Source organism: Phaeoacremonium minimum (assembly GCF_000392275.1).
Source record: "Phaeoacremonium minimum UCRPA7 unplaced genomic scaffold PA7_03_scaffold_597, whole genome shotgun sequence".
Taxonomy (NCBI): domain Eukaryota; kingdom Fungi; phylum Ascomycota; class Sordariomycetes; order Togniniales; family Togniniaceae; genus Phaeoacremonium; species Phaeoacremonium minimum.
The window spans coordinates 281,207-342,154 of record NW_006921499.1 but is presented as its reverse complement, the minus strand read 5'-3'; the positions used below and the strand labels follow the sequence as shown (position 1 = coordinate 342,154).

The following is a 60,948-nucleotide window of genomic DNA, read 5'->3' as shown; positions in this document are numbered from 1 at the left end:
CTTGTTCAAGCGCATTCCCCGCTTTAACAACCAAGTTACTTGGTCCATAATCCACTGATAATCCCGATGCGAACATATTACCCTTGAGAAAAGCGTTCTTAAACTCTTCCATGCTGACGCCTTCGGCATCCATCACATCCTTAGCCGGACGTCCAGAAAAAAGCCTACTGAACCGGTGGTCAAATTCAATAAGGTCTTGCGCCACTCTTCTTCGTTCACTCTGATATGTGTCTAGGATGGACTCTTTCGCAATTCCTTTGGCTACAAGTCCTACCTTCCAACCAAGATTATAGCAGTCCTGCATTGAAACATTCATGCCTTGGCCGGCTTTAGGCGAATGGGTATGGACAGCATCTCCAGCAAGGAATACTCGTTTCTGAGCGTCAAAATTCGTTCCTACGCGTTGGCCAATCTTGTAAGGCGTGAGAACCCATTCGTAAGCGGATGCTCTTGCTTCGTACATACCTGATACGCAGTCCACCAGTCACAATACTCATAGTCGATCTTGTAAGGATTCAGGATTTTTTGAGCGGCGCTGAAAATCAAATCCGGAGTAATTTTTGATCTGTCTGCGCGTCCAGACGCGTCTGGTGTCACTTCTGTCAATTGGATGTAGAGGCGAACAAGCTTGTTCTCGCGAGGGATGACCATAAGGCTTCCGTTCTCAGCCGAATGGATGGCGCACCGCATTCGAATGTCCGCTAAAGAGGATTAGACCACACAGCTCTAAGGCTTTAAGGGAGAGCCTACGGAAATCTGTAATGGGAATGATATCCATTACTCCCCATATGAAGTCCGTGGCTTCACCATCCAATTCGAATCCAAGAGCTCGTCGAGTCCAACTGCGCGCACCATCACATCCGATCACATACTTAGCATGAACAATTTCGCTTGTCCCAGGTCTTTGTTTGCTGCTCTCAATCAACTCATCTTCGTCATCTTCATTTGATAGGTTACTTCTAAAAAGACCATCGGAAGTCTTGCTCGCATTTAACTGTTGCTTTGGAGTGGCCTCGTCGTCAGTGAGATGTCGCAGCTTGACTGTGACGGCATAGGTAGAATGGTCGTCAGTCTTTGTGTCATCGATCTCCAGAGACTCCGGGATAACACCGCGCTCAACCTTGATCCTATCCTTCGAGTGTTTCTTGATGTTGTCCAGGAAAAAACGTTCAATACGTCCCTGATGCAAAACTATTTGCTGGAATCTTGAAAGGCCGACTATCGTATCAGGTATACGATCCGAGCGTCGAATAATCCCATCAGTACCCGGATTCTGGCATTCATCTTGAGCCCTGTGGGAAAGGAGAAATCTGGCCACGGATCGCTAACGTACCCACATGCATATCTGCCAGACTTGTGAATGATTGGGCATACAGTCATGGAGTCGTCGCATACCTCAATCATATGGTTTGCTTCCTTCCACGCTCGATCGGCGAAGCCAAGACTATCAAAAATCTCAAGGCTTCGGCATTGCAAGCCATCGGCCTGCCCGCAGAATATCTTCGCATTTCGCTTATCTATGATTCGCGTCTTGACGTTTAAGTGCGACATCCATGCAGCTGCCATCAACCTGAACTCTGATTAGCAGCATCTAACTCAAGAGAGGTAGAACTACCCAGCAGGGCCGGCGCCGATGATGAGCCTGGCCTAATCGTGAGTAGAATAATCAAGACAGCAGCGGCCATGCTTACACATCAACATCTGACTCTGGTGACTGACCACTATCCATCTTGCTCAATGATCGATGGAAAGTTTTCTCTCGAAGTCTTCCTGGAATAATGACAACACTTGAGAGAGCGCCTTCCGTGAAAGGCTTGGGCAGTAATTCAATCGGGTATGAGTGTCAAAACTCCGTACCCCGCGTAGAAAAAGTGACACAACCAACCCCCACTCTGGCGAATGAGGTGCGAGTTGTCAAGCCGCTGGATTTGATCTTCGATCTAGATCTGGGGTCCGGCTGATAGGATCGGCTTCGGCCGCAGGAGATCCTGATAGGTTCAGGAATCTACCCATTGCGCTACCCATCAGAATGAACCTGTCTGGATTTGCACTTTGCACATCAGTTGCCCAAGGTAAGACGGTAATGTAAGGAGACACAGATCTACTTGCGAATATGCACCCTTTCGAGCCTGTTTCGACGACCCGTGGGCCGGCCTCGTCGGCGCCTTGCTCGAGAAGTGGGTGTTCGTCACTTGTAATGTTGTTTGCCGCCTGCCAAGTGCAACAAATTGTCTTGGTCCCCGAAAACCCTCCCAAAGTGGATCAGGAGCAACTTTCATAGATATTTGCGATGTGAGTAGCTAGAACTAATAAATTCCTAATCGATCTACTCTCTTTGCGATTACAAGTCAAGTCTAACATTCACTTACCTAGGGTAATCTATCGTGTATGTATGGTACGACATTAGAATAACCTTCTGTATAGAAGACGGAGGAGCTTACTCAGACACATCAAACATTTCAGTTTTTGGAATACGTCTGTCCGCTTCTGATCTTTTTGGGGCCAAAATGCTACTCTGCGCTGATTCAAAGCCCCTGTACTTCCCACTAGAGGCTCGTATTATCCCCTGCAACATCGTGTAGGCTTAACACCTGCCACTTCCGTTCCCTTGGTCGTAATCATCGAATCAGAAATCACCAGGCAAGCGGACAGCTGATCAACACCAATTTTGAATTCTCGCCTGATTATGATTCTTCGACGTACTGGAAGAAGATGCTACTATGGTGATGGCGTGCTGTGATATAAAAGGCATAACCTCCCCCAATCATTATGACATTGCCCTACTATTATTCTCATGATCAAGATGAAGCTCTGGACTGTAGTATTGCTCGGCTATGCGTTTAGGGCTTACTGTCTAGAATCTGCACTTCAGCAAGAGCTATCCCAGAGTAACATCACATATATCCCTAATACATTCATCGTTCAGCTCGAGCCCCAAAGTAACGGCCTCATCAGCCCCTCAGCGCATTTCAAAAGAAACACCGAATTGCTGAACTATCGAGTTCGTAGAGAATTCGACAATGTCAAGTATTTTTATGGCCTTTCGCTCACGGTCTCGGATGGCACCAATCAGACAACCTTGCAGCAGATGAAAGGTGTCAAGAATGTATGGAAGGTTGCAATAGTTCCTAGGCCAGAGCCACTCCAGGCGGCACCTATGGGACCTATTGGCTCTAACACGTCTATTCCACATGTGACCGGAACTTCAGATGTGAATTCAGCATTGAAAATGGGAGGTGTAGATAAGCTTCACAAGATAGGCGTGAAGGGAAAGGGGGTCAAAATAGCAATCATCGATAGTGGTGTTGACTATACGCATCCATCACTCGGTGGTGGCTTTGGTCCTGGGCACAAGATTGCTTTCGGGTACGATTTTGTTGGTGATGATTTCCTTGGCTACAATACACCCATACCGGATGATGATCCAGTTGTTTCTTGTGCGAGTGGTGGACATGGCACTCACGTTTCTGGTAAGATTCTTCACCCAAATGGCATCACATTGCATTGGTAATAAAAACTGACTATCTGAAAAGGTATTATTGGGATGAACGATGCACCTGGACAAGGCTTTGGCCTTGTGGGTGTGGCACCCGAAGCGACGCTCGGCATGTACAGAATCTTTGGTTGTTCTGGAGGAGCCCCTGATGACATTATTGTTTCTGCAATGCTACAAGCAGTCAATGATGGAGCTGATATTATATCCATGTCGCTTGGGGAATTGGTGTATTGGGAACAAGCCACCTTCTACCCAGATCTTGTTCAAAGCATCATCGACAGCGGCGTTGCCGTTATTGCTGCCGCTGGAAACGATGGCTCCGCCGGTCCGTTTGCGCTATCTGCACCAGCTCTATCTCCCAGTGCTATAGCAGTAGGATCCGTCGAAAACAGACTATATACAACTGTTTATACAGCGATCAGCTCCACGAATCGACCTCTTGACTATATATCCGTGTTGCCTCTTATCGAAGATGAGCCCATCAGTGTGTTTCTGCTCGGTACGGGTGTCGGAGGTCCGATCAATAGTTCAGTCTCTGATGGTTGTTATTTCCCATCCTGGACAGCCGCGCAAACTTTAATCATAAACCCACAGCATACCGCTATCCTTATCGCTCTTGATGGCACCTGCTCAATCAATGCATATGCATCTCTACTCGACACGATAGGGGTCACGCGTATCATCTATTACTCAGTCGATACCTCAACTCCCATAATCATGCCTGAGCCAGGGTTGACTGATGTTTATACTATAATTTCATTGGACTATTACTCATCTCAGCAAATGCTCAACGATATTTCGAACTCTCCTGGGCAGAATTTAACTCTGACCTTTCAGAATACTCGCGTTCATGACAAGACTAATCCTGCTGGCGGGGCAATGGATTATTTCTCGTCGATTGGCCCTACAATTGAGCTGACCCAAAAGCCTCAGCTATCTGCTCCTGGTGGCAATATTCTGGCCACTTGGCCAATAAGTGCTGGTGGCTATGCAGTTCTTTCTGGTACATCAATGGCTACACCATTTGCCGCAGGTTGCTACGCTCTGCTCAAGTCCCAGCACCCCAATCTCAAAGTACTCGAGTTGGCATCGTTGCTTCAGTCAACATCAACTCCCATCAACGGACTCAATTCCAAAATCCTGTCCTCTACAGCGCATCAAGGCAGTGGTCTTATAAATGCCTATGCCGCTGTCGTTGCTGACTCTCTAATCTCTCCCCCGGATTTGAGTTTTCGGGACTCAAGCACCCCGGCTCCCCGGTCCATTACTATAAAGAACACATCTAAGTTCCCAAAGTCGTACCAGATATCTCACGAGGGAGCTTCTTACATGCGGCTATTCAGTGACTTCACCAGTGGCACAGTTGGAGGATATCTTCGGTTTCGTCTTCTTCCTGAAGCCAAGTATGCGACAGCCGCCACAGATTCGACACGATTTACCCTGAGGCCAAACCAGTCAAGGACAATCACTGTTTCGGTATCGCCCCCCGCAGAAGCCCGCCCGGAGTCACTACCTACTTATTCTGGGTATTTCAAAATCTCGAGTGACACGAACAGCTATGTAGTTCCTTACGTCGGCGTACCTTACAGCCGATATGATGCAAACTATATTGCGCGTAACACATCAGTTCTCGTTGGAGTTGATCTCCCGTCAGTGACCGACGACACTTCCCACCCAGGCGAGGTCAACATCGGAGAGTATAACTTCGCTTATCTCAATGGATCTTTCCCCGATCCATGGGTATTCCCTTTGATTGAATGGTACATCGCTCAGCCAAGTAACTTCATGCGCCTAGAAGCTGTACCCGTCAATACATCCTTTGTACCAACCTACTACGGATTCGACACGGGTGTAGCCATCGAGACGCATGATCCTGATTTATCACTTCTTCCGGGTTTTTTGGATGTGCCGACCTATGGGATTTTAGTCCAGTTTGGTATTGGCACGGTGCCTGTTGATGCCATTAACGTCGGTGCATGGATCTACCCCTACACGTTTGACACGTTCGGTTGGGCCTATCCTTGGCTGTCAGATGAGGAAGGAAACAATATTCTCATGACCTCCGGCGACTATCGTCCATTGCTGCGAGTATTGCGGTACGGAGGTAACGGTACAAATCCAAACGACTATCAGTCCTGGCTTGGGCCCATTGTCAGGGCAGACGTTGAATAAGGCAGGACCATCGGGGCATTTCAAGGCCGAAGCCTGTCCTCTTGAGAAGCTGTGACAACTGAATCGTTCATTCTTACTGTCTGGATGATCCAACAATACTGTATCAAATCTAGTACTGTAAAACTTACAAGAAATTCCAAGCTTGGGCTCGAAGAATGTATATTTGATTATGTGTATCAATGTGAATGCCCTCCGATAATAACTCTCAATCAAGGGACTATCGCCAACCACGTGCTCCCGATGTCGTGCGATTATATGTCTGTTATGGGCCGTCGTCAATAGTATATGTTCATTACAGCAGACCCTATAATCTTTCTACTAGCTGTGAGGGGACAGACTGACCAGTTTATCTATCATCAATGCTGTAAATTCGATAGTAATAGTTCCACCAGGTCCTCACTTTATTGATTGCAAAGACCTAGAGATAAACTGCTCTCTATCTCACCATCCTCCAATGCGATTTGCGTACATAGTAACGCCACCCCCAGCAGGTCCGGCGACCACGGTGCGACTAATCCTCATGGGTTTATCTCCATTCCTGCCTATCCCCTTGAATTTCCATTCGAATCTTCCAACAAGTTGTGCAACAAGGGACATCATCTCGCCCCTGGCGAATCTCTCTCCAATACACATCCTGGGCCCATAAGTAAAGGGCATGACAGCCCATGTGTCGCTGGTTCCGCCTAGCGGATCATACTTGATTTCCCCATCTTTTTTGACTAACCATCTCTCCGGATCAAATTCAGAAGCTTGAGATCCCCAGACCTTGCGGGATTCATGGATCAGTCCCGGTGCCACAACAACGATAGTGTCCCGCGGAATGGTGAGCCTACCGATTGTTGCTTTAGAGTTTATTGTTTGTCGATGGCAATACGGAACTGGTGAGTACAGGCGGAGGACCTCACTGCAGACGGCTGTAAGATACGGAAGCGACTCAAGGAGCTCAGCATCAACTTGTGCGCCTGTGGACGGTGAAGGAAGCTTTTCTCGGATTTCCACTCGAAGGCGGCTCTGGGCCTCGGAGTTCTCGGACAGTGAGTATAGAGCAAACGCAACAGCAGTAGCAGTGGTCTCTTGGCCTGCTACCAGGAAGTCCATTCCTTGGTCAATCAGATAATCGTCTGAGAAAGATTGCCCAGATCGCAATAGTGTTGCGATGATGTCTCCCTGCCCATATTGCTCAGAACTCTTTTCTTCAGCATGAAGTCGCCGCTGCCTAATCAATGGGCGGAGAAAATCTGTAATTACTTCCTGTGCCTTGACAATTTCGTGCCTGGCTTTCATCGGCAGCCGACGATAGATTATAGCCGGGAGTAGAAATGCAAGTGAGCGATAAATCAAATGACTCTTCTTTGTTGTGAACAGGTCTCTGAAGTGCTTGACAGTAGCCGAATGCGGATGCTCCACGGCATGAATCGAAGCACCAAATGCTGTCAGAGTAATTATATCCAGGGTAACGTGATGAAGTCTTTCGCCAATGTCTATCACTCCGTTTCCAGCGTCGCGAAGCTGTTTTTCTATGATGTTGAGAAATTTGGCCCCCTCGGTCCAAAATGTCGGGGATAAACTTTTTATGTATTTGAACTTGAAAGCTGGTTGGAGTATTTTACGATCAACCTGTGATGCAGCGTGAGCCAACTCGTTGTTAGCAGGGTGATGGAGTGCCTACGTGATGCTTCTTTGGTGGTGCAACAAGAATGCCCTGTGGGCCCCATTGGCCCATGACTTCTAGAGCCCATGGAAGCTTGATATAGTTGTAAGCTTGGGTCTGTAGGACCTCCTTGCAGCCTTGTGGCGTTGTCACAAGCACTTGCTCTGCGTTGAGGCGGCCGTAGAAGCGGATTAAGCCATCATTCGGGACCTCATTTACCCATCGGACAAGCGTTTTGTAACTTGGATCTGACAGCAACCGGCGATGAAAGGGGGGCTGTTTAGGACTAGGGAGGTGCCGAAGTGGACTCAAATAGAAAGGGTAGAGAACAATGTGATAAATGAGTAGCCATGCAAAACAAGCGATCGCAATCGCAAGGCCGCGCGAGAGATAGCACGTTGGTCCCAGACACTCTCTACTGCCCTGAGCCCAAATCAAGGCTCCGAACACAAAAGTTCCAAGAGACGCCGGGAACATCGCAAACGATTTATGCCTAAAACTTTATTGTAGATACCAGTGTCTGGATAACTAGAATAAAACTATCTAGGCGATGCTAGCAGATACCTCCCTTTGTGTCGGAGCGAGATGGCATTTTGTCAAAATGCGCGTGTGGGCATCCTGGCTGCTTTTCTTTTTCTTCATTTCCCCAACAACTTTATTCCTTTCGCTAACTGACGCTCGGCGTAAGCCGTTCTGTAGATTCGACCAGTCCCAGCCAATGACCAAAGCTGGAAAAAGTTAGGTGCTGACCATTGCACCTCTGGACCCTAGCTTGTTGAGAGTGCCCCAAAGACTGAATGCATGTCTCGAGTTGTCAAGTGCTGGCTACGGCAGGAGATAAGTGTGACTCTACCAAAATTGTTTTTGATGGACATAAATGTATGCATCCATCAAGCTAGCGATATATACAACGACTACCATGTGTAATATACGTCATACGCGAATCGCGGCGGCTTTCATAGAATCGGGGGCCGGTGTGGGATAGTCGGCGATCGACCTGCGAGTTAATCCGTCCGCGGGACCAAACCGGTTTTACAGCGCGGGTGTTTCTCCAAAGCCGATCGGTCGGCCATTAGGAGCAGGTCACCACTACATAATTCCTAGACAGCCTGTCCGGCCGAACAGCGAAGAGTATCCGAAGGATCTATCGGCGGTGCGCCGAGTCCACTCTTAGGCCATTCTCATCCGCTCGTTAACCATTTCTAGATACAGGCGCCTTTCAGCCCTACGCCATCGAAGAACTCGATACCAAGCTTGAACATCGATGCTTCATTTCGGAAGTAGGTGCCGTTCAAGCTCTGTTACAAACGGTGGCTGAATCGCTGAGTAATCCCGGCATCCGGTTGCGTCCGCCGTCTTGCAGGAGAGAAGGCGTTGTCAGCTTTTTGTGTGCCTTCGTCCGTGTTATGGCCTGCATGAGTTCATGATGGACTTCAGGAGAGTCGGGCATTGCATGTCCGGCTGCATCTCTAATTCCATCCCGCCTTATACGCTATGTATAAAAGTGCCACCCATCTCCCTTGCGTGCCTCGATGTATCTCGCTGCCTATTGCACAGCATACTCCATTCACTGGACGTTTCAGATTCCTAGATACTATCCTTTTCGCGAGCAATCCCAAGCCTTAGCCTCACTCTCCAGAGAAAACCAATCAGCCACATTTCACCCATATCAAGAACTCTCAGCCGTCATTATGTCTCTCGCTGGCAAAGTCGTTCTTGTCACTGGTGCCTCCAAGGGCATTGGCAAGGCAGTTGTCGAGCGCCTGGGCAAGGATGGCGCATCGGTTGTGGTGAATTACGCCTCTGACACTGCTGGCGCTGAAGCTGTGGTGGCTTCAATTGGCGCTGAGCACGCCCTGGCCGTGCAGGCGGACGTCTCAACCATAGCGGGCATCGAGAGCCTGGTATCTCAAGCCGTGAAGCGGTTCGGTCGCCTAGACGTGGTCATGGCGAACGCGGGCGTGATGACAATGAGGTCAGTCATGAACACAACTGAGGCCGACTTTGACAAGACCTTCGCTATCAACGTCAAAGGCCCGTATTTTCTAGTGCAGGTTCGTAGTTTTGTTCATCAGCCTGGGTGTTGTCATGCATCTTTGGTCTAACAAAATGTCCAGAAAGCTGTGCCGCACATGCCACCCGGCGGTCGTGTGATCCTGGTATCAACAGGAATAGCACATTCGTCCACTGTGCAGCCGGGATATACGCTGTATGGCGCGACAAAGGGCGCCATCGAGCAGATGACGCGCATCATGTCCAAGGATCTCGCAACCAAGGGCATCACGGTGAACGCCATCGGCCCCGGCCCAACTGCCACGGATTTATTCTTCGAGGGCAAGAGCGAGCAGCTCATCAACATGATCAAGTCCCAAAGCCCGTTCAATGAATTAGGCAAGCCCGAGGACATCGCTGCTGCGGTGAAATTCCTTGCAAGTGATGATAGCCGCTGGATATCTGGGCAGACAATCCTGGTAAACGGGGCGGCATTTGTGTAACGGAGTAGAGTAAGGGCATCACGGGGATGGTCAGTTCGAGTAAGATCTAGCGATGTTTTCAAGCAGCTTCTAGCGATCTATAATCGCAGTCTGTCTAAATGTAATTCGTATCTCTATCAAGTACAATCAACGCGTCTGATGCATTCAATGACAATGCCTCCCATGTAACCATCATTCGTCTCCATCAAAGGCCTACACTTTCCAAAAGGAAGCCGTATGTAACCTCTTCACACTTGACTAACTGATCCTCCCTGACTCCCGGACCACAAGCGGCCGTGCCGACACCAGCAACAGCAGTATCGAGCCGTAGAAGAGTGACATCTTCTTCTACAAGGTCAGGTGGGTGTCGCGCTGCCTGGATCGTCTCGGCACTGTGCCTGCTGGCTAGCCAACTGAAGCCATGGTCTGCTTTTCCAACTGCCCGAGCGCGCACACCCGCCCCATGTGCATCGGTGAGCGTAACCCATCGCGTATCCATGCGATTGCCATTTTCTTGTGGCACCTCGTAGGGCGTCTGCAAGTCGGCCACCGAGCCCACTGTCCATATGCCGAGGCGCTGAGAGGACTTCTTGTCTGGGTAGCTTTCGCCAGGGCCCAAACCAAACCAACGCACGTTGTCAAGGATCTTATTCAATCTGAGATTCAGACCAATGCGAGGAACGTGCTTAGGGTATGCCCCCGTAGGAGTCAATTTCTTGACATCGATCTGTAGCGTGCCAGTGTTGGCGATGGTGTATTCGATTTCACAGTCCCAGCCCCACGCTAATACCGGAGGGCTGATGAAGGTGTGGGCTTTCAAAATCGCTTTCTCAGGGTTCTTAGTGTCAATCTCTACGGACCGTGTCTGAGAGGTTAATGAATCGACCCCGAAACGGTGCCAATAAGGTAGAGATGCAGGGACATCGTTGTCTGTAGCTGGTCGCCAGAAGGATGGGGCAATGGCAGGTGCCCCGTCAAGGATGGTTTGCCCGTTGACAGTCCACTTCGTCAGTGACCCGCGGGCCCGATCAAAAGTGAAACTGTAGCTTGGTCCGGAAATAACAACAGTAGAGGCCGTCGGAGAGGAAACCGATACTTGAGACGATAGTGCATTAAGGTTCGATGCTGTGAGATGTCCATCACGGGTCGGCTCAGCGAGCCGATGCTGGAACCAAGCGATTTCGTGACCGGAGTTGGCCCACGAAGTAGTATCACGCAAAAGAAGTGATATGGTCAAGAAGACCTCTTTTTGGCTCTTGAAGCTGGTCAAAGACGCTGGCAGAGGGAGCTCACCAGCTTCGCCTGCAGCCACGTCGGGCAGTTCTAATTCGCCAGATGCTAGCAGATAAGTTCTAGGGGCAGCTATTAGTAAAAGAGCCAGTTGAAAGCATTAGAAGTGAACTCACTCGTTGCCGAACTCCTCTACTTTGTAAGTCGCGACCAGATGTTTCAAATCGGCGAAATCGTAGCGATTTTGGAGGATAATCTTTTCGCCTTCGACAGAGAATCCGACGGGTTGAATGACTTTCTTGTACTCCGTCAAACCCGGCGTTGGCTCGTGAGTGCTGAAGCACAAGCCATCCATGACAAAAGTACTGTCGTTGGGCTCGTCCCCGAAGTCCCCTCCGTAGGCATAGTAGCCTTTGCCATCTTCATCCTCCTTCCACAAGCCATGGTTGGCCCATTCCCAGATGAAGCCACCTTGGAGACGTGGATAGGTCCTGAAAGCATCCTCGTAGTCTTCGAATAGACCTGGTCCATTGCCCATTGCATGGCCATACTCACAGAGAACAATTGGCTTCTCGAATTTGCCATCCGCGCCGACGCCTTCTTCCTTCGCCAGTTTGATCAACCTCTCAAGCGATGGATACATATAGCTATACATGTCCGCGGTCTCTGCGTGTGCATCACCTTCGTAATGCACCAGGCGGCTAGGATCAAAGTCTTTGGCATAGTCATGCATGGCTTTGTGGTTTGCACCGTAGAATGCCTCATTTCCAAGACTCCATACAATGACACTGGTATGGTTCTTGTCACGCTGGACTAGAGCTCGCATCCTGTCGATGTAAGCCTCTTTCCATGTTGGATTGTCGGAGGTGTACTTGGCAGCCTGTGGGAAAGCCAGCTTCTTGCGCTCCTCGTAGTCCATCGCCTCGGGAATGTCGAGTGGACGGGCGACGGCGTCGTAGAAGCCGTGGCATTCGAGATCGGCCTCGTCCATGACCCACAAGCCTAGCTCGTCGCACATGTCAAGGATGCGCGGATGAGAAGGATAATGGCTACAGCGTAGAGCATTGATATTGTGCAATTTCATTAGAAGCAGGTCTGCGCGGATGAAATCGAGGGGCACTGCCCGTCCGAATAGCGGGTGATGCTCATGTCTATTCACGCCGCGCAACCGGATTGGCTTGCCGTTCACGGTCATTAAACCCTTGATGAGTTCGACCTTACGGAAGCCAATGTGCTGCGTGATGATGTTGGGGTGAGAAGAGGAATTATTTAATGTAAGTGTCACGAGGTAGAGATTTGGGGTCTCGGCCGTCCATTTGAGAGGGTTGGTGACCGCGAGTTCCAAATCTAATTTCGATGACCCAGATGTGACGGAGACCTCTTTTTCAGCAATGATGCCAGCACCATTCTTATCAAGCTCAGACAGTGTCAATTTCAAAGTTCCCTTTCCCTTGCTTAAAGTGTCAATCGTCGCGTGCAAAGTTGCGTTCTCGTATTTAGAGTCAAGATCGGTCCGAATGAACCAATCTTCGATACGTGTTTCGGGTAGCGCCAGTAGGTATACATCGCGGAAAATTCCTAGACTTTCAGTCAGCACATGCGCAGTAGCAGAGGATTGCGCGATAGAATACCTGAGAGCCACCATTGATCCTGATCCTCGATGTAGGTGGCATCCGACCACTGATACACTCTTACGAAGAGCTCATTCTCTACACCGTCCCGATTGACATATTCTGTCACGTCGAACTCAGACGGGTTTCTGGCACCTTGCGCGTATCCCACAAGGACGCCATTTACCCAGAGGTGGTATGCGCTGTCAACGCCATCAAACCGCAATCTTAGCTGGGAGCTCGCATCCCAATTAGTTGGGACATAAAACGATCTCTTGTAGGTGCCCGTGGGATTTTCAGTTGGGACGTATGGAGGGCAGACGGGAATTGGAAATTGCACGTTAGTGTAGTGTGGTTTGCCATGGCCCTGGAGCTGCCACTGGCCAGGGACAGTGATCTTTCCCCAGGACTCGTTTTTGGGGGCATCCGGTTCCGGCGCTTCTAGAGGCGTCGAGGCATAATGGAAGTCCCACGAGCCATTGAGTAGCAAAGACGTCTCTGGGATGAAGTAAGAGCGGGTGGGTAGACAATTTCTGCGGAACACAGCTTCATTGCAGTAGTCTGGCTTGTCTGGATGCTCCTGAGCTGATATGCCGCGTGGAGCCATTCTGAAGTGACGTAAGTTGTGTTTGGAGCTTCACGACAGAGCATAGAACCTTAGAATCTCTTGCAAGCACAGGATGAAAGGTCAATTGGTTTATCAACACAGTTCATGCGCTGATCAAGCTATAAGAACGTCGTGAGACGGAGAAACGGTCACATTGCCAATGCGACCTCGAGCGAGAGTCCCGTCGGATCAGGTAGGCAGACACGACGTGGGGCTCTGGAGCTTCATTTGGAGCTCTCCAAGTCCTGAAGAGTTCATGGTGGGGTTTGTTAACGCTGTAAGGCCCCGCATGGCAATGCCTGGGGGCCAGGTGAGCTCCGACTTTTGCATGGATCGTCCGTTACATGCCACAAGGGCTGGAGAGTCGTCGGCTTGAGCGGACCGACTAGACGACGAATCCAGAAGTCTGGAAGCACGAGTCTGTGGTCGTGACCGGTCATGTTGTCTATAACGTCGACAGTATCGGTCTGGAACCGAAGCATCTCATGACCAATCGATAGAAAGTGCCTGACAGAGATGGGGAAACCAAGTTGCTAAAGCAAGAAATTCGGGGCTAAAAGTGAACCCCAAGATTCGTGCGGCTAGCACGGGGAACCCGGAGCCGAACTGGGTCCTGATGTAACCATTCCCGGCTTCTCTGTTGTCACTTGATTGATGGATCTGTGCTCCGGCACTCAAAGCGCTTGCCAAGACAGGATCGTAAAGGCGTTGTACCCGGAGAAAGATGGACCAGACACGAGGACATTTACAAGGGTCAATTGGGTAGTTCAAGGCGCCACATTCTTGAGATTCTAGGCGTATTCCTCGCGGCTCTCTTGTGAGATACCAAGAAATCGTCACTTCAGAGTATTATCGTACTCAGGGTCAATTGCAGCACCCCCAACTTGATAACGCAGGGCAGATTGCATTTGAAGCGTCACTCTTCTCATGAGATGTTGCTTTTTGTTTTTCAATCGGAGCTTTGAACACTTTCATCCTCGTCAGAAGATGTTTCTTGGACAATATTGATATTTTGATGCTGATGTGTGACCCTACAAAGGGAGACTAATTTAGCGTTGGTAGTGAGCCAATGAAGACCCAAGCCCACTCTGTGAACCTAAATGATCTCCTGCCAGGAGCATGGCCCGCTTCCACCCTCAATACCGCTGATACATGGTGGTATACCTCGCAAGACCACATGTCGCCCCGGGACATCTCCGCAATGCGGGGAAGAAATTGAAGTAGAAAGAGACATCCCAGGGGTTGTGGCCGGTCGTACGACCGCTGCCCGAACTGTGGTAGCCCTCCAACACCCTCCAGCAGACCTGAGCATTTAAAGAGTCGCCTTCGCCTCATCAACGAGAATATCTCTTCTCACCCGAGCTTCCAATTTCTGGCTCTACGAGCACATCCTCACGACTACTGTTGAGTTCATAATTTTAGACAATGGCTACTGCCGAGGAGAAGGGCGCCGCTGTCGATCATCGCGACGAGCTTCGCGATGCTGACGCCGCCGTCCAGCTTGCCCATGAGGCGGATACCAACAAACTCTCGCCCTGGACGCCACGCATGTTTAAACTCTATCTTGTTCTATGTAAGCATGAGTCCCTACGGTAGAAGCTTGTCAATTTGAATACTCATGTTTTACAGTGTGCGCATATCTGTGTGGTGCGCTCAATGGTTATGATGGCAGGTACAGTACCCCTGCCAACCTGCAATTTCGGAAGCCTCAATTCTAACGGCTTCGCAGTTTGATGGGAGGACTGAACGGTATGGAGTCATATCAGAATTACTTCGGAATGTGGGTATTCTCAAAATTGCTCTATGCGCTATCTGCTTACAATTCAACCAGGGTTGTTGCCGATTCCAGCACCGGTCTTGTCTTCGCAATGTACAACATTGGCTCCGTAGCCGCCGTTTTCTGTACCGGACCCGTAAATGACTACTTCGGTAGAAGAGTGGGAATGTTCACCGGGGCTTTGATCATCATTATCGGCACCTGCGTTCAAGCTACCAGCTCTGGACGTGGACAATTCCTCGGCGGTCGTTTCGTTCTTGGTTTTGGAGTCAGTTTCTGCTGCGTGTCTGCTCCATGCTACGTCAGCGAAATGGCGCACCCCAGCTGGCGCGGCACCATTACTGGACTGTACAACTGTACATGGTACATCGGATCGATCATTGCCAGCTGGGTGGTATATGGCTGCAGTTATATCGACTCGAACACCGCATGGCGCATTCCCATCTGGTGCCAAATGATCACTTCAGGCATTGTTGTTCTTGGCGTCTGGTTCTTGCCTGAATCTCCAAGATGGCTCATGGCACAAGACAAGGTTGATCAAGCGGCCAAGGTGCTGGCGACGTATCACGGCGAGGGTGATGAGAACCACCCAATGGTGCAGTTGCAACTCAAGGAGATGATGACTCAAATTCACACCGAGGCCAGCGACAAGAAGTGGTGGGACTACCACGAGCTCTGGAACACTCACAGCGCTCGACGCCGACTCATCTGTGTTCTTGGTATGGCTTGCTTTGGCCAGATCAGCGGTAATTCCTTGTCATCCTACTACCTGCCTGCTATGCTTAAGAATGCGGGCATCACCGACGAGCACAAGGTATTGGCACTCAACGGCATCAACCCAGTCCTGTGCTTCTTCGGTGCCATTCTCGGTGCCCGCATGACTGATGTCATTGGCCGTCGTCCCCTACTGATCTACTCGATCATCTTCTGCTCTTGCTGCTTTGCCATCATCACCGGAACTAGCAAGCTCTCACTCGATGATCCAAGCAACAAATCGGCCGCCAACACGACTGTCGCCTTCATCTTCATCTTTGGCATAGTCTTTTCGTTTGGCTGGACTCCATTGCAGTCGATGTACATTGCCGAGACACTGCCAACTACTACACGAGCCAAGGGCACTGCCATCGGCAACTTCGCTAGCAGTGCTGCCAGCACTGTCATCCAGTACAGCTCAGGGCCGGCGTTCAAGAACATCTCTTACTACTTCTACCTGGTCTTCCTATTCTGGGACTTGTTTGAGGCTGTCTTCATCTATTTCTTCTTCCCTGAGACGAAGGATCGTACTCTCGAGGAGTTAGCTGAGGTGTTTGAAGCCCCGAACCCGGTGAAGAAGAGCTTAGAAAAGAGGACCGCCCAAACTGTCATGAATACTCTCAATGTAACTCATGATGCGAAGGAGGTCCTTGCTTAATTTCGTCGACACTAGCGCACGGCATAATGCAAAGTTATAGGCTATGATCAGGGGAAAAGGGGTATGGACGACTGGGCTGTGTTGGAGGAGTCATAACGGGGTAGGGGCAGTCTCAATTAATAATGGCGATTTCGCAAAGCGTAAGATTTTATGGCGACTCAAGTGATTAAATTAAATTACTATGGCATTAAAATCCTCAAATCTCCATATATATCACCTTACATAAACATGCTCAAGATTAGCGTTACCGACTCCCTGGTAGAGGTATTCCATGATCTTGGTACCCGGGTTCTCTTATCCAAGGATCTGGTGATTTTAGTCGCTCTGATGACGTAGTCTTTTAAACACACAATCGCCTCGGCTGCCCCACCAAGCAATGTCTGCACTCTCAGGCCACCTAAACAGCTCCTTTCTGCACCGGGTGTTGATGCCGTGTCAAAGTGTCAAAGGAACAGGCAATGCTACGGCGCTGCATCCTAAGCAAATTACGGGTGAGCCAATGAGGCGTTGTAGCCACAGGCTATTCTTGGGGATCCAATGCCGATGATCTATGGCTCTCGAATCGCGGGCTAAGCCGTCTGTGGATGCCGCAAAAGTGGCAAGAAGGCGGGGCAGTGAAGATGAGTGCGGGGCCCGACCGGCCGGTGGACAGAAGAATTCTTCACGACGTCAAGAAGCGCTGTCTTTGTCGTTGTCTCGTGAGATCTCCGGTAACAGAGCTGTCGTCGGGTCTGTAGAAACACTCCTCTAAGATAGAACACCATCACCGTACTACGCTCTTTGTGGCACTGACGAAATGGCGCCCCCTTTCAAAGCCGAACATTTGGGCTCGCTTCTGAGACCGCAGAAGCTGCTCGACGTCCGCGAAGCCATCCGAGAGAAGGGTGTCGCCCCCGAAGATGCCGGTCTTGATGCCGCGGAAAAAGAAGCTGTCAGCGCTGTAATTCAGATGCAACGTGATCTTGGCTTGAAGGCTGTCACCGATGGCGAATACACACGAACTCGTTTCTGGGGATGTGAGTATAACCCTAGAAATCTTTATGTGCTCAGAGCATGTGGTCCACGAATGCTACATTATATAGAACCATGCATGCACGGTGAACCAATTAACATACTGACTTGAACAGTGTTCTGGGATGAAATTGAGGGTACGACTGCTCTTCAGGAGGCATCTGCAGACATGTTCCGTTTGTATCACCCTGATGTGTATGTTCCCTCTTGAAATAGGGTTTGATGGCGGTGGGTTTAACAATGGATATCTTAGTGTATCGCTCATCGAGAAAGATCGCCATGTCATGCCTGGCGACAGTGTTATTGCCGGTGGAAAGCTGAGCCATAACCCTGAAAAGAGTAAGAGTAACTTGCATGAGTTGCAGCTCGCCCAGCAGTTTGTTCCCAAGGAGGAATGGGGAAACATCAAGATGACCATGATTACCCCGGCTTGGTTCCACATGCGTTACAAGCAAGGCAAGGCTTACACACCAGAGGCCTACGCCAACGATGCCGAATATTTCAAGGATGTCGCCAAGGTGTATCAAGCAGAGCTTGATTTGCTATACAAGAATGGCCTTCGTAACGTCCAGTTTGACGACCCGGGCCTTGCTTGTGAGCCTTCCATCTTCTACTTGTTACACCTCCTTTTACTAACTATGATGACCTCGATTAGACTTCTGCTCGCAGAAGTTTCGCCAAGGCTGGGCTGATGATAAGGATAACATCGGAACTGTCGACGAACTGCTAGATGCATACATCGCCCTATACAATGACAGCATCTCCAAACTCCCGGCCGACTTCCACACAGGCGTTCATTTATGCCGAGGAAACTTCATCGGGGGCAGGTTCTTTGCCGAGGGGGCTTACGACATCATCGCGCAAAAGTTATTCCAGAATCTTGACGTCAACACGTTTTATCTCGAGTATGACACAGAGCGTGCGGGTGGTTTTGAGCCTCTAAAGTATCTCCCCAAGAACAAGAACGTCGTTGTTGGCGTTATCAGCACCAAGCTCCGTCAACTCGAGGACAAGGAGGAAATGAAAGCCCGCATATACAAGGCTGCTGAGTTCGTTGCTGAGGGCAGCGGCCAGACCAAGGAGGAGGCGCTGAAGCGCATCAGTGTTAGCCCGCAGTGTGGTTTCAGCACCCACGAGAGCGGTTACCCTTTGAGTGAGGATGACGAGAAGAAGAAGCTGTCGCTCGTGAGGCAGATTGCCGACGAGATCTGGGGTGAGCCTTAAATATCATGAAGAATCTAGAGGGAATCATGGCGTCCAAAAGAGGGTGTCTTCAACACATATCCAGGAAGCGGCGGTTGGGAGCATTATCAAGGCATCAGGGCTTGGCGGATTTTCCTGCATAGCATGGAATCAACTTCCAAATGCGAGGGATTTCGGTGGATGTAGTGGTTGCGAAGTATGGCTCAATTGCTGACAACTTGCGGCAAAATATGCCCCGTGAAGAGAAAGTACGTCGAAAATCTGAAAATATTAACGGTCCCGGTTCAATCGTCCACTGCCAATGATTCGCTTTTCCGAAATCTGCAGCCGCCACTGGCAATACAGTCTTGGTATAATCATTTAGTGAAGCGTAGATTTCGCTTGCCATCCATAGTGAAGGTCAAGTGTCAAGAGTAAGGACATCGAAACTTGTCATGTCAAGAACACGAGTCAAGAACCCGCCCCAACCATACAACAAAGGATGTATTGTTTAGAGACTAGTGACACTGTAGGAGATAAATGAGCTGACTATGACATGTAAGAGGGCCGCTATACCTCGCTAAACAAAATGCCTGATCCCCTACTACGCCAGGATCAATACCCTACTGTTCGCTCGGTATGTCCCGCAAAACGACTCCTATTTGCGCCCCAGTTACCCACATTCTCTGCGTCTAAGGCACCAATTTAATTCAATCACGAGCCGCAGTCAGATCAATCAGAGATGGGAGGGAGGCGTTTTGAAGGCGCAAACTCAAGTGGGATGACCCCGAGACACGGACCGAACATGACCGAGCGGGCGTCACTTCCGCCGTCTAGCGTTCCATCCTCGTGTTCCCTCCCCTCGGTCTCCTCTGTAACGCCAGTGCGGGGAAGACGGCGGGGGCCCAGGGCAGCCCAGGCCTAAGAGGAAGGTTTATTAAGCGTCGTGCCCTGCTGTTCCCACTCGCTTCTCCAACATCGTCTTACCACTCTCGGTCCGCCTCGGATGCGGCGTCCCTCGCCCACGCGCAGCCATTTGTCCAATGGACTCAATGGATACCAGCGACCGCGCTGAGCCAACCAGGAAACGGCTGAGGACATCGCATGCTGTAAGTCAAGTCTTTGAGATGACCACTACTACTATAATATCAGCTTCATCAAAAGCTCTGACCTGGCTTGTGATCGTTCTAGTGCGATGTCTGCCGTGCTCGGAAGATCAGGTTCGTTTCCAAGGCCATGGTAGCGAGTGGATCCGCTCTTCAGCACGAGTCCTAACATGCAACGCTTAGATGCGATGGAAACAATCCTTGTGCTGCCTGCTCCGTCTCGGACCAGGAATGCACGTATGGATCTGAAGCTAACTCGTGAGCCAAGACTTGCTCCAGATATCATGCTGGTTTGCTGACACTATCCCAGACGGGGCAAAAGCGACCTCATCCTCGAGGGCGTGCTCCGAGTGGAGAAGTTCCTCCATGAGATGAATGCTAGCATTGTCAGTCGCTTGGACTCTGCGTATGTGAATCACCGTCTAACATCAGCGCTGCTCAGGCGACGTCGCCTTTTCTGGACCGCCGACAGTCGTTCTTGTCACCTGTAGTTCCTGCCTCCGGCAGTTCTTTCACGGGCTCGCCCATTACTGAAGGCCACCCGCAACATGGCCATCATCCGCCTCGAACTCCAATCAGCGAGCCGCATCATGCAAATGGAAACAGCTTCGAAAATGCAGTCCTCGATTCTATGCACACGTCTAACACGGAGTCGGTCTTGCAATGGCCGCATTTCGATGTGTTCCCGTCTCTCCGCAATGACTATGTATCCATCTTTCAGCTGGAACAGTCACGGCCTCCCGTCAAGACACGAGCTTCGACAATGTATCCCTAGTAAGTGAGGATAGCCATCGTGGCTCGAGAGCGTATCTCTACGATTCTCGTCGCCGTAGATTAGCCCAATTGGCCATTGTCTTAATGTGACTGGAATAATCCCTACTGATCCTCTTTGCTAGTGTTACCGCCGAAGATATCGACGCTATCCTGGGAGCATTCGAACGCCATGTGAACTTCTGTTATCCGACTATGTCTCAACAACAATTAGAGAAGTCTCGAGAAATGCTCAACTCGGGCATTGCGGAGGAAGAGGGTACATCCGCAGTTCTTGCGCTGCTAACCATGGCGCTGGGGTGCGCGAGCCAGGTAATAGAAGGCCTTACAGCAGGAACAACTTTTACCGACGAAGAAATGAAGAAGAGAGCATCAAGAAGGACGATGGGCGACATATATATGGACACTGCCTTGAAAAAGCTTTACTTGGTACACATGGAAGTCAGCTCAACCGCAACCCATTGTTTGTTCCTTGTCGCGTAAGTCTCGACGGCGGGCGAATTGTAAAGGTGCATTTTGCTGACGGATACAGCATGTATTTTGCTTTTCTTCGGCGACCGCTACTTGCTTGGGAGTACATCAATGCGGCCTCTGCGAAATGCCTCTTGTTGATGTCGTACCCACCTGATGGTGAGCCAGTGGAAGATCAAGAACGAATCAGGAGGATATTTTGGTCATGCTACATCCTTGAAAGGTAGGAATCTTCCCACCATATCGCAGCTTCTGGGACTCATCATCACTTAGTGACTACCTTGCGGAACTTTCCGCACTTCCACAGTCCGGTATCGCTCGGATCGAGTCATCGATTCCTCTGCCCGGCGCCTACGAGACACACAGAACTCAGACTCTGGAAGAAGAATCGTCACTCTATTTCCTAGCTTGCATTTCTATGCGCCGACTCCTCAACCGCGTGCATCAGTTGCTGTATGCAAGAGGCACGGGAGCATCGCTTGATAGCGCTCGCTTTCCATATGTCGTCGCAGAGCTCAATCATCAACTCGATGAATGGAGGGATGTTCTCCCCACGGCTTTTGCATTTAGTGTTGATCTCGAAGCTACCGCCACTGAAGCCGGTGGGTTTCTGAGACAGCGGTATCTGACGTGTCGTAGTGTCATTTACAGACCCTACCTGATGTGGATGCTCAGTGGCAGCGGGAGCGGTAGTGACGGGATGAATGTGAACGCACCCAGCCAGGATGTGCTTACGAATTGTAAAGCGTGTCTTGATGCGTGTCTGCTACACATACTGAATCTCAGGGGCTTTAGTCAGACAGTCCTCGTGGATACGTGGATCTGTTCGCTGTCGTAAGTCTTTGCCATTTATCTAGCGAAATTTCAATGATGACTAACGTAGAGACATAGGATGGCCGGTGCAATGTTGGTTTTGCTTGCTGCATGTCGTGTGCCTTCTTTGCGGGGTCTTATCGGACCAGAGATCTTGCAGGCGGGTGATCATCTGAAGCAGTTGCTCCAGCGTTGGCAGAAGGTCTCGGGAGGTCCGAGTTCACCAAGTGTGGATCAAAGTGTGAGGATCATCAGTGAAGCTGATATGTTCATCCAACAGGTATATGGAGCAAGCGAGGTCTATACTCTGGCTCGAAGGGGAAGTGAGCTATAGGTGTATCATAATTGGGAAGGAGGTATGGCGTTGATGGAAAAAGCGATAATTTTATATAATCATATGGAGAACTTGCCTATTAACTGCCTCAAGAATAAGCAAAGGATTGGTGCTGCAATACATTTCAACTAGTGAACCATCCGTGGGGGAAATTCCATGGTAAAGTCCGTTATAGTCTGCTTAAAACTGCGACAAGAATGTCTCTATAGACTGAACAGTACAGTCATCAAAGTGGAAAGATCATAAAATTATATCTTACACTTCCCGGGTGATCAAATCGTAAAATCCTTTGGCTATTATCATCAGGTCAAGACAGACGTCGAATCCTCGAATCCTCAAGCTCTTTGCTTCCTATGGAGGAGCTAGTTTTGGTGTTCCCGTAGGGTATATCTTCACCGTAGCTAGCATAAATGAGTATGCGGTTATCTTCAATTGGCAGCGCGTTAAGGTAGGGGTAATTCCCTTGAGTACCCTCACTCGCAATATCGACGACATTCCTGCTTAGTATAATCCTTATCTTGAAGAAATTAATGCAGACACAGGCTACTGGCAATCGTGTTGTGACAACTGCTAGTGATAGTGACTAGTCTACCCCATGACAGAGATAGACCTCAGCGAACGCGTGTGCGAGAGGCATGGCTTCAAAGCGCAGCTGCTTGGGCGAATTTATTACAACATAGTTTGTGACTCTGGAGTCAGTAGCATTGATCAGCTGTCGTCCAGTCTTGTTCCCTTCCTATAGTGCCTCTGAACTCGTCCTCTGTGTTCTGTCTTGGTTGTCATCACTGACATCCTCACTCATCAGTCATGGCAAACCAAGTCAACGACTCGAATTTCAAAAAAATGTAACCTGAACCTGGTTCCACCTTTGCCTCCTGTGGCCCTCGCTGCAACTCTGGAATACCTCCCAGTATCAAATTGGCAGAGCTCACTTTACAAAATCTCCGGAGTTATCAATTCAGACAATACTGAATCGATTCAGGTATGCCGGGTGGAAGACTTCGTTGCAAAGGTTAAGATTTGCCCGAGGCATCTGCTACATTTAGAATCTGAATGGTCCTACCCCCCTAACTTTACACACCTTAGCGGGTTATTGGATGCCTTCTATGCGTGAATTTTTTGATATGAAGCAGGCAGCCAATATTCTCAGAGCAACACGATACGTACTGCGCCAAAGATACAAGTCAGACATATCTCTGAAGCCATTACAGAGACATCCTGTAAAACCTGGCAGTATTGACTTGACATATGTCCAATTATCTAGCAATTCTCTCTTATAGCTAGTAAAGAGGTTAAGGGAAAGCATGAAACTCTCAACCAGCTGAACGCGCTGCAATGACAAGCGTGGCCCCCTTCATGCCTTCTTCGGGGCCTCCTCTAGGAAGCTGTGGACTTTGTTTCGTCCCAATCATTTACATAAACTCATTCCTGAACTTAGTCATTATTATCCATTTCATGGCCAACAGTTCCAATTTATAGTATTTACATAGTCCTAGCGGATAGACTGTTTATATTTAAGGACGATACGTTCCATTTAGAAGGTGAAGAAACGAGAAAGGCATCAAATTCATCAACATGGGCGACCATCCGAATTCAAACCCCAGAATTCAAACCCAATTGCATTTCGAAGATGCCGGCTCCCTCTTCAATCCTTCTCAGCATTCCAGCTGCCATTTGCCATGCCTCGTAATTTGAGCTTGAACGGCGAGGATGTAGCGCTCACACTATCCTCTAGCTTTAGAATACGATAAGCCTCATCAGCATTAGAGACAAATCACCAGATTTGGGGTTAACTTTAGTATGTGTAGCTTGGGCGGCTCCGAGAGGCAGTCAACCCAATGCAGCGTCGAATCAAATGCTCTGTAGATCGGTGCCTCTCCGAGGGTCATCCCTTTAGGACCAGGAAAAAGGTGCCATGCCTTGCCCCCTTCCAACACCTCAACTGAATCTGAAAGGCTTCCCATCTTCTCGATATCATTTAGTCAAACCACCCTCAGAACTGATCTCCCCCTTGCTAGAGGATTGGCGAGCCATGCTGTTGTCTCTGTCCTATGTTGAATGTGTCCCCGAAAGATCTTAGCGCTACGTGGGCTGGGATCCGCCGCGATAAGGTCTTACGTGGGGTTCTCCACAGATAAACTAAGTCCTGTGATCGGCCGTTTAACCTATCTGTGCATGGGACACAGGATGAATTCACTCCTATGCTATTCTGTCGTGTGCCAATGCATTTCACTATCAGCGCTCATGAGAAGTAAATGTTAGGAGAGTGTTTGAATCTATGACATAAGCTTTTGAGCCCATTGAAGACATATTGTTGTTTTCCCCTAGCGCCATAGCGTGGTCACGGTGCTTGAATCACCGGATTCATCTTATGGCCGAGTCAGTGCTAGTTCACCTCCGCGCCATGGCAACCTAACCCACAAATTCATGACTAAGGTGAGACCCCGTGACTGGGAGAGACGCGCCCCATTCCCAGAGTCTCCGCAGAACAGATAAGTGGCTAGAGATGAGGTTATGAACATGTGCAGTGCAACATTGACGATCTCTACTCTACATCCGTCCCACCTGGAACATCTTGCGGCGTTGCAAGATATTCCGCACCGATATCCACACCCTGCCGGCATGCATAGGCTATCACAAGCGCGTATACGTGAAGCCTGAGTGCAGTCAAGGAAGCCTGATACTGTCCTCGGCAGCTAATAGGCCTATACTAGGCCGTAGCTACTGGGACATAGCCTACAGCGTGAATGGACCCAAATGGAAAGTATGCCTGCCCGGAGCCGGAGTGCTCAAAGACCTTCAAGAGACCAGAGCACCTGTCACGGCATCGTCTGAATCGTATGTTCGCGCCCCACGTATTCGCTTATTAGACACATTTTATTCACCGAGTATCAACTGCAGACAGGCCAACAAGGATCTATACCTGTGAATCTTGCTCAAAGAACTTTGTGCGCTTAGATTTGCTTCAGAGACATCGAAGACGCCATGAACGAGGCATGGCCCTGCGCAACTCAGGCGGCTACACACCGCCGACCGGTGGAGTGCGATCAGCTTCCCTAACGGAAGACGTGCCAGATCCTTCACTACATCTTCCCAGCTTACCTACTCCGTCAATGGCAGATGATGGCGCCGACATCATTGGCCTAGATGGAGAAAACGTGATGTTGGGTCACAATGAAATCGACTTCGTCGGCTTTCCGGATCTTCTACGGGAGGCAGAGTCAGGCTATCAGCATCACATGTTCTTTGATCCATCCGCAAACATTGAAGATACAGCAGCAGATCTCGATTGGCTATTTGGGGCAGCACCGCCAGTATCAATGGATGCCGCGAGCAACGCTTTCGGACTTCCCATTCTTGCGGACATACCATCCACATCTCCCAACAGTACATTCTCTGATCAGACGAACGTCGACGGAACAGTTGATACCCTAGACCCTTGGGTTGTTGTTCGGAGTCGAATCATTGAAGCCCTTCGTGGTCTCCCACCTGAACTTCTAGACGACTCATTCTTTGAACCTTCTAATCTTCGGGCATTCTTCGACGCGTATTTTGCCAACTACAATGCACATTTCCCTATCATACATCGTGCCACATTAACAATTGAGACCACACAACCTCTACTACTGGTCTCTATACTTACCCTAGGGGCTACTCTATCACCTCATGACAGCCATTATCGCGTCGCGGAGAGGATCCACGAAAGCTTGAGATGGCTCATTTTCAGCAGTGGAAGCTTCCAGCCTCCGGCACCTCTATGGTGCCTTCAAGCCTTGCTATTAGTTCAGGCTTATGAGAAAATGTTCTCGTCACGTAAACACCATGAAATGGGGCACATTTTTCATGGTGCTGTTATAACGCTCATGCGTCGTGGCACATCATATTCAAATGAAAAGGTAGAAGGGGCGCATAAAGAGTCTTCGGCTGAACGAGCATGGCACCTTTGGGTGGAACAGGAGTCGTCCAAAAGGGTTGCATATTTCGCCTTCATCATGGATGCTCAGCATGCCTCAATTTTCGGCCACATGCCAGCACTATCTGTCAGCGACCTTAGGCTCCCATTGCCTTGTGCGGAGGAGATTTGGGAGAGCTCGGCATCGAGATGGAAGCGCACGCTCGCGAAATATGAAGAGCCACTGTATTTCCTCCCAACACTCCGGTCACTTCTATCCCGTCGACCGCTCCCTTCGAGTTGCAGTCCGTTCTCTCGCTTCATCCTGCTCCATGGTTTGTTCAGTGTCATGAAATACATGCATGCTCGAGACATCACGGCGATCGATGTAGCTGCTGAGAGATCCAGCGAAGGAGAAGAGGATTCGCCATCTCCGATGGGAGCCGACGAGCACTGGAAAGAGGTTCTTGATCGTGCTATCGATACTTGGTCGTTTTCTCTCCTTTCGCAAGAGCCATCACTGTGCCTTGAGGCAGCGAGGCCGCTACACAGGATAGCGCATATTATAATCAACGTTCAGCTAACTGATTTCCATACTTTTGTCGGAGCGCCGTCTCTCGTTAGCAACAGCATTACCAAGGATGAGTACGACAAGGCAAGAGCGCGACTAAAAGCATGGTCTCAAACATCAGGTGCCAAACGAGCACTTTCGCATTGTGTTCTGTTGATTCAGGAGACGATGTTTACCAGAAAGCGGTATAGAGCCGCAGACGACAATATTGCCTTACGCCCTTGGTGTTTATATCACGCCAGTCTGGTCCTTTGGACGTATGGAGTGATGACCGAAGGCTTGCCTAGCGGCAACAAATTCGGTGCAGAGGAGTATCTGGTCCATATGCTAAGTGGTCTGCGAGGAGATCCAGATGAGCTTAGTGGTAAGAACCAAACCTCCGGACTCTTGTCAACGGTTAGGGAGGCATTGTCAGATTGCCGGTGGGAATTGCTTCAGGAAGCCCATGCTACTCTAGGAAGACTGGTCGAGATGACTCAACAAAGCTAGGTTCTAATGGGCCTTCTTTGTACGTTCTAATTACGCTTGGATATCCCATATTACCACAAACACTTCATAATAGAGACCAGTGAACCAAAAGATCATCCGTTCGTTCATACGTGGGCATGTGGTGGAGACCCACTCTCTTAGGCGGGAGCGTGGGCAAAAGCGGGCGATCTCAGAACGGGCAAATCTAAGGTGGGCAGGGGATCGCAGACTAGTCATGTCTATTCACTGTATTCCCCTCTCGTTGTCGATACATCTGACAACGACGACCCTTGAAAGTCCAAACACATTGTCCCTGATTGTTCTCGGTGCTACTTTACCACAATCAGCCTTCTGAAAATCCCGGTCTCCCCATTCGCCAGGATCATCATCATGACGCAGTTTCCACAGCCGCCATACCCTTTGCATGAATCCGTCAAGGATAGACTGCATCCAGAGTATGTCGCATTCTACAACCAGTACTTGATCAATGCGCCGCAAGTGCACTACCAACCGGTGGCTGCTTCACGTGTCGGCGGCAAGATCATCCCCGGAGGAAGCGATCCGCTCCCAGTCGGCAAGACTGAGGATATCTTCCTCAAAAGACAAGAGACAGAAGGCCCAGACGTTGCCATCAGGTGCTTCACACCAGAGGGCGAGGCCCCAAGTTCTGGCTGGCCTGTCCTGATATACTATCACGGTGGTGGTTGGGTGTTGGGCAACATCGCAACGGAGAACAGTGTATGCACGAACGTGTGCGTGCGCTCGAAATGTGTTGTTATCACGACTGACTACCGGTATGTGTACACAAATACGTCTTGATTAATTAAATGAAACGGAAAGTGTTATCATAAACCAAACTGACTCAAAATTAGGCTTGCCCCGGAACACCCATGGCCAGCTGCAGTGCATGACTCCTGGGAGACCGTACTGTGGGTAGCAGGTGAAGGCAAGAAGGTCCTCAATCTAAATTTAAGCAAGGTGGCCATCGGAGGGTCCTCTGCGGGAGGCAATCTCGCCGCCATTATGACACACAAAGCTTTATCTCGCGACATCAACTTTGCACTTCAATTACTTATCGTCCCTGTCACTGACAACACAGCTACTGTTGCCACCAACTCCACCTACAAGGACTGCGAGTTCACAGCAGCGCTTCCTGCTGAGAAGATGCTCTGGTACCGTAGGCATTATCTTCCTAATGAGAAGGACTGGCCAAATCCGGAGGCATCCCCTCTACTGTACCCTTCAGAGAACTTTGCAAAGCTTCCCCCAGCAGTTGTCATTGTGGGGGAGCTTGATGTATTGCGAAGTGAAGGCGAGCAATATGCCGAGAAACTCAAGGCAGCGGGTGTGAAGCAGGAAGTTCATGTTATGGGAGGTATGCCACATCCCTTCTTGGCTATGGATGAAGTGCTGGAAGCTGGTAGGAAAGCTATCACAATTCTATGTGATTCTTGCGCGGCGACTTTCTCAAATTAGATGTCGACAGATACCATGTACATTGATTGTCATAGAATTAGCATAGAGACAAAGATTCACTATACAATGAAATAAGATATCTCTTCTGGCCTGGTCACGATATCTGGAATTACACTGGCTAGTGGGATTTGTTGTATAGGGTAAACACGTGCCTTGAAGATCAAGTACTCCATATATAAGGCTCTTGTATTTGCCTGGGGGTTGTTGGGTGAGTCGTGATCTACCTTTCGCCAATGTCTTCGAAACGAGTATACAATCTAGATTCTATGAGACATTGACAGGAACCGCAAACGTGCATGCCTAGTACACTAAAAGGGCCTTATATTGTTGTCGACCCTGCTATTTCGTGCGAAGTAGCAACTTGCTGATGTAGTTGCCATTCTATGATCTTGCACTGACGCGTTTGAGCGACGCTAAAACGTGGGCCACATCTTGGTGCACCACGATGAATTCGGTAACGCCACCACCGAAATCGTTGAAACATAGCATCTTCGCGGCTGCGGCACAGCTCATTCAAACCTTAACTCTAATTGCTCTTAAGTAAGTTGATGGGTACTCGCCGGAAATTGAGAAGAAGCATTGACGATGTTGTAGCTCATGTTTGCCCTTCATCCCGAAGTCGGATTCTTCTTTTCTGCCTATTTACTATGAAGGATCAATAGATCCCCAACTAAGTGTCAACTTTTGTAGTAATGGGACCAATTGTGAAACGTAGACACGGCTTGGTTCGTTCCACTGACGGAGTGCGAAAGGGCCTCGGCAGAAGCTTGATCAGTCATTGGAAGCTTGAATAAGCTTCAATTTGAATGAGCTGGAGCTAATGACATGCCAGCGTGGAAATGTAACCCAGGCAAGGCCAATAGATGGCCACCCATTACCAAGGTTCTCCTACATTGTATATCTTCTGCAGCTGGTTGTTGTAAGGTGGCCGGAGCCCACGTGCGTCCATTCTTCGGAACAAGAGGGGGAGCTTGGCGGATTGCCGAGCGGTACCCACCCACGTGGGCTCCGTTGAACGTCTAATCCCGGCATTGTCGGGATGCCGTGATGGGTTGGCAGGGGAGCTAACGGCCGGCCTGCATATGGCTTGCATATTTAGTTTAATAAACCCCTCGCAGATGTTGGAGCTATGGTGTGCAAAGGATCCTGTACCAATCGTACTGGCTTTATTTCGAAGACAGCTCTGTCTTCCCTCGTGCATTTCATGATCCCCGTCGCCCTTGTGCTCCTCACCTCGGTGTCCTAATTTGACATCGGCAAGGTCCCGTGTCAGTTTTATGAAAGTGCATTGGCTACCATCAACCGCAAGGCATCCCGGTCCAACCACTAAGATGTTATCGCAAGCAGGTTATCGCCAGCAAGCTTGCGGTAGCTTCTGCAAGAGGCGAGGGGTAAGATGCTAGAACACTGCGGCGAATGCATTTCCACGTTGTCGGATACCATCAGTTCGCAGCATCATCCTGGGCAATGTCGCAGCGGGGCCTTGATCGGAGGCACGAGCCTCGAGGATATATAAAAGCATGATCCGCATCTTCATGACAGAATAGAGGAACTTGATCTCCGCCAGCAGGCAGTTAAAGTTTCCAGACAAGAATCCCCGTTGCTCAATTGCGAAATGCGCGCCGAAGTTATTCTCGCTGCCGCTGCTGCGCTGACCAGCACGGTCGGCGCCAGCCCCGTTGAGCCCCGGGCCAATGCTGGCTCTAAGAGCTCTGTCGCCAACTTCAAGGACAAGATCAAGACCGTTGTCTGGCTTATCATGGAGAACCGCTCCGTCGACAACCTCCTTGGTGGCCAGAAAGTTGAGGGCTTGAACAACCCCATCATGAAGGGGCCATTCTGCAACCCTCTGAATGTCACCAATCCTCACCATGACAGCGTCTGCACCGAGCCAGCTGACTATGACTCGATCTTGAACGATCCCGATCACTCTGTACACGGCAATAACATTCAATTCTACTCTACCTTTACTCCTGACAATGCCGCGATTGCGGACGGCTCTCTGAAGCCGACCATGAGAGGCTTTGTTCACGAGCAGATTCGCCTGTACGGGCAGAAGGTCGACAGCAATGACACCCTCATCAAGCAGGTTATGGGCTACTATACCGAGGAGCAGGTCCCTGTTATCACGGCTCTGACTCACGAGTTCACAGTCTTCAACCGCTGGCACTCTGACCACGCTGGTGTAGGTATCTCCCATAGATTTTCCTGTGTTTTTCTAGCTAATACCCGTCGAATTTAAGCCTACCAACCCTAATCGGTTGTTTGCCACGTCTGGTACTTCTCACGGAAAGGGAACTAACAACTTCGACTACAACACAATTCCCACCCGCTCTATTTTCCAGACTGTGGATGAACTTGGCCTCAGCTGGAAGAACTATATCATTGACACCGGGATGCAAGATTCAGCATGGTTTACTTGGACTCATGACGTGAGTTATTTCTGGGGTTCATTTCCACCTCTTATAGCTATGTTTCGAGTACCGAGACAAATATACGGTCCCAAACTGGACAATTACTCTCGAGACATCTCTATTCAGCATTTCCCTACTCCCACTATCCTTAGAAGGCAATGACTGACATGAGATGTTATAGAACAACAAGACCGACCATATTGTCTCTATGGATGAATTTTACGCTGATGCTGCTGCTGGAACTTTGCCCAAACTGACCTATCTTAACCCTAACTGCTGTGGAGTGGGCACCACCTCAATGCACCCAGCTGGCTTGATCAGTGATGGCGAACAGTTCTTAAAGGACATCTACGAGGCTCTTCGCGCTGGACCTCAATGGTAAGAGCATCGCGTGTGAAATTGGTAACATGCATATGCTGAGATATGACATTTAGGAACGAGACCCTCTTTGTACTTAGCTTCGACGAGACTGGTGGATTTGCGGACCACGTCCCGCCCCCACTGGCCGTGCGCCCTGATGACCTGACTTACACTGAGACTGTTCCCACTGGTGAGAATTACACATTCGAGTTCAACCGTCTAGGTGGTCGTGTACCCACCTTCCTAATCTCGCCCTGGGTTGCTCCGCGTGTTGTACAACAGGGTCTGAACCGTGTTGGTGAGACTGGTGCTTACTCCGCCAGCTCCATCATCAGCTCCCTCAGCTACCTGTGGGACTTTGAGCCTCTCACTCCTCGTGTTGAGCATGCTCCTAGCTTTGATCACCTGATTTTGTCTGAGATGCGGGATACTCCAGAGAAGCTTCCCGAGGTTATCAAATTCCGTAAGGAGAAGGCTTAGTTCACTGTAAATCGACCGGTATACTGCAACTAAAATGCAATGCTTGGGCTTTTCTGCAAATAGGCTTAATATATCCCTGGTTGACCGGTGCAGAAATGGGTCGCTAAAAGTTTGCGAAATCTGAATTCAAAGAAAAAGTGATTCCCGTGTCAAGTCGTACATGTGCAAGCAAATCAGAAGCCTCCAATTTCAGTTTACCAGGACATAATATTATGTCGCAATAGCAAAAGATCTATGAACCTATACGACTTTCCACTAGCTTTAAAATATCGTGCGATATAACTATATGATGCTTAGACGTTTTCAAGGGATCCTCATTGAGAATTCATCAAGTTATCGTCATTATCTCTACACGACTAATTCCTATGGGCCGTCTATACACCTAAACATCCAACTTCAGTGGCCGTCTAATGTATAGTAATAAAACTCCCTTGTTCGGCTGAGCTGTACATAGCATCCAGGACTTTCATTAACTTCAATTGTATCGGCAATCCGGCTGATTCAGTCTCTTCCCCAGTCCTCGTCCGCCGCAGTAAGAGGTCAAGTTGTCGAGTATAGTATCCAGCCTGATTACTTACACCTTGTTCTTTCAGAGTGGCGATATCCGTCTTCCCTTGTTTATACCCAGCTTTTTCTTGTCTAAGCATTATTTGCCCCACAGGAGGATTAAGAACACCATGGAATGTTCCATTGGTTCCGTACAGGTTGATACCCCAGTCCTGGCACCAATCGGTTGGTTCCCAGGCAGTGAAGTCAGCAACCACGTTATGTGTATCATATTCAAGGATTACACTCCCTGTATCCTCATACATGAGATCACCCACAGCAAATTCTGTAGTTGAAGGGTCCAATTCATCTTTGTCCATGTCATACCAACAACTGACTATGGGATGCTTCTCTTCAGATTTCGGCAATTTACGTATGCTGGCACACACACGTATAGGCATCCCAAAGACGTCCACTATAGCTTCGCTATACCACTAAGTCAGCAGGATATTCTTTTCCGGTAGATCCGAGAAAGTTGGCCATCATTAAACAAAGAGAAGGATGTGATCTCGAATAGCGTATCTTACAGTGTGTGAGAGCAATCCATATACACGATCCCACCAAGTGTTCCGGGCTGTCTCTGCCAGAGCTCTACTCCGCCACCAGATGGTGTACCCCCATGCCAGTGGGATGTAGTGATGTTTCCCAGCGCTTGCTTTCGCACAAGGTCTCGAACAATATCCATGACTTCTGCATAATGCATCTCCCAGCCCCATTCAATAATGAGATCAGGATACTTCTTCAAATCCTCTGCTAGGTCGAATATGTGCTTTGGATGTGTAGCACCTGGTTTTTCTAATAACAGTGCCCGTGCGCCGGCAGCCGCAGCAAGACGCGCCAAGCGTGGGTTATCACTATTATCAAATTAGTTCTAACTCGTCATTGAACCATCAAATCAAGCATTTACAAGTGCATCTAACTAATATGAAACATTCAACTCCGGGACTTTGGCACTTGAATTACTTACTGATCAAGTGAGTGGACAAAAGCAACCTCAAACTTTTCTTTCAACAACTCGTGTTCGGAAGAGAACCGCCTGATCCCTGTGCGCGAATGGACTTTTTCGGCAAGCTTTTGGTCTTCCTCCCAGAATCCGACGATATTGACATCATTACGCTCTTTTAGAACTCCTACACGAACGTAGAAATGGGGGTGGTGAGCTCCTAAGAGAATGATGCTTGCATTTGCCATCTTAATAGAAGTTTGTTGTTCTAGTAATGTCTACGAAACAATCTCGCCATAGGCCCGAGGCTCGTTTTTTCGCAAGTTCGAGATTTCTTTCAAGCTTCATTGCTCCTAATTTTAAAATTTGGCATTTCTTGCACACTACGGGCGCTACGGTCACTCCCACGACGCGTGAAAGCTTACTCCTTAGGTCCTAGGCGGAAAGGCACCTTGAGTTCGTGCCCGCGCAATGGTGGATACTTACGCGGGCCGTTCGGTCCACCCGTTTGGAGCTAACGTCTCTGCCCGATACCAAGAAGGGCAATTCAGCGTCAGAACATAGCTTGAATCCTTCGAGATTGCCCTTTCGTGTCTCCTTTCCCGTATCTATATGCTCCACCCCCGCATGCAACCAAGAATGCGCGGGTGGTTTGTAGATAGCAGGGGTAGTGCTCTAGCATAGGGAGGTAATAGACATAAAAACTTGGCAACGGTCACGCTGAACTAGCTTGTTCGCCCGTTCAAACACAAGAAATCATTTTTGTCAAACGCCATGGAGCTCGAACAAAGAAAAAGCGAGGCCTCGACCTCTCGTCCTGTCGCACCTATCGAAGATGTCGAATTTGGTCACACGGATGAGCGAACGGGACTTGTCGCTAAAGGCTACAAGATCGGACCCATTACGCTACCGGCGTACAGATCCCCTTTAGCACAAACGATTCTGATTGCCTTCGTTTGTTTCTTGGTAGTTGGCGTAAGAACATGTTCTATGAGAAAATCGAACCCACAGGGATATTGACAGCTATGCTCAGATGTTTAACGTTATTGCCTCGCTAGGAGGCGCTGGACAGGTTGACGCGACGACATCAGATAATGCTAATGTTGTTCTCTACTCAATCTTTGCGGCGCTGGCGCTAGTCTCTGGCTCTGTTTGCAATTATCTTGGCCCCAAGATTACACTAGCTATGGGTGGTGTTGGCTATGCTCTGTTTGCGGCTTCCTTCTGGTGCTATAATCATACACATAATGATGGCTTTGTTCTTTTTGCTGGTGCCATGTGTGGATTCTCGGCAGCATTTCTATGGTGAGATATTCTACAAATCTTGCATGTCGCTATGACTAAGGCGTTCGATAGGACTGCAGAGGGCACCATGTTGATGTCGTATCCGACAGAGGATCAGAAGGGCCGGTATATCAGTCTGTTTTGGGTTATTTGGTCAATGGGTACATATTGTCTACGAATATGATTACGGCTCTCCAGCTAACGTGTTCTAAAGGTGCTGTCATTGGTTCTATTATTCCGACAGCGCAAAACTGGTCTAATACCTCAAGCGGAAGTGTCAACGACGGCACGTACATCGCACTCTTCGTTCTCATGCTCTCTGGTAGCTTTGTCGCTATGTTATTGGTTCACCCAAGCAAGGTCATCAGGGATGATGGTACAAGAGTCTATGTGGTCAAGCATGCATCGTTACTTCAGGAGCTGAAGAATGTGGTAAAGAGTGTTCGTGTCGAGCCTTGGATCATTCTCTTCTTCCCCTACTCTTTCGCCGGACTTTGGTATGGAACATACCAGAGTAACGACTACAATGGTTATTTCTTCAACGTTCGCACTCGTTCGTTTAATGCCATCTGGTATAATGTAGCCCAAATGGCATCGGCTGGACTTTTGGGCATATTCTTGGATCTGAAGTACTTCAAGCGAAGGACTCGAGCGATCATGGTATGTCTTCATCTACAAAGCCTAATAAATATCAACTAACGAGAAGTAGGGTTGGGTCTTGATGTTTGTTATGTTCAATGGGGTCCTGATTGCAGGGATTTGGCCCCTGCGCAAGTCTAGTCGGGATCATCCAGTCACCGACCCGCTCGATGTCAAGGATAGCAACGCCGGAGGATACATTGCTCTATACTTCTTCTACGGATTCCTTGACGGCGCTTGGCAATGCTTTGCTTACTGGATCATGGGTACCTTAAGCAACGATCCCTTGGTGCTGAGCATGTACGGCGCTTTTTATAAGGTCTTCGGGGCTACGGGCAATGCTATTGTTGCTTCACTTGACGCCGAGAAGAAATCCTATGTCACAATGTTCGGGTCGTACTGGGGTCTGACGGCTGGCTCGTTGCTAGTTTTACTACCTCTGGTGTTGAAGCGTGTCACGAATACAAGCATGATTGTTGGAACAGCTGGTGAAGCAAAGATGGTTGGTGCGGGAGGCGGACAAGGTGCACTAGCTGTGGGAGTGGATATCGAAATCGAAGGAGAGGAGCTAGGAAAAGAAAAGGCAAAGGAGTAACACCTCCTCTAACCATATAGCTAGAGAGTTTAGGCTGAGCTGTAAAACACCCTTATAGATTAATAGCATGTTATAGAAGGGCATTACATAAAGCATGAATTCAAATTGTTCACAAGAGCCTGTGTCTCTCAACTGTATCACTCGGCTGGAAACGCAAGAGGCTTCTCTCCCCTGGCCGTGCGCCATTGATTCGTTGCTTTGAGAAGTTCAGGAGATCCTTGAGCCAGCCAACCCCACTTTTTCAGAAACGCAACACTTGCTTCCCATCCTTCAGCGTCCCATGATTGGCCCCAGATGAGTAGAGCCGGTGTCTCTTCTTGATTTGCCTCCTCAACTTCCAATAGGTCATGGCAGAGCTCATCTTCGTCAAGAAACCCCGCAGCTATGCCTTGGAGAATGTTATCCCGCATCTTTGGGAAAGGAAATAGGTCGATCCAAGGATGATGTGGAACTGCCCTCTGTAATGCTGTTGGATGAAGGCTTCTGGGGCAAGACAATACTTGGTGACTGTCTGGTGTGTTGGGCAACCCGGGGCCCTCCATACTGAAAGGTGATATGGTGTCGTCGTGACATAATCCATCTACAGCAAAGCCTATTGCAATGGCGTTTAATGTCACGGCATTGAGGGCATTGAGCCGAATTAGTACGTGAAGATGCTTCGGCCGTGGAGCCTTTATGCTGTACTCTTCGTAAACTCGTTGCATGAAAGCTCGAATCTTGGCGCGTCTCTTTGGGCAAGGTATGAGGACGTAACCCTCCCACGACGAGGTTCTTTCTTCACCATGGTTTTCAATCAAACTACTCTGCTGTACTTGAGAATTGTCCTCCTCTCTTCGCATTTCTGGCTCTTTCGAGCGTTTTGGGTTATCTTCTTGAAGACCATGCTTCCTCCTTCCTGTCAAATGTAACATAATACATCAGTAATCGGCATTGACGTCATGCACGAAAATGTATACTTACGATAGGCTCTCTGGTTGAGGCGATTTTGACGCCTCTTCCTCTCTGCCGTACTTGTCACCCCTGTCCAGTCGTCACTCGGGTCTCGCAACTCTACTAGCTGGGGCATTATGACGACGCTAAGGGACGGTGGTGAAGCATTGCTGGGATCGACGGAGCCCTCCATGTCGGGCTCAAAGCGTCTTAGAAAGGGCTGACTGGCTTACTCTTGCAGCTTTGTGGGGCGATGAGGCTCTGTATGGGAAAGGAGCTCATGCAACCTGCTGACGGTGAAAAGTGTCGAGGCGCGATTCAACCTTTATGAGGCATGGAGGTTGGCTAGTCAGTGCGCCACTAACAATCGCTTGGTGGGCTGTTTCGGGGTTAAGACACTCTACAGCCGATCGCTAGTTGTGGGACACGGCATGTTAGCAGGGATAGCACGAGAAGCAGGGGACATCCACTAACATGTGCCCCTCTAACAAGCCTCTAACATTAGACCCTAGAGCACTTCGCCATCGTCGATTGGACTTCTCTCATAAACTCGTTTACTGTACTGAGACTTGAGCAGATGTTGATTGTTTGGTAGTAAGACATTGTATTCTATTCTCGTGCTCAGCCGTCAATTGCACCTGTTAAACTAGTCTAGTGAAATAGAAGCCTCTCTTAACGCAGTACTCCCAGCTTATAACACCCCGGTATCTCACCTTTCCATTCCGCAGTTTCCTCACAGCTTCTTTAACACCGCTGAGTGTCATGGGAAACTTTTCGACAATAGAGTGGATCCCATGTCGTACCGCAAAATCGATTATTTTACTCCTGTTGATCTATGAGTAGATTGTACGCGGCTGAGGATGGACTTCACCATGGCGGGCTGCAATGCAAAGACCAGACTCGGCTCAACGCGGCTAGGAAGGCGTGTCAGGACTTAGTAGCTTGTTAAAACGTGTTGCTAAACGGTTACTTTTGATTCCGTTGGTAGCACGGTTCTACTAGGAAGCGGTGATTTCGCGACCGAACTTATTTATTTATGAGAGACTTGCCCTTGTGCAGGTGGGCTTCACATCTGGAGCTCGGGCATACTCGGCATGGTCATAAAGGAGCATCTCATCTTATCGCCGCCAAAACGGGAATAGCATTTCATGGCTATCTATCACTCGCCGAGGCAAAATCTCTTTGGGTGTTTCCCGAAGCTCATCGGAGCACGACGCTAACTGCCGTTGATTTACATCTTGCAATCAAGGCCGCACAATACAATCGGCCCACCGCTTAGACACCATCAGGGGAAGGGAGAAAACACGAGCGTGCCTGGCTAGGTGGCCAGTGTCATGTCCCGCTTATTAGCCGATGTTTTGCCATGAATCAGTGGCAAAGGACGATACTGGCTGGTGTGGCTTTTCTTCGGATCTGTTGCGTTAAGGTTTAGCGCAATGGCGCTAATGCAACTGGATTACAGTGGGTCTCGGCTGCACCCACCCTGTAGCAGGCATGCATTGCCATAGCGAGACCGAGATGGCCAGATTCAAAGATCGTAGCTGGTCGTTGGTGCGTCATAGTGTTTCTCTTGCGCATCCCTACTAAAGATAAAACGAGCAATGGGGTTTATCGAAGATAAACTATCGTTATGTCCGGTCAACATGAGGGTATAACCTACCTTTAACGCCGGCCGGTCTCCAGACAACGAGATGCAAAACGAAGAGTTTGACCTTCGAAACTGCGAAAGGGCGACCCCAAGAATGTGACCTCCTGTTATCTCGATACCTTTCATCTACGAGTGAATCATCGCAGGGAAACCATCCACCATGGCAACGGCAAAGAGTGCACTTCCCGTCGTCTTTGGCGCCATGACGATTGGCAAGCCAGGCGTAGAGGGTGTCCGGGTTACAGAGCTTTCCGATGCTAAGGCCATGCTCGACACGTTCCAGTCCCATGGCCACAATGAGATAGATACAGCGCGACTGTATGGAGGTGGCTCATCGGAAGAATACTTGGGCCAGACCGACTGGCAGGGACGAGGCCTCGTTATGGACACGAAGCTATATCCCAACAAGGGCAGACAGATGGGCAATATGAGCTCAAACATCTACTCACACAGTCCTGAGGATCTCCGTCGAGGATTGAAGCAGAGCCTGGAAGCATTGAAAGCAGAGAAGATTGATATGTGGTACCTCCATGGTCCAGACCGCAATACACCTTTTGAAGACACACTTCGAGAAGTCAACCATTTGTACAAAGAAGGGTATTTTACACGTTTCGGTATCAGCAACTACATGTCGTGGGAGGTTGCGAAGATATGCGAGATATGCGAAAAGAACGGTTGGATAAAACCCTCCGTCTACCAAGGCATCTACAATGCTCTCCACCGAGCTATCGAGCCCGAACTCATGCCGTGCCTCCGTCACTACAACATCGCGCTCTATGCATTCCAACCTCTCGCAGGGGGATTCCTCACGTCGAGATATCGTCGCGACATGTCCAACGATCAATTCGAGTCCGGCTCGCGGTTCGATCCAAAGCGGTGGCAGGGCAATTTGCACCGTGGGAGGTATTGGAACAACTACTACTTTGACGCCCTCGACACGATTCGTCCAGTACTCCAGAAGCATAATCTTACAGAGACAGAGGCAGCCTTTGGATGGTTGTGTCATCACAGCGAGATGAGCAAAGAGAAGGGCGACAAGATCATCATTGGAGCCAGTAGTGTTAAGCAACTGGAGCAAAATCTTGCTGACCTAGAGAGGGGACCGCTTCCGGAAGAAGTGGTTGAAACATTGAATGCTGCGTGGTTGAATGTCAAAGGTGTCGTACCAAAATATTTCCACTAGGTAACAAAGGCTTAAAAGTGTCACCTAAGATAAACATCAAATCAGTTAATTTCAAACACTCGATGTATTCCCGTTGAGGTCCGTGATACTAAATGCTTTTAGCTCTTCCCCCCTTGTTTTCTCTTAGCAAACCAATTTTCAGCGCCGTTGCGGACAATCCGTCACGCAATCTAATAACAGCCGTTGGTTTTCATCTGAACTCTAAATCCGTCTTTGACTACTCGATGTTCTAAGTCAATCTTTCTGATTCTGATGCTGCTTACGCACCTTCCTTCCCCCTGCCAGCCCCCCCTCTTCCATCAGGGTCAATTCCTTCCCTTTCCTTGTGCAAGCTTCGGTCAAGTCATCTTTTAACCTCTCACCCTCTTACTAAATCTCAAAAAACTTTCCTTCCCAAACCCTCCTGAAGTGATCCAACCGCTCTTACAACCACAGAGATCAACCCGAAAGCAGACATCATACCGCCCGTATTGATACTGGGCGAGGCTGCAGGTCCGATGGTATTTCTCCATCCGGGAGTTCAAGTTGTCTGGGAGCACTTGCCCTACATCACTGACCTCGTCAATGATGTCAAAAGCCGCATTCTGCTGGGCACCGTGGCAACTCAAAATGATGTATACACGTTCATGACGTGGGTCTTTCATCGCTGGCGACCGGGCAACTGTATCAAGCCGCCCGCCAACAACACCGCGGCCAGCCTCGGCGCAGTAGGAGTAAAGGTCGGCCTTTTGGCAAGGGATGCCCCGGCCAGCTCTTCCCAGGCCGGGACTGCTCGTCCACGCGATCGAGCCAGTCAACTGCTGGTCATGGCCGAGGATCCGTCAACCGACAAACCCCACAGAAAGGAAGGTAGCCCGATCTATCCTCAGGCTCAATGGGCACCCTCCAGGGGCTTATCTTTCACGATGAAAGACAAGAAGAGTGGTTTTATCAGCGAAACTACTCCCTTCCACTACCTCTACCTACCAACCCGGGACCACGCTGGCATGAATGGCAGCGACCAGTGGTGGAGTGCCACATGCAGGCTCGCTCCTTGTCGATAAGACCGTTGGAACAACTGGTTAACACGCCACTCAGATCGTTTTCTTGTTTGTCCCATGTCAGCAACGAATGGTGGAGGTATTTACCAACAGTAAAATAAGTATCTCAAGCCATAGGAGGGCGTACCTTCGACCTGAACGAAGGGCATTGCCCCGTTCCTTGTCTGAATTCTTTGAAGTCGGTCTGATACATGGAAAAGCACCACAGACAATGCACCGTTCGCTACAGACCTTCACCACGATCGCCGCCCACACATGCATCCAGTGCTTCTCGTGTTGTGCCTCGCCGTCATGCTTTGTGGTCAAGATTCGACAGGAAGCGCATCTGGACTTGTTGTCGGAGCAGATAAATCACCCATGGCCCAGGCCATTTGAGGGTGTCTTCCTCCGCCAGGGTATTAAACGTTAATTCGGATATACTCAATGTTGAGAGTAGTAATACATATCAAGACCTCAGAGGTCCTGTTTATTACTATGGGTCCGTCAACCCCCCTAAAGGTAGTAAACCCTAGTTAAGGGGGTATCTATACCCTTGGTCTACTAACATTTATTACTCTGGCAGAGGTACACAGTTGTTGCCGGGACCATTGGCGATACAATAAGGGCAGCGATTCAGGTGTTTAGTGCATACTTTGTCTGAGAAAGGGTTGCCAACTTGAACACGATGCTCCGGCTTGGCTCGACACGTTTCCGTTTCTTGGATTCCAATTTGTCCGAAAAGCCATCTCGTTTGTTGACCCTGATGCTAAGGTATGCATTTAGAGCACCCATGTATTGTCTCGATGGCTGAGCATATTCAAGAAGTTCGCAGCCAGTATTAGCGAATTGAGTGTCGATTCAGGTGTCGGAAAGACCACGTGCAGGAGGTGGAGCATCGCCTCTTGCGGGCATGTCGATTGCACTAATCCAACACGTGGAAGAATGTGATGAAGATTAGGAGTTGAGTCTCCTTAAACCATCTCGATCTAAGATCACCTTATCAGTACTACCAACCTCCCCACTTGTCTACGTTCAGAGCATACATTAGGCTCATGTTCCGGAGGCTAAACTCTCCCAGTCTACCAGATAATCGGATACATCAAAGTCAGTGCCAACAAGGGAGTCGTCAGCCAACCGTGGCTCCAACTCCATCATCGTAAGAGGTAGTCGTGTCTCGTGAGGTGCATGCAATGTCGTCTTCGAATTATCTATGGGCCTTCCCGGATCTTTGTCAATGCCTTTCCGGTCATTCGAGGCGTCGGTCCTGGTCTGATTAGGGGACAGCTCAAGCTTGGGTCTCTTGAACCCGGAAATCTCCATGGCCGTGAATTCTGCCTTAGTGAGAGGTAATTTAGATACCAAGCATTGAAGAACGGAATGGGCCACTGTTTTCGAGTCTGATGACGTGTTGATCTTGTGCAGAATACTCAAAGCATCCCGAATGGCAAGGAGTATTGCGTCTCGCCGCGGAAGACGGCCGGTATCCTTGTCAAGGGCGATAGCACAGCACAGAAGGGCGGCAGTATCGAACACTGCACAAGCGATTGCATGAAACTTTGTATATCGAGGAAACAGGAAATCGAAGAAATTCCGTAGCGTTTCTATTGAAGACAGCGAGACATCAACAGCTGCCTTACAGAGCTCTGTCTCTGAAGAGTATTGGTACTGGGTGAGGTAAGGTTTGAGAGGGTGAAGCATCATTCCGTATGCTGTTGCATGTAGTTGAAGCCGTTGAAGAGGCACGTATGAGTATGTCAGGTCAAACTGTGTATCTGTGTCGACAGCCCGGTATGCAGGTGGGAATGATTGCATCCATTTAATGATCTTATCCCGATAAATCATGGTCTCTGATGGTGAGAGGCGGCCAACAACGGTGCCCACGTCGGTGCCACCGTCTTCAATCAAGGACTGTATAAGGCCACAGTGTAGAAGCATTGGGGTTATTGGCGAAGGTGGGCCAGTGCCTTGGACGGGTTCGTCCAGATGGGAGTCTGGAAGTTTAATGGAGATAGTAGTTGGGTTGATAAATCGTGGGCGGGAAAGAATATCAGACATTTGCCTGGATACTTTAGTGACTGAGCAAAGTGGAAGTTCGGAAGACAGAGATATGTACTGACCAGTCCCACGTATAGAGAATTGACCAGGCCCTCCGCCTTAATTCCTGTTCAAATTCGTTTCCTCGATGTTCGCAAGCAGCGTCATGGATTTATAGAAGCAGCGTCAGTGCAGGACAGGTTTGAAGGACATCCTTAGGCCTACCTAATTCTTGAGCCATCTGAATTGCAGCTCCTAATGCATGCCAGCTATCGACGGACCTTGCCTCAGACTTATACCAGTATGCTGCTAACAAGAGTTCCTGCACTTGATGGATCCCGCCCTCGCCCGGCGGAATAGACTGGCTGAGGTTTTGAGCGGCAGCGTGATACTTTTCCGTCAGGTCTTGGGCCGAATGACCCATCTCCTGTTCTACCCTCCGTTGCTTGGCCGTGTCGAGATACTGTAGCGAGCACGCACATATTCTCAAGATGCAGCACGTTAATTCTGAGCAAACACTCCGACGAAGAGTGCGGTCCGCCCACCATTTTCGGTAGTGCTCGAGGAACGAAGGCGGGTGAATGATGTAATAATGATAGTTGGCCCCTTCTAGAAAAGATTGAACCAGGAGATCTAATTGCATAAGAGAAAACGAGTTACAGTTATCGAATTAATGCTTACCAGTATATGGGCGAGGTGGTAGAGCTTGTAAGGCTCTGTCCAATGTAACGGGGTCTGGCCGGGTCCGTTGGAATGCTCCAGTGTTGTTGATTGCTGGGAACGCTGCGTCTGGACTCACTGTGTGCGCGTAGTCCACTGTGAAACCCCTAATTGAGTCGGTCTCGTCATGAGAACCATCAAAGGACCTCAGGGACGTTGCCCTATCTGCAGCATCTATCAAGAGAGAGGAGTCGTTGGCACTTGAAGACTCTGTCAAGGGGGCAAAGTGGCAGAGATGCGGCACATTTCTTGCTTGGCAATGGCGACATGGCCAGTCTCGGCTGCACTGACATTGCGTTAGGTCCAGTCTTAAGCTATCGGACGTGATCGTATACCTTCTGCTTGCGCCGTTTACACTCAGAACACGAAGCAGGGTGTTGAGATGGCCGTCTGTCGAGGGCTGGTTCGAGCATTTCAACTGTTTCGGGGCTCATCTGCTTCCGCGAGCAAGTTCCGGATGCTCTGGAATTGAAGTTCTGGGGATCAATCTAGGGATGCTAGTGCTGAAATCGCTTGGCTTAGTGCCTAGGTCAGGCAAGAGGTCTCGACACCCACCAATGTAGGTGCTAATATCGGCAGATGCTAAGCGAGCGAGGGCAGCCTTGGTGAAGTGAGGTCGCTAAAGCAGTACATAGTACAGTACCAACCTACAAAGACACGGAAAGTCAAAACTCGCAACGGCATAAGCACCTCCCAGAACGTAGCGTTAGACTCCATCAAGACTTGCCTGCAAGCACCTTCACGCAACATGACATACTTCACTCTCAACCAACTCTCGTCTAACAAACCACTCGGCATCTTTAGCAACATAAGAAACCCAGTCATGATAGACAGGGGTCAACTCCTTCTGCACGTGACTATGGGTGACAGAGTCCCCACTACTTTGGCCGCTGGCGCCTGGTGTCTGCATTGCCTGAAACGCGCTGCTGCCTGCGTCTCTACAGTCACATAAATACAGACTACATCGGTCTGTCCTGAAGTGTTGTTGCTGGCATCAACAACTAATTCCTGCCTCATTCTTTGACCATGCCAAAGTCAGCGAATACAGCAGATGAATACGAGTTTGTGAGTCATGATGAAACTGCACTGAGCCCCGAAGTGCTCGATAAAATCCGCGAGTGGCTTCAGCCCACGGATTACTTGGCCGAGTCTGGCGAGTTCCGCCGCCATCTCGCGTCGCAGGCTCCCGGCACCGGGCTTTGGATCTGCGAGACAGATGAGTATCGAAAATGGCACGACTCTCCAGATCATGGGAGCCTGTGGATCAAAGGCATCCCCGGCGCGGGCAAGTCCGTAACGGCGGCATCCATCATTCAGCACCTGCGCGTGACTGAGGATTGCCCAATCCTGTTCTTCTTTTTTCGAAATATCGTCGCAGCCAACTTCACGCCGCGTGCCCTGTTCCAGGACTGGCTTGCACAACTTCTACCTCACTCTCCTAGGCTGCAATTTGCTCTTCAGTCCCGACTCGACAGCAGTCTGGCCGAGACTTCAGACAATGATCTCATCCAGCTTTTCCTAGATGGCGTCTCGTCAGTGTCAAAGTTGTACTGCGTTGCAGATGCCCTCGATGAGATGACAAGTGATAATAAGCCGTTCCTTGATAAACTGAACGGCCTGGCAACATATCGCCCCCGCTCGCTCAAGCTCCTCATCACCAGTAGACCGAAGCAATATCTACAAAGCGCGTTACGAGACTCGTCAATCGTGCATATCAGCCTCCAGCAACAGCTTGTGGATGCTGACATTCTATCGTACCTCAATCATCGCTTTGATACCGCACCGAAGTCTGACGCTCGAGATCGAATCAAACAACAGGTCGTCAGCATGGTTGCGAGGAGGTCCGAGAGCTTGTTCCTTTACGCCAAGCTCACGATGGACCAGGTAGAAGCAGCCTTACTGGTGAATGATCTTTTAGACATCAATAAGCTAGAAGAATCACTCCCGGTCGGGCTGGAGGAGATGTATACGACCGTGCTGGCGAAGCAACGTCAAGAGAATGGGGTCAGTATCGAAGTGCAGGTGCTAGTCCTCGAAGCAGTCACCCATGCGTCCCGACCTTTGCGCCTATACGAGTTGGCAAGCCTCATCAAATGCATCTGCCCAGAAGCCAAAGCTCCGACAGGGTTCAAGACTCTTGTTGCGACTTGCTGCGGACCATTGGTGGAAATTTTAGAAGATGAGACATTGCAAGTGATCCATCACTCCTTCACCGAATTCTTGCGGGGCGATAGCCGTAATGTGACGGCCGATGATGCCTCCATAAGTCAATTCCCGGTCATCGTGTCAGACAAAGCCCATAAGAGGATGGCCATCAGCTGTCTCCAATATCTTCAGTCCGGCTCCCTGCTCCTCGAGAATGAGATTGCCGGCGGTGCGGCTCACAAGGCCTCTGTCATCTTCAATGCACCTAGTCATCAGGTTGATCTCGATGAACGGCACTATAGACGTTCTATCTTGGGGATGAAAGAAGAGAGAGATGCCTTCAATTACAGGGAGGCTCGCTTGCTCCATCCATTTCTCAGCTATGCCGTGGAAAATTGGTCTTTCCATGCCAGTCGCTACGATGTGAGAGATGAAGAGCTCTTCGCTGCCATCGCTGGATTTCTCAACCCAAATAGTCTGGCTTTCTTACGATGGCTGGTCCTGCAGTGGGGTTCAACAACAAAAGCTAAAGAGAGCACCGAAGGCATCCCAACAGCACTTCACATAGCAGCTTTCTCGGGTCTTTCTGAGCTTGCCAACCAATTGATACAACAGGGCTCGTCCGTTTCTGATGTGGATGCGCAGGACCGTATTCCGCTGCACTGGGCTGCTACAAATGGGCATGCTAAAGTAGCTTCACTTCTCATTCAGCATGGGAGTAACCCCGACGCCGAAGATGGACGTGGTTTAAAGCCATTACATCTTGCTGCACGCAAAAACCATGCTGCTGTGGTGACAATTCTGCTCGAAGCTGGTGTTGAACCAGATACTATCAAAACCAAAGAAAACCACGCGGGCCGTCTCTTAGGTGGCGAGAAGAGAACAAAGGGGGAAACCGCTATCCTCTATGTCAGTGAAGGTGGCCACACAGAATCCGTCAAGGCGATAGTACCATTCTGTAAACCAGCCACTCTGGAAGAATTGTTGTGCGAATGCTGTCGATACGGCCGCGTCGATGCTGTCTTGGCTATACTCGACATCTCAGATGTCTCTGCCGATGCCGTTTCCTATGGAGCCACTGCTCTCTACTTCGCTTGTCATTCGGCCAGTGTGCAGATTGCTGAAGCTCTCATTAAGCGAGGGGCCGATGTGTGCAAACCTTCAGAATGGGCACCACGGCAAGTGATAAATGGTGGCTACAGAAGGGCCGCTGTTGCTACACCACCTTTACACCGTCTAGTCCAAGACTGGGGCACGCACAATGATAAAGAATGTCGCGCCATCTTAAACATGCTAATCAAAGCCAATGTCGATCTCGAGCAGCTTGACGGCCGGGGAAATACTCCTTTACTCATAGCAGCTGGAGCTCCGGACAGAAGCAACCGAAGACATCTCAATATACCAGCTATTCAGCCCTTGCTAGACGCAGGTGCCGACGTCAAAGTACTCCACAGCAGTGGTGATACAGCCCTCCACCTAGTTCTTCGGGCGCACCGCAGTCCTGAGGCTGTGCAGGCTCTTGTCGAGCATGGTAGTGACCCGAATCAGAAGGGAAATTATGGGCAGACGGCCTTGCACTGCTCCATGCAGCAGACTGGGATGGTGCAAGGAACTGAGAACACCGAAGACATTGTAAGATACTTGCTCGAACACGGTGCAGATCCTAACCAAGCAGATGATCGCGGTAATACCCCGGTGTATCAGGCAATGTCGGCAGGGCCAGAGGTGTTCCAGATACTCCTGTCAAGATGCAACAATGTTCTGGTTAAGAAGCAATGCTGGTTCCTTCTGTCATCCGAATATCACCATGAAAAGTTCGTCAAGTATCTGGATCTTCTGCTGGCAGAAGGCATTGATATCAACATACGAAATAAGAATGGCCGTACTCTCTACCTCTGCTGCTTAAATTCGGATGAAAAGTTGCGAACCCTTCGAGATCGGGGGGCAAAATCTGACGTTGTCGACAACAGCGGGAACAATTCTCTGCATATTCTTTGCCAAGGTTCTTCATGTGTGCGCGAGCGACTGGAGAAGCTTATTGCCAATGACGGGCTAGATCCGCTTACCACAAATGGAGCAGGGAATACTCTGCTCCACGATGTCGCATACTGGTACACTAGTGAGCCAAAGATGGCTGAGTACGTGCGCTGGATTGTTAGTCTCGGTGTACCTGTCAACGCTGTGAATAATGAAGGGTCTACTGCATTGCATGTGTTGCAACGAGGGTGCCCTTCAGGCAGCACTATTCATCACGATCGCCGCGTTCACTTTGTCGAAGCAGTCAACGGGAATAAAGATCTCAAGTTCGAGATTCGAGACAAGAACGGCCTGACTCCACTTCACCTAGCAGTCATGCAGTCGGAAACCGAAGTGGCAACCTTATTGGCTGCTGGCGCAGAATTGAGATTCTTGACAGAGGACTCGCAAAATGTATTGCATCTCGCCAGCCGAGCACGTCAACCCAACATACTGGGACAAATCCTAGAGCACGCCGCATGTCCCGACGTGAATCAGCGGGACTCGTTTGGCCGGACGCCTCTGCACTACGCTTGCAGTTCTGGAGACCCGGAATCGGTAGCACTTTTCCTTAGGCACGGCGCCGATGTTCACGCAGTCGACTCGGACAAGCGCACCCCTTTACATGCATGTGTCGAGTTCACCGCAGAGCAGGACATCTGGGACTTGCACAGTCAGAGCGATGCATGGCTACGAGGGCCGCCGCGAGATCCTCTTCGACCAGGCGCTCGGCCACGACGGCTCTCCGAGCTATGGTATCGATACCGATATGGCTCACCAAGGCCCGGCATTCGAAGGACCTACTTCTCGGGCGTGGGCGTGATTGTGAAAATGCTGCTAGATGCTCGAGCAGATGTTTCGGCAGCGGAGAAACAGAACCACACGGCTCTGGATCTCGCGCTCCAGGCAGGCTGTGCCGAGGTCGTTGAGGTATTCGCCACGGATGAAGAGCTATTTGCTGATTTCATAAAAGGCGTGGAGAATGATCCCAAAAATTCAGAGCGCTCTGACCAGATTCAGAAGTATATGAGGGCTCAAATGACTCTAATGCAGCCGCGCTCATCTTTGCAAGCACTAGAAGGAGACAAAGTTGCATACGATGAGGTTGCTAAATCACCTAACCTATTCCTCGAGCTTCTCACAAGCGAAGACGCTGCAAAACTGGTAAATGAAGGCTTTGCGAACGATAGTCTGGCCCCTTCGCATTACAGACTCCTAGAAGAAATCATGAAGCCTGGTCATTTACAACTGACTGAGCTGGTGTCGCAGCTAGTGTTACATTATAGCACGTACGAATCTGTTAGAGAAAAGGTTGAGAGAGCGCGTTCGGCAGGCGAGCGTTATATTGACAATCCGGCATTCACGGCGCTCCAGTTGGCGTGTAGATCGGAAAAGCCTAATTTGCAAGTTTTGAAGCTCCTTGTGGAGAAGCTTCACGTTGACGTCAACGCTTCATGTGCAACCCATCACGGAGATATCTACGACCGCGAGTCAGACTTAGTTCCCGGAGGGACTGCACTACATGTGCTAGCATCAGCAGATACTTGGTGGCAAATGGACGCGATGAGATACCTGATTGCCAAAGGTGCTGATGTCAACGCGCAAGATGAGAAGGGGCAAACCCCGATCCACGTAGCGGCTCGTGGAATGGCACGTGACAACCAAAGCATCCATGGCTTCTGGAGACTGAGTGCTGTACGAGTCCTTCTCAGTCATGGGGCCGATCCCAATATCTTGGATTACAAAGGGTTATCGTCTCTTCACAAAGCATCAGCCGCGCCTGATGTCATGCGAGAGCTGCTACGTAACGGCGCGGATCCAACAGCTACAAAGCAAAACCCTCTGTTTCAGGCCATATACGACCAGAATTTAGCCGCACTCGAAACCCTTCTTGATAATGGAGTTAGCGTGGATTCTCTTGACGAACGGCGCCATAGCCGAGATGTGCACTATACGCTGAAAGAGCCACGGAAGGTATATGCTCTCCTTTGTGCGGCGTTCGCGGAGCAGCTGAATCGGCATGTCCCACAAACGGTGCCACTACTGCGAGCACTCATCGAGCGTGGAGCCGATTTGTATTTGCCTTTGAATGATAATGAAAAAATGATACACTTCCTCTTTGAGTGGCCAGTATTCGACGTGCTCGACACGTTACTCAAAGACCCTTGCGTGTCTCGAATCGACTTCAACCACCGGGACCAGCGTGGGCGAACAGTCCTGATGGCTGCGTGTGACTGGCGCGAAGTTCTGCCTGGATACTCGCACCTACACTGGGATCCAAAGGCCCCTGGGCCACCGCTACGTATCCTCGATCGCAAAGCGGATGCGACGTTAGTTGACAACAGCGGGAAGACAGCGCTTCATCACCTCTTGAATAACCCCGGTATGCCTGACGATGTTCTTGTGCAATTCATCAACCGCAAAGAAGTGGCTCCTACCCTTTTGAAGAAAGACGGCGATGGGCTCACGCCGTTTCATTACGCTCTCCGTATTCTCCGCCCAGTTATCTGCGACCTGCTTCTTTCCAAAGGTGCTAGTCTACTAGAGCCCGACCCGGCCGGGCTCACATGCTTGCATTACATAGCAAATCAATGTCTCACGACCACTCGCTCTCGAGGTGCGGAGGGGCACTTAAACATAGATCTACCAAAAGACTACTTCGATCATTGTCTGGCTCTCTGGCAGAGATTCATCAAAGAAGGAGGCTCGATCAATGTTAAAGATGATGCGGGTAACACTCCCCTTCTTGCGTATCTATCAGCACCCGACATGTACAACCCTTCAAGCAATACTTACACTTGCCACGTTGACCACTACGACAAGCTGTTTCCGACCGACTGTGGCGTTGATGTGTTTGCGGCAAACCACGAAGGCGAAACGGCTTTGCATATTATAACCAAGCGAGGGAAAAATTATTACGTCAAAGAAGGGCATGACAAGGCTCTTTTCGAATTAATGATGGCCAAGGGATTGGACCCATTGAAGGAAGACGTGAAAGGACGTAGTGCGCTCGACGTGGCGAGTGCTTGTGAAAAAGAGGATATCGTCAAACTGCTAAGAAGGAAGTAAACGAGTTCAGTTCGTAAGACGTAGTTTAGCTCTACAATAGGGTCACTGGTACCTCGAATTGATTTCTCTAGGACTACTTGCCTCTAACACAGTGCTTGGTTCACAACACATAAGCATAGATTTCTTGGCATTGCAACTCAAAAATGAGTCGAGAGCAAACCTAGTAGATACACACACAGCAAGTGACAACTTTGCTGAGGATGTTGTAGAGATGGAGAGTTGGATGTCAGTAGGCATTCTCAATTTTCGGGCTTTTCGCCGGTATCGACCTCAATATTATGGAGACGTCATCATGCCTCCACTCCTGGCTGCAGGTTAAGATCGACACAGAGTTGCATCTGCCAATCCGAAGAGGCAATTTGTCACGCGACCAAAGGAAAAGGAGGCCAACTTCTCCGAAGTCTGTCTGGGATAGCATTCCCCCGCATTTCACTCGGCCGTTATGCCTTGTGTTGGCGGACATAGTTGTCAAATCTTGCGGCGATGGTTTCGGGAGCGGGCTTGCTAGACTTGAAATCGACCGAAAATCTCAGTCTTCCCTGCTAGTCTACCATGGAAAGTCGCAGTATCAAAGTTGTACAAGCAAACATTGTAACCGTGGTTCATACTAGTAATTCACTTCCCCGCCCTCCAATGGTGGTGCCCCGCTCATAGACAGTCAAGATTGAATACAAAAGGCGGTGCCGTGGCCGCTCAAGATAAAGTTCTACATTCTAGTATGGTTCTACCTCCGTTCTTGAAGGGAACTTCGAGATGGCTGTACCCTCACTATTTACTCTACTAGTGGCGGCTACTTCATTGGTAGCAGGCTATGTTTCTAACAAGCCTGGCAGCAATGCCCGTTATCCAATGAATGCTCCGTACCAGCAGTCATTTCAGGATGGCTACTCAATACTGAAGCATGTTGGTGGTTACGGACCATATGCCAACCGCGCTTCCTATGGCATTGGACGCGATCCACCTGATGGTTGCGTTGTTGATCAAGTCTTGATGCTTCGCCGCCACGGAGAACGGTTCCCATTGGTAGCTCAGGGAGAGGGCATGATCAAAGTCCTTGACAAGCTTTATAAATCTAGTAGCAGTGGAAAGTGGACAGATGACCTTCAATTTTTGAATCATTGGGACTTCTTCATCCCAGATCTTGGTTATCTTGAATTGGAGTCCTCTGCCGGTCCCTACTCGGGTCTCCTAGGAACTTATACACACGGTGCAGAGTATCGCGCAAGGTACGGACACCTGTGGGATGGACAGACAACTGTCCCAATATTCGTAGCGGACTGGATGCGCGTTACTCAGACAGCTCGAAAATTTGGTGCGTATTGCTATCATGTACCCCTGAGGAGCTCAAATGTGGTTCATTGTCACTAGATACATCTTGTGCTAATGAACGTGCTGCAGGAGAGGGTTTCTTTGGTTGGAACTACTCAACATCAGCCGCAATCAACTTGATATCTGAAGATGCAAATATGGGTGCCAACAGCCTCACACCGAAGTGTCCTGCGGACGAGGCTATCGTCTGCAAGAACTTGACGAACTACATGCCACAGTTTGATGTTGCAGCGGCCAGACTGAACGGGCAAAACTCGGGTCTTGCGCTCAACTCCTCGGACATATTCACTCTCATGCGTAAGATATTGTCCCCCTTTGCGCATCACAACTCAACACTAAGTAAAATAATCAGAAATGGCAGCGTTTGAGCTCAACGTCAGGGGTTTTTCGGACTGGATCGACGTTTTCACCATGGATGAGTGGCTAAGCTTCGGCTACACTCAGGATCTCTACTTCTACTACTGTGCAGGGTAAAGTCTCTCATGACTAATTTGCGGCAGACTACTAACCCCGGACAGGCCTGGCGATGAGAAAATGAAGGCGGTTGGCGCTGTGTACGCTAATGCCACTTTACACCTCTTGAACGAAGGACCCGAGAAGTCGGGACCCATCTTCTTCAGTTTGTAGGTTTCCAACTCCCAATTGGTGTTTTGAACTTTCACTAATATGGTCTAAAGCTCCCATGACACCAGCATCACACCTGTACTCGCCGCACTCGGCATTTCTAGTCCCGCAGAGGATCTGCCCCTAGATCACATCCCTTTCCCAAATCAGTACTCAATCGGAGACGTTATGCCAATGGGGGGTCATCTCACAATTGAACGCCTGGCGTGCAATGCAACTGCGGTGAGCGAGGAGGATACGTATGTCCGAATTGTGCTGAACGAGGCCGTGGTCCCTTTCGAGGGATGCCAAAACGGCCCGGGGTTTTCCTGCTCTCTCGCCAACTACACCGAGAAAGTGAGCAAGACACTTCCGGATTTCTCAACCACTTGCAACATTTCTGCGAGCGATCCGCAATATTTATCTTTTTTCTGGGACTACAATACTACCTCGGACTGGAACTTTCAGACGGAGGACTACATACCATATCAAGCCTCAGCTTCTGTGTAGAAATTACCAGCCAGATGTAGTTTAAAACCATACTCCGAGTCGAATAAAAAGAAATTACAGCATCTTCGTGTATGATACCGATTGATTTTTAGGTGTTGTAATGATAGGCGGCCAAATTTGTTCACTTGCGAAGTGACTCGTGGAGAACCCAAATTGTTTACAATTCCATCCTATCTTTCGCGGCTCTTGCCTTTTCGTTTCGATTTCCGAAAATTTTTCCCTCTTTCGTTTTACACAACAGTCTTGAGGCTTTCTCCAGGTCTACCTCATCCAATACACCATCTTGTCCAGCCTCTCTTCTGAGATGTTTTCGATTCGGATTTCGCGAACCACCAATACTCACTCATCACTCAGCTCGGGACTTCTCCTCATTCCAAACGTCGGTACAGGTCACACCAAAAACTGACAAAACCATGTCCGACTCGGGTATCACCTACGGCGAGGCCGCACCTGCCCCCCGAATCATTCAGCCCGATGACAATGGCTGGAGTTTCTCCTCTCCAGCTGGAGTCCCCGAAGACTGCAAAGTCTCGTTGCGAGCCTTATTGGCCGAGGCTAAGAATCGCCTTCTACCGGGCCAACCTGTTACAGACGGAGATTTCGACAGGTTTCTGACTTGGGTATTTCGAGACTGGGTACCTGGTACCCGACCTCAGCCACCAAGCAAAGCTGGTCAATTTCCCGATTTGCCTGATACATCATGCGAGATTGGGACCCTTGCGGAGACATGCGTTCCTGGCCCCAAGAGCAAGCAAAACAACCAAGCGGTCAAGCCCCATAGACAGGTCGGCCAGCCTGTGTATCTCAAGGTAGACTACCAAAAAGGCCGTGGCTTCTCATTCTCTTTCCGCGATGTTAGGAGCGGATTCATTTCCAAAACCCACCCTGTGCACTGGGTGCTTGTGAAGTCGGAGTTCGAGGGGTATTTGGAAGCAATGGGGAGATATGACTCTTTCTATGTGAGCTTTTTCCGTGGGATGCGACTATAGATTGCTGACATCCTAATCACCAGTACTACTCCGCTCACTATTACAATATTCAAATGGTCCATTACCTTGCCCGCTGTCGGTTGAACTACTGGGCCAGTGGGGGCGATCATCAGACCACACCACCAAATGAAGATGTCGACGATGCTCTACGCGAGTTCAGGATGTGCTACAATCAGGATTACATTGGTGGTATTCCAGATGGATGCCTGGCGAAGTTGAAGGCCTGTCCTGAGAGGCATCTTTTCAACATCATCTGAACGCTTGACAGTGCATATCAAAAGCACTCAACGCAAGGCACGACATATACTGTCGTATTCGCATAGCATCGCTGGTCAAAAATATGACATGGATTGTTTCGGTCCCAGAAGCTACACACTGTCGACTTTCTTGCTATCCGTCCCTTTCCTGTTGTCGCTGGGAATATAATCCAACCACATTTTTAGGTGCCACCCAAAGCTAGCAAGACATGACTGAAAAGAACATCAACTGAAACCAGAGGTGCATGTGTGAGTTTCAGTGAATTATCAAGCGTCTATTAGTGGCCACACGTGCGTCGTAGTATGTAGTGGCTGTACAGTGGCTTGTCCAAGATCTTTGCGGAGCTTGTCTCCACCTATCCCCGCCAGCACCACATTGCCTGTTACTTAGCGCCCGAAATTTTCGGCTCTCCGACCAGATTATCGGGGCGGGAGCTACGGAGACGCAGTTGCAGGGCCCCGGACGCTGCGAAAAGCCGCGAGACTCAACGGAGGACTCAAAAAGTATATAATGACGAAAGGTTTCTTTTGAAAATCGTAGTATCGTGTTTTCAATACATATAAGCATTAAAGTCTGTCAAGGCTCAATCTCAACTCAAATCGCTTTTACAAGAACCACCAGTATCATGACTGCGCCAAAGCAAGTCACCTTCCTCAGCCGCGGCATCAGCATTGCAGGCCACCTTTACTTGCCGTCAGACAACGGCCAAGAACGAAAGCACGCTGCGATTATTGTCGGCCATCCGGGTACCGGAGTCAAAGAGCAGACTGCCGGTCTTTATGCTAAGCTACTGGCCGGCGCCGGCTTCGTGGCGCTTGCTTTCGATGCCGCCTACCAGGGCGCGAGTGGGGGAGAACCCCGTGGGCTTGAGGACCCGTATCAGCGTGTTGAGGATTTCAAGTCTGCCGTGACTTATCTCTCGACTATCGACGAGGATGTGGCTCTCGTTGATCCACTACGTATTGGAGTTCTCGGCATCTGTGCATCGGGGGGTTATGTGCCCTTTGCAGCCCAAACAGATCAACGCATGCGTGCTGTGGCCACTATAAGCGGTGCCTGCTTTGGCGAGCAGACCCGCCACGGAGTGGAGGGTTCACCCCTCTTACAGATAAGCCCGGAGCAGTTGACACTTGCATTGAAACAATCTGGTGCAGCCAGAATCACAGAGGCGCAGACTGGAAAATCCGTTCAAATCTCGTTGCTTCCAGAGAATGTTACCGACCTACCGCCCGGCTTACCAGAGAGAAATGCGCTGACGGAGGGTTGGGACTACTACAAAACACCACGGGGAGGCCATCCCCGCTCAGTGAACAAAGAGGTGGCTTGGAGCATTGACTTGCGCGCCAATTACGATAGCTACGCTTTCAACTACATGATATCTCCCAGGCCGCTATTGATGATTGCTGGGAGCGATGCCGACACCATATACTTCAGTTGGAGGGGGATTGAAAAGGCCAAAGAGCCCAAGGAGCTCTACATCATCGAAGGAAAGAGTCATGTGGATCTTTACGACGATACAACTGAGACTTTACCCAAGCTGGTGGAATTCATGGGAAAGGCGTTGTGTATGTAGATCCAACCGCGAGTAGTTTCAGTATGACCCGTATGAACAGGCAGGAATACCTAGTAGCTTAGAGCGCGATTCGCTCGATGCACTGTCAGCACCCACTTTCAGCCTTCGTCTGATGGTGAATAGAAAACAAGAATGTAGTTAGCTGGCGTACAGGACTGGCTACATCCTCGCCTCTATTTATATCATTAGCAGCACCAAGCGTGTCTTTCTCGGGGGCGGCTTGAGAGGAACGCCTATTCCAGCTGCTGCCCAGGGACCAATGATTTCGGGGCTCCCAGATCCAATATCCCACTGTGCGACATCCTTCGGCGACACAGAATCCTATAAGCCACTCTCGGAATGGATCGTAAACATCGGTACTAATATATGATTACTCACCTCGCTCAATTGAGGGTATCAACGTGATCCAACTTACTCCTAATGATTTCGCCATCCAGCTCAAATATAGCGAGCGAAGTGGATATGACGAAGCCTGCACAAATGTGATCTCATGCTAAAAGCCACCATGGCCCCGCCTGCATCTCTAGAGGCGTGTCAACCCCGCCAAACTGAAGTGAAGCCTTAGTTTCGTAGAAGGCATCATAACGACTTGTCGCTCCAGAGAACATGTCTGTCCCCGAAAGACCTGCAGCTAGTATTGGGGAGGGGCCCATACGGTCCTGGACTGGTAAGATCACGCCTGACGGGCCATTTCTGCCAGAAAAAGGCCGATATCGTCTGTATATAGGTGCGTCAATCACTCCCTAGGCCCAGTGTGCGGGGTATGACTTTGCAGCGTCACTGATGCGTTCGCTCAGGACTCTTCTGTCCGTTTGCCCATCGCGCAAATCTTATCCGTCATCTCAAGGGATTGACAGATATTATTCCGACCACAGTCGTCAAGCCCTACCCGAAAGGCGATGGAGATGGCTGGCCGGGCTGGCAGTTCCCGGCGAGTGAGTCCGAGTACCCGGGCGCGACACCCGACCCGCTCTTCAACTACAAATACCTCCATGAGCTCTACTTCAGAGAGGATCCGGAGTACAAGGGCCGGTACTCTGTCCCTGTGCTGTGGGACACGAAGACCAACAGTCTCGTCAACAATGAGTCGGCCGAGCTTTTGCGTGACCTCCAGACAGCATTCAACTCCATTCTTCCGGAAGACAAGGCAGAGATAGACCTCTATCCAGAGCACCTCCGCGCGACAATCGACGAAATAACGGTCTGGATGCAGCGGGACCTGAACTCCGGCGTGTACAAGCCCGGCTTCGCGAAGACGCAGGAGGTGTACGACAAGAAGCTACCGCCGGTGTTCGCGGCGCTGAACAAGCTGGAGAAGATAATCGCCGCCAACGGCGGCCCATTTATCCTCGGCCGCGAGATGACCGAGCTAGATGTGCGCGCATACGCGACCATCGTGCGCTTCGATAGTATCTACGTCTACGTCTTCAAGTGCAACCTGGGCACCATCCGGCACGACTACCCGCAGCTGAACAATTGGCTGAAGAACCTCTACTGGAACGTACCCGGCTTCAGAGAGACGACCGACTTCACGCACATTAAGGACAACTATATCAAGTCGCATTTGCACATGCATCCATATGGCATCGTTCCCATGGGCCCGTATCACCTGGTGGAAGAGGGGTATGAGCCGGATTTGAGCAAGCTGCGCGTTGGAGAGATCAAAATGCCTCTTGTGTTGGAGCTTGAGAAAGAGCTTGGCCCTGCTTTACCGTCAGAGTGATAAATCCAAGATTCTTGTCATTGCCTTGCTATTTTCGTTGAATAGAATTTGATTTGCATTTCACGAATTGTATGAGCAGAAGGTAGCTTCTTTAGCTACCTCGCATGCCGGTACTTCTAAAGAATTCACAATTGCTGCTCTCAGTGTACTTGGAGTCTACCAATAGGAGAATTAGGGAGATAATAACTCAATGATGAAACCAAAGTGGCTCGTGCTTGCTTCGTTTCATGTCCAAATGAGTAAATCGGGAAGGTCGTAGAGAGTCGATTTTCACGTGGGAGATCGACAGGCTAACAAAACGCTGGCGGGGTCGCCATCGGCGCAGTCCATTCTACAAATACCGGGAACAATCTGTCTTCAAGGAGCGGAAGTAGCATCGTCACTTACAACGTCAATGCAGATACAGATGCAATGAGTGCCATAAGGTTCACGCTTCGAGGGCTCGCCTCTGCCGATGGGCTCAGCCCTAGGCAGCGTTATGTCCAAACTCTCACGGAGTACCTCCAGCCTAATAGCACGACCCGGACGGAAGCGGCCGCTAAGTCAATTGACACGTTGAGCCCACTCAAGCAAGAAGATGGCGAGCCCAGCAGCACTGAGGACTTCGTGTGGGGATTCTGGGATGATATCGATCAGATTGCGCGTCAGATACCGCATAACCACGCAGCTCAGGATAAGCTCGTCGATGTTATTCGGGAGCTGAAAGCTCTGCCGCCAACCACGATCACTGTTTGGGTATGTTCCCTCAAAATATAAGCTCTTGTTGACACATCTGACTTCTGCAGGGCAACGAGCAGCGTCTCTGGACTGATTTGCCTCTCGCAGGCCCAGTGTTCCGAGATGCGTGGGTTGGTACGGAGAGACTATTTGAAAGTTACACTAGCTATAGACTTGGCTAACCCTAGTCACAGGGCCTCAAGAGGGCGACAAATCATCCCAAGATCAATGGGTGAACAAGAATGCCTTCTTTGCTCGTCTATTTGGAACCAGGACCGTGTCCTGGAAGCCGAATTTTGCAGTATGGACAATGAGAGACGCCTTGGAATCAAGTGCAGGTCAGCCAAAGAAGTTGCGAGAATGTTATGTTTCTGCTGCAACCACATGGATAGAATATGCCGGAAAGTATCTGTATGAGTGGACGCTCAATGGTGAAAGCGACGAGGAGTTTGTCAATGTCACCAGCTCGGGAGAGCTGTTCAGTGGCTCAGCTGGTCTAAACAGCGAGAGATGGACGTTCTGGAAGACCAGATTCGAGAGTATATCGAGCGAATTAGAGACGGAGGAGTCAACAAACAGGGCGCGAGAAGCTGCCAAGCAAATGGCAGCAATTGATGGCAGCAGTTAAGATGACATTTGGTATTATGCTCCTATTATGAGAATTGAGAGAAAAACTTCCATGTTTCGACGGGAGAAAATGTTGCATTCTGCCCGCTGTCCATTGGCTGTGGTGTATGTGGCCCGTCGAACGCTACCCAAGTCACAGGGTAATCAGCATTGCATCCTGTATATGCCGCTTTGGTATGCGTGCCACTCCCAGATGCAGGCTCTAAGATCGACTGATTTCTGCATCCATTATTCTTGACGAAACGATCTCGAAGCTGGTGCCCTAAGTCGATGGGTAATACCTGGTCACTAACACCATGTTGCCCGTAGTACGCGATCGGATCGTTGCCTCCATCACAACCACTCATGGGGCCCCCAGATAGAACGGCCACAGCTCGAAAATCTTTAGCACGGCTGCATGCAATTGAATAGGACATAGCGGCGCCATAGCTGAAACCTGTGGAGAAGCGGAGCTTTTGGTCGATGCAAAGGCCAGCCTCGACTGTGGCAATCATGCTATCGACGAAAGTAATATCGTCACCACCATCATTAGCCCAGCCATTGTTCAATCCATTAGGCGCGACGAAAATGGCCGTATTGTTAGCCAGAGGTGGTAGACCATACCACGGTAGATAACCACCCTCTCCCGCAACTACCTGTTCAGCTGTGCCGGCAAGCGCATGAAACGTGAAGACCAGTCGATATGGAAGGGTAGAGTCATAGTTCGCAGGGAGCTTGATGAAGTATTCCCTTTTTTTGTTGTTGATGGCCATATTGTATTTCCCATCGACAATTGTAGGCACTTTCCCGCAACCGGGGGAGCCTGTTGCAAAGACACTATGGGCAATCCATGCAATGAACAGCATGAAATATTGCCACATGTTTAGAATTGCACGTTGTGCGGAAATAGATTTGAATAAGTTGATCTTTCCGGTCCTGCACAGAAGCTGGCATGGTCCTCCTTATATCGCCCCTTACCCGTCTGAGATCTTATCCGGCCACAGTGCCGAGGACTTTACCGGAATTTATCCCAGACAGCAGCATAAAATACACAAGTCCAATATATGATGAATGATACCTTCAATCTTCTCCTAATCCTACACCACGCCGCATTTTGGAAGCATGACAACGATAAACCCCTCTTTACCAGGACAGTCCAACTTTATCCTCACAAGTATAGACCGGGTGATGAAGAGCCTACTCGTTGCGAATTGTATGCCGAATTTTGGAGTTTATTCAACGTTTGACGGCTAGTAGGCATAGCGCCTTATATTTATCTTTGTAGATACGAATGTGGTTGCGATCCGAAAGACGCGATTCGGTTTTCGCTTAGCCCTGCTACGAAGATCGTTGTTCCATGATCAAATAAGAACGTCGTCGAGGTACTTTCATCATCGGGAAAAGCCTCAGTCCTCGCTGGAGTGCCGTTTCACATTCACGGAGAAAAAGTACTATCCCTACGAGATAGCCTCACCACCCACGACAAAATCCTCCAAGAAGGACAGATTTTGGTTAATAGGCGCCGAGGCCGACAAGCAAAGTCTCGATCGGCCAGGCGCCTGTCCCTGTGAAACGAGAGGCACTGTCATGGGCGGACAAGCTCTTGACTCAGTAATTAGTGATAGCTACGCACCTGTTCCGAAAATGCTGCAGTGCGACGAGTGATAACCTCATAGGTTGTACTTGATCAACGAAACTGTCCGCCGAGAGACCAATCACTCATGAACGCGTATGAGGCCTCGTTACATAATTCCTTCTGTCGTCCAACTCAGCCACCGGTTACATAAGCGATTCGGAGAGCCTAGTAGGCAGACTCAAAATGTGATCAGCGTGGGCACGGACGGGAGACCTGGGATCTGAAGGCGCTAAGATAAAACAGCCACCGCACAACGTCCACCAGCATATGGGGCCTTCTTACCAAGAGCCCAGGTTACACTGCGAACCTGAATCGCAACCTTCCCTATTGCTTTGTCTCTTTACAGTATGCTAATAAAGATTGGGTACTTCGGCTCTATTGGGGGCTCCATTTGGACTGACTGGTGCGCGGGAATTTACAGGTGACACTTCAGCTCGGCAATGCACTAAGGCGCCG

General features: G+C 49.7%; 10 protein-coding genes across 10 annotated transcripts; 9 read left to right on the top strand and 1 right to left on the bottom strand.

Moving 5' to 3' along the window:
• Positions 1-9,010: 9,010 nt before the first annotated feature.
• UCRPA7_8527 (putative 60s ribosomal protein l40 protein) lies at positions 9,011-9,814 on the top strand (the record flags this gene model as incomplete). Its single annotated transcript, XM_007921039.1, has 2 exons — positions 9,011-9,373; positions 9,437-9,814. The coding sequence occupies 2 exons, from the start codon at positions 9,011-9,013 to the stop codon at positions 9,812-9,814; spliced, it is 741 nt and encodes a 246-aa protein (XP_007919230.1).
• A 184-nt stretch (positions 9,815-9,998) lies between these two features.
• UCRPA7_8526 (putative glycoside hydrolase family 2 protein) lies at positions 9,999-13,240 on the bottom strand (the record flags this gene model as incomplete). Its single annotated transcript, XM_007921038.1, has 4 exons — positions 9,999-10,645; positions 11,087-11,145; positions 11,200-12,601; positions 12,655-13,240. 4 exons carry the CDS (start codon positions 13,238-13,240, stop codon positions 9,999-10,001), a joined length of 2,694 nt encoding a protein of 897 aa, XP_007919229.1.
• A 1,868-nt stretch (positions 13,241-15,108) lies between these two features.
• Positions 15,109-16,428, top strand: UCRPA7_8525 (putative sugar transporter-like protein; the record flags this gene model as incomplete). Its single annotated transcript, XM_007921037.1, has 1 exon — positions 15,109-16,428. The coding sequence occupies one exon, from the start codon at positions 15,109-15,111 to the stop codon at positions 16,426-16,428; it is 1,320 nt and encodes a 439-aa protein (XP_007919228.1).
• A 796-nt stretch (positions 16,429-17,224) lies between these two features.
• Positions 17,225-18,663, top strand: UCRPA7_8524 (putative 5-methyltetrahydropteroyltriglutamate-homocysteine methyltransferase protein; the record flags this gene model as incomplete). Its single annotated transcript, XM_007921036.1, has 4 exons — positions 17,225-17,444; positions 17,556-17,634; positions 17,693-18,033; positions 18,095-18,663. 4 exons carry the CDS (start codon positions 17,225-17,227, stop codon positions 18,661-18,663), a joined length of 1,209 nt encoding a protein of 402 aa, XP_007919227.1.
• Positions 18,664-27,437: 8,774 nt separating this feature from the next.
• UCRPA7_8523 (putative esterase lipase thioesterase protein) lies at positions 27,438-28,523 on the top strand (the record flags this gene model as incomplete). The annotated part of the gene is made up of 2 exons (XM_007921035.1): positions 27,438-27,841; positions 27,920-28,523. 2 exons carry the CDS (start codon positions 27,438-27,440, stop codon positions 28,521-28,523), a joined length of 1,008 nt encoding a protein of 335 aa, XP_007919226.1.
• Positions 28,524-30,138: 1,615 nt separating this feature from the next.
• On the top strand, positions 30,139-31,777 carry UCRPA7_8522 (putative phosphoesterase superfamily protein; the record flags this gene model as incomplete). The annotated part of the gene is made up of 4 exons (XM_007921034.1): positions 30,139-30,708; positions 30,767-30,955; positions 31,119-31,315; positions 31,372-31,777. 4 exons carry the CDS (start codon positions 30,139-30,141, stop codon positions 31,775-31,777), a joined length of 1,362 nt encoding a protein of 453 aa, XP_007919225.1.
• A 2,263-nt stretch (positions 31,778-34,040) lies between these two features.
• UCRPA7_8521 (putative duf895 domain membrane protein) lies at positions 34,041-35,784 on the top strand (the record flags this gene model as incomplete). Its single annotated transcript, XM_007921033.1, has 5 exons — positions 34,041-34,241; positions 34,300-34,571; positions 34,623-34,711; positions 34,765-35,210; positions 35,260-35,784. The coding sequence occupies 5 exons, from the start codon at positions 34,041-34,043 to the stop codon at positions 35,782-35,784; spliced, it is 1,533 nt and encodes a 510-aa protein (XP_007919224.1).
• Positions 35,785-38,522: 2,738 nt separating this feature from the next.
• On the top strand, positions 38,523-39,545 carry UCRPA7_8520 (putative aldo keto reductase protein; the record flags this gene model as incomplete). Its single annotated transcript, XM_007921032.1, has 1 exon — positions 38,523-39,545. One exon carries the CDS (start codon positions 38,523-38,525, stop codon positions 39,543-39,545), a length of 1,023 nt encoding a protein of 340 aa, XP_007919223.1.
• A 12,469-nt stretch (positions 39,546-52,014) lies between these two features.
• UCRPA7_8519 (putative 3-phytase b protein) lies at positions 52,015-52,504 on the top strand (the record flags this gene model as incomplete). Its single annotated transcript, XM_007921031.1, has 3 exons — positions 52,015-52,174; positions 52,230-52,347; positions 52,396-52,504. 3 exons carry the CDS (start codon positions 52,015-52,017, stop codon positions 52,502-52,504), a joined length of 387 nt encoding a protein of 128 aa, XP_007919222.1.
• Positions 52,505-57,944: 5,440 nt separating this feature from the next.
• UCRPA7_8517 (hypothetical protein) lies at positions 57,945-58,878 on the top strand (the record flags this gene model as incomplete). The annotated part of the gene is made up of 4 exons (XM_007921030.1): positions 57,945-58,268; positions 58,319-58,385; positions 58,445-58,588; positions 58,643-58,878. 4 exons carry the CDS (start codon positions 57,945-57,947, stop codon positions 58,876-58,878), a joined length of 771 nt encoding a protein of 256 aa, XP_007919221.1.
• Positions 58,879-60,948: the final 2,070 nt, after the last annotated feature.